The 72,089-nt window shown below is 43.8% G+C and overlaps 1 long non-coding RNA gene across 1 annotated transcript; it reads right to left on the bottom strand.

The window, feature by feature from the left end:
• Nucleotides 1-35,047: 35,047 nt before the first annotated feature.
• Nucleotides 35,048-49,284, bottom strand: LOC117364785. Its single transcript, XR_004540316.1, has 4 exons — nt 49,123-49,284; nt 48,242-48,346; nt 45,892-45,943; nt 35,048-35,578 (listed from the first exon to the last, which is right to left on the bottom strand). It is a non-coding gene; the product is annotated as an uncharacterized LOC117364785 (long non-coding RNA).
• Nucleotides 49,285-72,089: the final 22,805 nt, after the last annotated feature.

Genomic DNA, 72,089 nt, shown 5'->3' with positions numbered 1-72,089 from the left:
TGGCATTAGGCTATGTAGTGATCGAAAGAAAAAAACAGACCTTTGCACATTTTTGCACTATATGGTGGGTGTATGAGGAGATTCATTTCCTGCACAGTTAAGTCCATGTGAAGTTACCTTGTGCTGTATTTGACATCTAGCAAGGTCTCTGTTTGGAAGGAAAGATCTAAGCTTAAAAATGAAGTGGCCAGAAGTTATGTTAAAAGTAGATAGCGTAGCTGGTTTTAAGAAAGGTTTGGACAAATTCCTGGAGGAAAAGTCCATTGTCTGTTATTAAGACATGGGGGAAGCGTCTGCTTGCCCTGGATTGGTGCACTCAGCAGCAACAAATACTAGTTTTGGCTGGCTCTTTCCCCGCATTTCTCCTCTCTTCCCCACGATTTAATATCCAGTTCAGGCAGTAAGTAAATGCATCGGCAGGGGGGGTCTGGTAAGTCTTGGGGGCTGGGGATGGAAGGTGAGAATCAGTTCTGTAGGCTATCAGAAATTTGCTTAATTATCTACTCACACAGAAAAGCAGTAAAGTCAATAGGTTCTCTGAGTGGGAACAACCTGTTTGATCTTGCACTCTTGTGATTGACCAATTGTTTATCACTGTTTAATTTATCACATTGATTAATTTGAGCACACCTGAGGTGTCCTATGATGGTGTGCACTGCAGGCAGAGGAGCCTTATTGTGTAAAGCACTGGAGAATTCTCTCCTCTCGCTTACCTCTCACGCTGAGGACACCCTGCTTCAGTATAATCATTTGCTTCAGTATAATCATTTATATGATTTATCTTATAAACATTATTACGTGGTCTTTTCCTCAAGTGCTGAGACATCAGGTTGTTCCCACTTGGAGAACCTATTGACTTTTACTGCTTTTCTGTGTGGCTTTAACATTTTTGCTATTCAGTATACCTAAACTATTATTCAGTAGAAAAAATTTGGTTTGTTCAATCAAATCCTGTGTGGACATTGGACTTCTATGAGTGAATGTTCTGCTTGATTGAACAAACTAAATTTTTTCTACTGAATAATAGTCTAGGTACAATGAAAGTAAATAGCAAAAATGTTTGAGTAGATAATTAAGGAAATCTTTTTCATATTGCTTGCTTATGGACTGGGAAAAAAGACTGTTCAAGCAAATGTCTCCAGAACTGCTTTAATGGAAAAATGTGATTTTTTTTTTTTAAGTACTTTGTGAAATTTATTGTTGTTGTGAAATTTATTGTTATACTTTGTTTAAACTTAAAAAGCGGTGTCATTAACAGTGAATCTAATCGAAAAATCGATTCAACAGGGTGAATCGAATCGAATGAAATATTTTTCTCTGAATCGGGCAGCACTATTGGCTACCATGAGAATGGGCTACTGGGCATGATGGACCATTGGTGTGACCCAGTTAGGCTATTCTTATGTTATGTTCTCATCTGTAGGGGCCTTTGTTTTCACTTCTTATTTTAATGTATTTTTTTCCTGGGAACTTATCAGTGTTTTTTTATAATGGGAACAAAAATGGAAGAGAATTAATGTGTGTGGAATGGGGGGGTAACTAATTTCTTCAGCTAAATAATTCAATCCACTTCAAACAGACATAGGAGAACTCACGCACCATTCACACACCCTCCAACCAAAAACGTCAAAAGAAAAAAACTGTTCGACAACCTCCTAGCCATTCGAGCTGCAACACTTGACCCCCAACTCTACAACCTATTGACCTCGACCACAAACTACAAAACCTTAAAAAAAGAAATAAAAACCCTTCTATTCAAAAAACACATAAAACCAAACTAACATAATCAGAACTGTCCCAAGCATCACCTGCAACTACTCCATATGTATTTCTGATGTCATGACAATTCAGACATAATTTATGTTATGTTATGTTTGGAATAATGGTTACATAAATGAGGTTCAATAAAAAAAAATTTTCACTGCCTGTTTCTATTCTGACCATTTATTCCATTTCATGGTTATTGCAAAAAAAAAAAAAAAAAATTTTACATGAGGGGGGGGGGTGTCAAAAAATGATGGGCCCCGGGTGCCACATACCCTAGGTACGCCACTGCATTATATGCATATAAGTGATACTATTCTATTAAATGATGATAGGAACCATCAACTCATATTTGAGTCCTAGTGATTTGATGAATATCATCAAGTTTTCATGGTAGAATACAGAAGCAGATTGCCGGGCCTTCTGCACAGTATAGATTTGATGGTGTCACCATTGTTGCATCAAATGTGAACCACTTCCAACACTGCCCATCTGCTGCTGCTCAGATGGGTGGTGTATCATTACTCTTGACATCTCCACTGAAACCTATCTACCTTGGCATAGTTTTCAGCTTCTTAGATGCATGCAAGCCCCAGTGGGGCGAGAAGCCCAAGTACCATAACTATGGTAACCATTTATTTTTTCATCAAAACAGGACATCTATTAATATTCAGTCCTACCCCCAATCCTACCCTAGTCCAGCCCTAATCCTGCTCTAGCCCCACTCCAATCCTGCATTAGCCCCACCCCAATCCCACCTCCAATTTCTTCCATTCATTTTTCATGTACACATAATATCTTATTAATTCATAATGGTAGAGGTAGGCCATTCTAAAAAAAAACCCTCATTTTGGACTTTTTTTTTTTTTGAGAATAGACATTTTCCCTGCTTCTACTTTCAACATTTAGAGCCTTAGGCCAAAAGGGGACTTAGACTTTTTTTGACTATGCCCTCCACAAGCCTCCAGAGACAGAAAAATACCTGTTATACCTGAATGCAACTCACCCACAGCTACTACTATGTGAGGTATGAGCTAAATACAAATTAAACATCCAGTACCAGGCATATTGTGAACATAAAATAACATTACAAAATTATTTCTATATTGGAAATACCTTGCATTTTGATGTGGTGTACAAAAGAATAAATAAAAATGAACAGTAACAGTGAATTACATTAAGTTAAATTACAGTAACAGCATAATCTACAAATATTTAATAAGTTTTTTAAAGTTTTCTAAAATGCATATCAGTCATAAACCATCTAACCAGCAGCCCAGATTCAGAATCCCAGTGAGTTGTTTATATAAAAACCTAAAATGTCACTCAGGAACTATAGAGTAACTCTACCATACTATAATAGCATTCATAATGGTAACCATAAAATAAAAAAAAAAAATAACAGAAAGCACAATATACGCAAAGAAAATATTAATTATCATTTATATTTGGGGGGGTCAAAGATATCAAGGCAGATGACTTTAAAATATGCAGTCACCTCAGTAACTATAGAAAAATAGACAAATATAGTGCAAAATATAGACAGCAGATATAAATTCTCAAAACTGACACATTTTGATCACTAAATTGAAAATGAAATCATTTTTCCTACCTTTGCTGTCTGGTGATTTCATGAATCTCTGGTTGCGTTTCCTTCTGACTGTGCATCCTTTCTTTCATTTCTTTCTTTCTGCACTCAGGCCCAACAATTGTCCCTTTCTATCCCCTCCCTACTTCCTTCCTATGTCCTTAGTGCCCCCAGTGCCTCCTTCCTATGTCCTTAGTGCCCCTTCCTATGTCCTTAGTGCCCTGAGTGCCTCCTTCCTATGTCCTTAGTGCTCCTTCCTATGTTTTTAGTACCCCCAGTGCTCCTTCCTATATCCTTAGTGCCCCTTCCCATTCCCATGTCCTTAGTGCCCTCAGTTTTCAGGGACAGCGGCCGCTTATGGCAGTAGCAGCCAATGCAGGATAGCCCCACTTAGTTAGGGATCCCTTAAGCAGTATCAATGCCATCTCTATGGGTACTTGAGCAACAAGGGCAAATGTGTGATGGCTTTTCAGTACCCCCTGATAACTTGGTTCCTATGATCAGCACGTCCTTGCGTTTTATAGGCAGAACCTGTTGGGTTAAGCAGCGTGGTCTGCAGTTTCTGGGTGGGGCCCATGTGTTTCCTCTCCACCTCTGCGCCTCAGTCCCCCAGCCCCAATATGAAAAAATAATAACAGCTGGCTGGCAGGCCCAATCAGCTAACAACGTCCACCTTACAAACCTCCAGGCTTCTGAACAATGTGGAAGTCAGTTGGATTTCCAGTGTCAGTTGCTTCTTATGTCCCCCTCACTGCCTTTGGTCCCCTCACTGCCTTCCAGTCTTTGTCCCACCCCTTCCCCCCTTCCCTGAAGCCTACCTGCCTGCCTGCTTACCTCCCTCCCTGCCTGCTTACCTCCCTCCCTGCCGTGCCAAAGCCTGTCTGCCTACCTACCTCCCTGCCGCGCCAAAGCCTGCCTCCCTCCAATGCTGATTCAAATCCCGGTCCTCCACAGTCGCTGCTTCTTGCGTCCAGATGTCAATTCTGATGTCGGAGAGGAAGTTTCAGGCCAGCCAATTGCTGCCTGGCTGGCCCGGAACTTCCTCTCCAACGTCAGAATTGACGTCGGGAAGAAGGCTTCTGGGCCGCAAGAAGCAGCAGCTGTGGTGGACTGGGGTTTGATCGGCGCTGTAGGGAGGGAAGGAGGGAGGCAGGCTTTAGCACGGCAGGGAAAGAGGGGAAGCGATCGCCAGTCCGTTGTCCCCGCGCACAGCTTCAGGACATTGTCCCTGAAAATGGGACATTTTGGCATCCTGAAGTGGTGGGTCAGGACAACGGGACAGTCGGTCCCATAACGGTACGGTCCCATTGAAAACGGGACGTATGGTCACCTTAACCTTGATTGGAGCTTCTATAACATAGACACAGTGGCGTACCAAGGGGGGCTCCACCCCGGGTGCAAGGCCCAAGGGGGTGCACAGCTGGCCACTTACCGAGGAATAGGCTGCCGCCGTGGAAAGGCTGCCATTGCCGTCATCAGAAAGAAGCCGGCGCCGAATTCTCCCTCCCTGCTTCTCTTCCCCGAGCCGAGCTACTCTAGCCGTCCGACGTCAATTCTGACGTTGGAGAGGATGTTCTGGGCCAGCCAATCGCTGCCTGGCTGGCCCGGAACGTCCTCTCTGATGTTAGAATTGACGTTGGGCAGCCAGAGTTGATCGACCCGCGGGAAAAGAAGGAGTGCGAATTCGGCGCCAGCCTGTTCTCAATGGCCAGTGGCAGCCTTTCCCTGGTGGTGGTGGCAGCATGGTGGTGGTAGCGGCGGTGGCATGGGGGAGGGAAGGGAGAAAGAAAGAAAGGGGGGGAGCCAGGGAGCCAGAAAGAAAACAAGGTGGGGGGAAAGGGATCCAGAAAGAAGAAAGGGGGCAGGGTGAAAGAAAGAAAAAAATGGGGCATGGGGAAAGAGAGAGAAAGACAGACATAGAGAAAGAAAGGGGGCATGGAGAGAGAAAGAAAGAAGGGGGCAGGGTGAAACAAAGAAAAAGTTGGGGGAGAGAATGAGGTCTGGAGGAGAGGAAGCATACAGGAGGCTAAAAGAAGGGAAGAAATATTGGATGTACAGTCAGAAGAATAAGTGCAACCAGAGACTAATGAAATTACCAAACAAAGGTAGGAAAAATGATTTTATTTTCAATTTAGTGATCAAAATGTGTCCGTTTTGAGAATTTATATATGCTGTCTATATTTTGCACTATGGGCCCCGTTTACTAAACTGCAATAGCAGTTTTTAGCGCAGGGAGCGTCGAGAGCAGCGTGGGGCATTTAGCGCAGCTCCATGCGCTAAAAAATGCTATCGCGGTTTAATAAAAAGGGAGGGGTTATATTTGTCTATTTTTGTATAGTTGTTACTGAGGTGACATTGCATAAAGTCATCTACCTTGACCTCTTTGAAAACCCGCGGAATATAAATGATAATTAACATTTTCTCTGCGTACAATGTGCTTTGTGTTTTTAAAATTTTATTGTTGGTAGATCATTTTGACTTGGCCATGAAGGTAACGGGGAGGGAGGGAGGGGAGCTGCTGAAAGACATCTAGTAATCCTTGCAGGCTTGACTGCTGGGAATTATTTTTGTAAAATCATGTTTTGTTATGTGACTGGCATTATTTAGACTTTAATTTCTATGAATGAATAGAATGGAAATGATATAAAATTACTTGCTTGTTTTTATGTGCGTGCGCTGAAGGAAAGTGGTGAGAGAGTGTGCTGAGGACGCTGAAGAGAAATGGGGAAGAGAGAGTGGGGAGAAGATGCTGATTTATAAATTGACAATTGTACAGAATATTGTTTCTTTTTATACTTTAATATAATAAGTTCAATATAAAACAATTCAAGGCTTGTGTGGATGGAATCAGGTGGTTTGTGGGGATGAGGACCGAGCTTACGGGGATTAGTCCAATAAAATGGTATTTTCATATTTCTCATTATTTGTTTTATTTTTATTTGTTAATTTGTAAAGTGGTGATTGTTATGTATCAGATTTTTTAAATTTACATCTACTGTCTTTATATTTTGCACAGTATTAGAGGACATGTATTACTATTTTTGTGGTGTTGTGGTGTTGCATTGTATGCAGAGTGTGGTTTCTTGGCAGTTCAGTTTAACTTTTTGACTACATATTTCTATTTTTAGTTTGTGATTATTCCATATTGGGCAAAGGTGTATCTGTCTGTGTGTATGAAAGGGACATGGCTTTCTGATAGCATCGACTGTACTGGATCAATTGACTGTGCAGGATCTGGTTTGTTTAGTTTTACAATGTATGTGTTGGTGTTCTAGTGTTCACTGCAGTGTTTAAGATGCTGCCTTTTCCTAGGTACACTCTTGTTGTGCGATATGTAGATTTTTACTAAAAATCATATTTTTCATATAGATTGAGGGGGGGGGTTTCAAAAAATGATGGGCCCCGGGTGTCACATATGCTAGGTACGCCACTGCATAGACACACAAATAGTGGTTGACTTTATGCACCCTGTTATAGAATTAGAGGGTATATGATTTAGATAAAACTGACTGACAGTGTAAGAAATAAAGGTAGAGATGGAAGCTGAGCTGACGTCCCCCCCCCCAAAAAAAAGAAAAAAAAGATAGATGGGAGGAGGGGGTTGAGAAGAGTAAGAAGAGGTGCTGGTCCAGGGAAGGGAGATGCTGATGCTAGATATCATAGCACCACCCCTGCTAGACAGAGATATAGTATGCCAGTGGAAAGTGTGGATTGTTATGCCAATTCTCCTCCTTCCTTTCCAGTGATTATTGGTCCTGATCATGACCCACCAATAAAAATAAATACAGTCAAACCTCGTTTTGCGAGTAACCCGGCTTGCAAGTGTTTTGCAAGACGAGTAAAACATTCTCGCAAAACTTGTCTCGCAAACCGAGTGTTGACTCGATTTGCGAGCACCCACCCCGAGAACCGTCATCGCTCCCCCCCACTTGAATTGGCACCCCCCCCGCGAGAACAGGCACCCCCCGCCCACCAACTTTAACTCACCCCCTCCCGGTCTGGCACCTGCACACAGCCCACAGGACTGCCCACACGCAGCCCAGATGCAGCTAACAGGACTCGCCGAGATTCTCGGAGATCTCAAAAAATCTCGGCGAGAGGGAGAATTAGAAGGGCTTGAGCATGCGCAGATTAGAGAGTTGCGCGGGGACAGAAATCCCACCCGTCCCCACCCATCCTCGCCAAAGTCCCACCCGTCCCCGTGAGGAATCCCACCCGACCCTGCGAGGAATCCCTCCGTCCCAACCCGTCCCCACGAGGAATCCCCTCCATCCCTGACCGTCCCTATAAACTTCAGAAATAGTTATTTCATTTAATAATGCTACTGAATTAAAGGCTCTGGTAGAAACCCATTTACAAATAAGCAAAGAGACTTTATTAATTTGGAAATATTAATTGGGAAGAATACATACTTTGTAAATGGGTTTCTACCAGAGCCTCTGATGTAAATATAAAATATAAATACTCAGCTGATGAGAACCCCCAAGCTGTCAGCTGAGGACTTCCTTTGCAGTTGGCCGGGGGTCCCTTTTGCCAAGCTTGGCAGGCAGCAGTAGCGTCCCTGAGTCACAGATGCTGGCACCTCAGTGGCTCATGGATGTTGCCAGCAACTGCTGTGCTTGGTGGAGGGGAGTTCTGGCCACCTCTAGAGGAGGTCCTCTGCTGGCTGTGCTTGGGGATCTCCACCAGTCACAACAAGGGTCAGCAAGTACTTCAAAACTGTAGAAATAAAACCAGAAATGCATTTCCTTTTCTTTTGAACACAATACAAAGACATCTGCTATATACATTTCCCAAAGCTAACATATTTTAGTCAATAAATTCCGTTTTTTACCTTTGTTGTCTGGAGACTTATTTTTCCATAAAGTTGGTCCCAGTTTCTTTTTTCCGCTTCCCCATCTTCTGTAAATTCTTCTGTTGCTGTCCATTGGTTCCTCCTACCATGGTCCAGCATTTATCCTTTTCTCATCTTTCATGCCTGCCCACCAGCCCCATGACCAACATTTTTCCTTCTATCACCCCTGTCCAGCATCATGCCACATCTCTTCCTCCATTCCCTTCACCACTATGTCCAACATTCCTCCCTCTTGCATCCATTTCAATCTGTCCCACTGTTCCCTTTCCACCACAATATTTCTCCCTTTCATCTGTACCTCACTCCCTCCCTATGACCAAAAATTTTCCTTTCTTCCATTCCCATGTACACAACCATCTTTCCCTCCCTTCATCTCTCCCAAGTCCTTGCCTTCTGTGTCCAAAAACGCATTCCCTCCCCCACCTCAACATCTCTTTCCCTCCCTTCCTCCATCCTCTTTCCCAAGTTTATGCCTTGTGCCAAAAACGCACTCCCTCCCCCTTTTGTGTTCTGCCTCCCAGCGGTGGGGCCTTGAGGATCGCTCCTGTGGCAATTTCAGGGGGGGGGGGGGTTTCAATGGAGGGTGCAGTGCAGGTGTGCTAATGGCACTGATGCGGCACGGCCTGGGAGGTGAGCCTCTGGTTATTTGGGGTAGTGGTACTGATACAGTGGAATTCTTTGAAACTGGCAATGATCTATTTTAATTACTTCTCTTAAGGTTTAATCTCAAATTAATACAATTAATACAAAACACAACAATAAAACTCATTCACAAAATAGGCAAATTCGAACATGTTACTCCCCTCCTCAAAGAGGCACATTGGCTCCCCGTTACCCACCGTATCACCTATAAAATCATACTACTCTCCTTTAAAATAAAACACTTTCACCAACCCTTATTTCTCGACAAACTTCTCATTCCCCAATGTTCCCCACGCATTCTAAGGTCAACTGATCAAAAACTTCTCTTTATTCCTTCCATAAAAGACTTTTACTACACCCGCAAAACAAATTTCGCAGTAACTGCCCCAACATTATGGAACTCTTAACCACAGCAACTCCGCGATGAACAACATTTAGACAAATTTAAGATAAGCCTAAAAACTTTTTTATTTCGTGACGCCTTTGGCTACGTTTAGACTTACCTTTAACTCTCCTCTTCTGTCTCTTTTTATTTTTTTATTTCCTTTTTCTTTTTTTTTTCTCCTCCTATTCTCTTTCTCTTTTTCCTTTCTAAAACAATCAACCGCTTTGATAAAGCGACCCACCCTATATGTTTTTTCCCCTTTCCCACTGTCTCCATTTCCTCTCCAACATGTAACTTTTCCCTCCCCTTCCCTTTTACCCTCACTCTCAAGTCTGTCCAGTCGATGTTATTTATGTTCACCTAATCATTTTTAATTCTTAATATTTTATCTTACTTTTATCTTTTTTATAGATTTATTGTAAACCGTCCAGATATCCTTTGATGGTCGGTATATTAAAAACCAATAAACTTGAAACTTGAAAAGGAAGTGTCAATGCATTTCCAACATCCAGAGTAGCTCTAATGTTGATGCCACCAAAATATTTGGGTTGGAGTTCAAAGAGCCTCTCCTTACACTATCGATGACCATATTTCTTAAAGCTGCTGTAGAACTTCAGATTCTGGGACAACAGAAGAAAAATTAGCTAATACAATTATGCCTCCCAGCCCTCATCTGCAAGCAAATTGGAGCTCGAGCTGCGAGGCTCGTCTTCTTTCCCCTACCTGCCCTGCCAGCACACAGCCGACCGGAAGTCTTCTCGATGTCAGTGCTGATGTCGGAGGGAGGGCTTTGCTTACGCCCTCCCTCCGACGTCAGCGCTGACATCAGGAAGACTTCCGGTCAGCTGTGTGCTGCGGCAGAGCAGGTAGGGAAAAGAAGACGAGCCTCACGGCTCGAATGCCATCCAACCCCGCAACCCTCGTAGGCATCCCCACGGGATCCCCACGACCCTAGGGAGCATCCCCACAGGACCCCTGCGACCCTAGGGGGCATCCCCACAGGATCCCTGTGACCCAAAGGGGGAACCCGCGGGATCCCCGTGGGTCCCACGGGATTCCCATTCGTCCCCGTTCCCGTACAGCTCTCTAGCGCAGGTGCATGCTCAAAGCCGGCAGAGGCAGGAATGCCTGTTCTTGCAGGGGGGTGGGGGTGCCGATTCGAGCGGGGGGGGGGGCCTTTGCAAGCAGGGGGGAGCGATGCCGGTTCTCGTGCCAGTGCCAGATGGGGGGATGAGTTCAAATTGGTCGGGCGGGGGGGGGGGGGTGCCTGTTCACGCGGGGGGGCCTTTGCGAGCGAAGAGCAGCTCCGCTGGCCTCGGGGGGGGGGGGGAACGTATCAAAGCAAGTTTCCATTATTTCCTATGGGAAAACTTGCTTTGATATACGAGTATTTTGGTTTACGAGCATGCTTCTGGAACGAATTATGCTCATAAACCAATGTTCCACTGTATTTTATGCAAGCATCCTGCCAAGACTGATCAAGGCATGAAGGGGTTACACTGCATTAATTGTTTTGCCTCCATCATATTTGAAATGAAAGGATAGATTTTCTGTCTCTGTCTATGAAAGGACACATTTTAAGTTTTCTGTCTCTGTCCATGCTGGAAGTAATCAAATGTAGAATGTTGGGTGTTTACTCTCTTAATGGTTTGGGAAGAGGTCATTTAATTTATGTTAACTAGGTTAGTTGTCTGAGACATGAAGGCTCAACCCCCCACAGCTCTTAACACCTTTAAGATTTAAACAATGAAGTACATATCCTGCTCACGCACCCCTTCCCCTCTCTTGTCCATCCCCCTTTTGTTGTGATGGTTACCACTGACCCATGTAATAGATATATAAATGTTTTGCAGACTCATAATAAATCAGGCAAAAAATCTCTTTAGAATACTGGCTACCTATATTTCTTTCTAAGGGGAATTGCCTCCAGATGACAGAATATTTTGCAGAACGATTTCGGGACCTAGAAATGGATCTTGTCCGTTTCAATTTGGGGGCTACGTCCGTGATGGACTTGACATTACCAATATTTTGTGAGTATTTCTGAATTTTGAATTCTGTTCTTTAATACTCACAGGTATTGGCATCATGTTCCAACCCTTTATTTAAATTGTAGGGTTTTCGGTAAACCCGCCGCGGTTATTGTCTTTTTGGTAAGGACAAATATTAATGTGGAGTTTTCAGTAAATTCCCGCCGTGAAAATAAGCAGCTGCCATTCTTTCGGGAAGAATGAAATTAAGTGAAGACTTTTGGAAAGTCTCTATTGTGGATTTATAGAAACGTCTGCGCATTCTGTCATCTGTGCTATTCTTTGCATGCGCTTTCTCGTCTATTGCTTAGATAAGATTTTATAGAGTATAAGATTATATTGTATATTATTAATGTACCTCGCTTATAAGGTAAGGTAAGCGAAAATTTCTGCATTGTTACATTGTTTGTTTTATTGAAAAAATTCCTGCAGTGTGATATTGTTTTTCTAATGGGTCATAAAGACACTTAGGATTTTCCACCTCCTAGACAGATGAGACTTTCTTCGCTCCAGTAATAATAATAATAATGGTAATGGCTTTGTTCTTCTATACCACCACAATCTTGCGACTCTGGGCGGTTTGCATTTAAGAGAGCTGAACATTCAGCGATTTACAATATGTGGAGGGAGTACAGAGTACAGAGACTATTAGGAATCAAAATTACAAAATATAATATTTGCTAAGAATTTCGGAGCTGACCTGTAAAGAAAAATCACAGCTTTCCTGAAAAAAAAAAAAGGGAAAAAATTACAATGTACAGTTTGTTTAGAGATTCAGAAACAGCACGAATTAGGATTTCAGAGAGCATTGTGAAAAGAAAGAGTGCTTGGTGAGGTTCTGTTTAGGTGATGTATCTGTCAAATAGGGTAGTTTTTATGAGTTTTCTAAAGGCATTGTAGGTCAGTTCGGCTTTATTAATGTGACTAGCTTGAAACATATGCAGGAGAACTTGAATAATATTCTTGCCTCGACTGACAGCCAGTGCAGTGGTTTGTGATGGGAGATGACATGGTCATTCTTTTTTTAATCCATATATCAAGCGGACAGCTGAGTTCTGAATGATACCCAAATAAACGATATTACAATAGTCCAGGGTAGAAAGCACTAGTGATTGCACTAGTAATCTAAACGAAGGTCTTTTATATGTAGCGTTGAATTGGTAATTTTATCCGTTGGGCTTGCAAGGAAGATTTTTGTTTTTTTCTGTGTTAAGTTTCAGTTTGAAGTTGCTTGTCCAATGTTCTATTTCAGTCATTATATGAGTAATGTATTTTGAGATTTCATTTGTTATGCTGTTAGGATGGAGATGTCGTCTGCATATATGTATTGGATCAGGTTTGGTTTTTGCAGTGGGTGTCCTAGAGCTGATTCTGTGGCAGTCTTTGTCCTTTGTTGTAGTGACAAGCAGGCTGTTTGTAGGCCGGCTGAGAACTTTTCAGCACTTGTCTTTCCCGTATGTGTTTGCACTGCTTATAGGTTTAAATTTCTGCCTTTTCTTGTGCTGTGTCGCCGGAAAGAAAAGAAAAAAATAAATAAATAAATTCCGTTTTAGGTTTCAGGTTTGTTTGGGGAACTTGCGGAAGCAAAGTGAAAAAGGGTAGAAAATGCATTTGTGTGATTGTTGAAGCGGACAGTCAGAAAGGCATATATTTAAAAAGCAAAGCAAGGCAAATTATAATGAAGAAGAAAAGCAGGGATGAAAACAAAAGGGAGGAAACAAAAAATAAATGATCTAGCACTTTGTAGAGGAGATTAAGGTGAGTGAGAAAAGCAGGGAGCAAGGTCCCATTGCAGTCCTTAAGGGGACTATTGTACTCCAGATGCGTCTTTGAAAGGAAAGGCCTTCAAGCTAGTTTTAAATTTATCAAGTGATGAACTTTATTAGTATGCACAGTGCCAAGGTGTCTTAAAGAGGGAATGGATAACAGGTTTTGATAAGAAGAATGTAATGTGCGATGCAGGTTGTGGGAGATTAATAACCTGTTGATGAAATCAGGTAGACCGGAAGCTATGGTTTTATGTATCAGTAACATTATTTTATAAGTAAATCAATGATCTATGGGAAGCCAATGGGAGTTAATCAAAAGTAGTGTGACATGATCAAATTTTTGAGCTTTTAAGGTGAAATGATTTTAATGGCAGTATTTTGAATAATTTGGAGGCAATTGTCTTAAAGAGGGTCAGGATAAATTAACTTTAATTAATACAGGGGCCAGAATTAGTTTTACAGATAGAGCAAGAAAAATATGGAAATTTGTGAGATTCAAGTTTCAAGTTTATTTTTAACTTATTGAATAGCTTAATTTAATTTGCTAAGCGATTTACAAATCAAGTTTCAAGTTTCAGGTTTATTATTTTTCTTGATTAATCGCTTAATCAAATTCTAAGCGATGAACATATTAAAATATAGTCAAATAAGGACAATACAATACAAAAACAAACTTTAAATAATAACATTGGGTAAAATAAATTTTCCTAAATCCTGCTCATTCCGCAGATAAATGGGAAGATCGTTCCAAGTTTGAGGAGCAGTTACAGAAAAAAAATAAATTGACGTCTAGTGTTAATAATTTTAAGTGATAGAATGGTTAATAAGTTTTGCTCATTAGACCTCAGGGTTCTGTTTGAATGATAAGGAATTAAATGTTTAAATATGAATGCTGGGGTCTTATGAAGAAGAGATTTAAAAAACAAGCAGACAGAGTTTGTACGTTATCCGAAATTAACTGGAAGCCAATGTGCATCTATCAAAAGGGGTGTAACGTGGTCATATTTTCTAGACTTAGTGATGAGTTTAATGGATATGTTCTGACATAGGAATTTTGCAATAGATCGTATCCTACATAATCTGTAAAATGTAGATTTAATTATAGTGCTAATATGATCATAAAAAACAAAAGGTGTACACATATGCTTATTTATAGTAAATTACATGAGCCTGACATATTGACATACAAACTAACAGATGCATAAGGAAGAAAGGGCAGAACTACAATTGTATTAATAGAACACAAGGGAAGACGTGAATGGTGAGGGCAATAGAAATAGGGAATAAATAAATTAAAGGCGTCTTTAAAAAGGAAGCTCTTCAGATTGCTTTTAAAATGGTTTAGGTCATTTTCTTCTTCAATAATTTTTTATAATTGTTTCTAATCCTACAAGTTTATATCTTGGTGAGAAAAGTGGCACACTCACCCCTGAGATAGAAGGGAAGTCCAGAAACTAAACAGAAATTTTCCTACAGACCAAAGTGCCAGGTGCCAAGAGCTAATTCAGTGGGAGAACTAATTCAGAATGAATTTACCTACCTATTTTACTTTCAGTGATGGAATTGTTAAGAGTTTTTGATTAATGGATCTTAAAGAACGTGATATACTATGGGGAGTAAATAGTTATTAATGAATTGGGGTTCGTTCAAAGACAGTGTTTTAAAAAACTATAAGTAGGATTTTAAAGGTAATGCGATGAGTAACAGGAATCCAATGTGATTCGATTAGGATTGCAGACAGAGCTTGATAGGTGTGGAAGAGGCTTAATGAGTCTTAGTGCCCATGCAAATATGGATTCCCTACTTATTCAGACTTTCCTTTCTAACCTCCGTTCTCCTTTGCAGATTCTGGTCAAACAAATGATTTCAGAATGGCCCACTAGTTCTCGTGCATAATTTCAGATTGAAAAAAGGAGCAGTGCGGGGTTTGAACCCCCAAGCCTCAGGTTCCTTAGGCTGTAGCGCTAACCACTACGCAACACTCTCCTACGCTTTGAGATCTCTAAGCCTTGGGAAATCCTGCATTATTAGGGCCAGCTACCTACCTGGGGACCGCGCCTGTCCGCTCCTCGCGGAAGAAGGGGTCACGGGTTTCGTAGCGGGCGGGCCCCTGTCTCCGATTGAGATGGTAATAATCCATCTAGAAGTACTGGATGTTTTAATTGCGGAGACCCTGGTCACTGGCTTAATCAATGCCCATCTGGCCGGTGCCCAAAGCCGCCCTTCGGACGGACTTTGGTGCAAAGAGGGGAAACCCTGTATACCAGCTGCCCTTGTTATTGTTGACATGTTCTCCCGATAACCTGAAGTTTTTTCCCACTACAAATGAAACTGCTCAGACTATGGTGAACATTTTACTTCGCGAAATCATCCCTAGGTGGGGATGTCCCACACACATCAACAGATAATGGTCCTGCTTTCACTGCCAGAGTATGCAAAGATTTAGCTATCGCATTCCGCATTGAGTGGAAATTTCATCTCCCATATCACCCACAGAGTTTCGGTATTGTCGAACGCATGAACAGGACTATTAAAGATAAAATCTGGAAAGCCACAGCTGGCAAATTTGTGAATGGAAAAAATTCCTTCCTATTGTTTTAGCTGAAATTAGGATGTTGCAAAATTAAAATGTGTTTTTCTTTTCTTTTTCTTAGCAGCGGTTCGGATGTATGCATGCCCATCCCAGTTTTGGCACTAGGATATTTCTGGTGTTTTCCAGGGATCCTCTTTGTCACTGCAGAGATAAAGACGATCCAAAGAGACATTAGCTTTTCTAAATATGAGATGGTTATGATATGCATTATTTGTACTACTCAGGGGTTCATCTTTGCTGTGTTTTTCTATAACAATGTGTTTATTTGCAGAGTTAAATTCAGCCCTGAACACTTGACAGATGGAAGAATAATGCCGACGCCTCAAAATTTGTGTTTTATGTTGTCTGTGCTATGTGGTCTGTCTTTTGTCTATTTGTTTAGGGGGTACCCCAGGATACATAATATTGGCCATTTCTAGAGCAAGCTCTTTTCCCACTTTTTACTAGTCCAAATGCGCAATGTTCTTTTTTCCCTATAATTTGCATATACTAAATGTAGCTTAGTTAGGGGTTATATTTTAAGAAAAGGTTTTATTCTATATCTATATTCTATGGTGCTCACTTGATATGAACCATTCAGTACACATTTCTGACATAATTTTTTTAATACATTCAGTACAGAATTATGGTCTCTCTGAATTGCCATAATAGTTATATGCAGCACACAAAAACATATCTTTTTGAAATGTCTGATTAAGAACCTTAAGTACCTGATTATTGTCTGTCTTTTGCCATAACTATAACAAGTAAATGCATTAATATTGTTATATGTTGCCACATTCAGTACAGGCAACTAGTCTCTCTCTCTCTCTCTATGCATTCAGCACAGGCAACCTGGTTTCTCTCTCTCTACATTCAGTACAGGCAACCTGGTTTCTCTCTCTCTACATTCAGTACAGGCAACATGTTTTCTCTTCCATTTTCTATCTCTTATTTGGATCACACTGGAGTACAGCTGCTGAATGATATCGGGACTCTTTTCAAATCCCTCCCTGTATGCACAAACATCATTCCATCTCAAGGGTGAACACCACCAGTTTCCAGTGACTTGAAAGATCCTGTGCAAACATCAGATCCTGTGCAAACATCATTTCATCCCATCTCACCAGTTTAAAGAGACTGCCGGTTCCTGCTGGACTAATTCATCTTCCTGCACCCTGACTGCAAAGACTTTTCCACACATGCTGTACACAATGTTTCCTGTTCATCGGAGAAAGCCACCTTCCTAAGAACGCTTTGCTGTACAATTCCTCCTATTTAACCTATTCTATGGACATTTCAGACTTTACTTCATATGCTGTACATCCACTACCTCTTGGAATGGGGAATGAGACATTCCAAAAGCTGCTGAACTTTACTGAACTCCATACTTACATTGAACAACTTAAGAAAACCTCCAAAGAAGTGAATCATACTATCACTTTTGAAAATGGACAGATTGCACAAAATTTGCTCCAAGATGCTCATGTCTCAAGCTTTGGAACTTTTCTTTGAGTATTCGCCCACTGCAAACCATGTATTTAATGTTTTAATTCATCCTATCTTAACTATTCTACAAATTTTGCTATGTATTGTTATGATTCTCCTTTGCTGTAGAGTGAAACACGTGTACATTTCTTTTCTCACAAAGTTCCCTCTAGCTTTTAAGGCAGTTATACATGAATTTCCAGTATCTTCTCTGACAACTTGCTAATTTGGTTCTAATTTGGTTTTAATTTGGCATGGTCTATTGCATTACCATTACCAGGGTCAGAGTTAATATTATCCCATATCCCATACTTACATACTCTCTTATGACATCTTGGTACCTTTATACCTGAACCTCCTGAAAAAGCTTCATCCATTATGTACTGTTCATTCTGCTCAACGACGGGTAAGATATAGATACGACCTATGCAACCTAAGACAGAGGTTTGAACTCATAATGGGAACTGTTCGTCTTCATAGCTTGGAGGACAGCTATGATATACTGTTAGAGATTGGCAAGGCATAAGCGAGGCAAGCTGGCTAAGGGTACCACAAGTTTGCTTTCATTTCAAAGAATATGGAAGATGTCAGCATAGCCGTTGCAGGCGTTCAGCATTTTCGGTTGGCATAGCTGGTGTCACCAAAGGCCTATGGGAAATTGTATCAATCTGACTCTGGCATGGGGATGCAGATAGACCCTGAGGGCAGGAAGACGGTTTCAAGTAGTCCTGATTAAATCATGATTAGCTAAAATGTGTTAATGTATTAATCAGAAACTATTGTCCGAGGCATACTGGAAATTTAACTACAGCCTAGTATTTTTTTTTTGGGAAATTATAGGTATGCTTCACTGTTGCAGCATTAGATTTTTCTTTAGGTGATATTTACTGGCTCTGTGGAGACCTCCGGCTCCGTGTTAAACTACTCAGCCAGTAGATAGGCCAGTGCACTTTAGCTATACATAGATGAGATAGGGGTCCCAGATGAATTCAAGGCCCGAGACCAGGTTAAGGCTAGGTTTGAGTCCCTTATTACTATCAATAAGAATGTTGAACTTAAACGTAATTCTGGTTTATCTAATCCTTGGGATCTGTATTTTAGTTGGATGCAGGGGTGGGTAAAAGAGACTGTTCCTGTGCTGTTTGACTCATTGCAGCCCCTAAAACCCCTCCTCAAGAGACATATCTAGAATATCTCTCCCTCCACGCTCATGCTGTGCATTTATGACATCATTTTCATGACGTAAGAGGGGATTGAAATGAAAGGATAGATTTTCTGTCTCTGTCTATGAAAGGACACATTTTAAGTTTTCTGTCTCTGTCCATGCTGGAAGTAATCAAATGTAGAATGTTGGGTGTTTACTCTCTTAATGTTTTGGGAAGAGGTCATTTAATTTATGTTAACTAGGTTAGTTGTCTGAGACATGAAGGCTCAACCCCCCACAGCTCTTAACACCTTTAAGATTTAAACAATGAAGTACATATCCTGCTCACGCACCCCTTCCCCTCTCTTGTCCATCCCCCTTTTGTTGTGATGGTTACCACTGACCCATGTAACAGATATATAAATGTTTTGCAGACTCATAATAAATCAGGCAAAAAATCTCTTTAGAATACTGGCTACCTATATTTCTTTCTAAGGGGAATTGCCTCCAGATGACAGAATATTTTGCAGAACGATTTCGGGACCTAGAAATGGATCTTGTCCGTTTCAATTTTAGCAACTGGTCTATAGAAATGTTGGAGACCTGAGAGGTAGGGAAAGGAAGGGAATGTGCTGAGCTATAAGCAGGGCATGGGGGTTCATGGCTGATGGTTTGCCTGATATTTTTAGGGCAACCTTGGTTATGATAGAGCAGATACCACTGTACATTTTGTTAGGCTTTTACCCTATAATTAGTCCTTGTGAAATCTGTATTTTGCTTGAGTTTCCTCTAGCAGGTGACATCTCGGATATCTTTGACATCTCAGAATCTTTAACAAAGCTCTGACAACCACCTTGCACTCTACTCACAGTCCTAACCCTCATAAATATCAGCACTAAACCCTTTGTAGCTATGAAAATCTCCTGAGTGCACCAGCAAATTGAAAACTTGACTGTACACACATCCACAGAGCATGGAAGACAGACCCTCTTGCTGCCAATCATCATCTACATTCCTTTCGATTGGCAAGTGGTATAAGATCTGGCTTTATGATTGGATCAGCCAAACCCAAGATTAATAATTTTTATCTTGGACTCGCATCTTAATGAATCAATGGAAATTAACCTCAGACAGCAAAAAGGACATGAATTTAAAAAAGGGAGCATTTTATTTGAAATACTGAATTGAAATAGAACAAGTTGTCAAGTTTAAGAAGGAAAAATAGAGACTTTAATCCTGAGTGAATGCAATTAGAGCTTTGAGAATGGAATTCAGGAGGATGCAAGTGAAAAGCAGGTTGCTATGGAAACAGGAGGCAGGGATAGGGATGTGCCAGGGGAGGGAGCGAGAGAAAAAGGAAAAACTCTGAAGGACCACAGGCAGAGGAAGAAAGGAGTGAGGGGAAGTAAACAGGGGCTTCTATTGGGGGGTGGGGGGTGGAAGGGGCTGATTTCAAAGGGTCGACTGCAGAAGAGGAATGGCAGAAAGGATGCCCAGCTGTGGAGGCTTGTATGACACCACCTCACTTCTCCAATACTGCAATGGTAAGAGAGAGGGAAGGCTTGTGATCTCAGCATTGCAGACTCTTCACTGAGTCTGGGGGAATTGGAATAGGGATGCAGGTGAGCAGCAGCTTTGCTTTGTGCCAAGAGAAAGAATTTAAATCTGAAATCTCATATGCTCTGCCCATCTCATTCTTTGCTAGCATATCCTGGATGCAGTGGTGCACAGACTGCTGACATCATAATTCATCTCTAGGTTTGTGATATCAATACCAAAGGATGAAAATGTCAGCAGATCTCCTAAACTACTGAGTGATACATAGTGGGTGGCAGGGGACTTTGTCAGCTTTTAACAGCCATAGAGATTAAGGGTGTTTGCAGAGGCATCACAGGCATACCAGACTGAATGATGTGGGAAAGAGAAAGTGCTGGAAAAAGGATATTTTGCATGATTTAGATTAAATCAGTAAAGATCCCCCTTTCACCCACTGAGATTTTAATTCATTCCAGAGGAAAAGTTAATTTTTATGCTATTCATAACTCCTCCATTTAGCTACTTCCACAGTAATGAAACTAACTAAACTGGGAGCAGTGCTGGGCTAATTATCAAAACCCTCCTCATAGGTACACCATTTAGGCATCATATAGATACACATGTGAAAGGAAATTCCAGGGTCCTTTTACTACGGCGCACTAGTTGATTTAGCGCACACTAAACGCTAATTTATCCATAGAATATAATGGACGTGCTAGCATTAGGACGCGCTAAATAAGCTAACGCGCCTTAGTAAAAGGACCCCTCTATAAGCTACTGCCTTAAAGTTAGGTTCCAATACTGCATTCAGTTTATGGAATACTGGCATTTATGCACATGACAGTTACCAATTGTCTATTGCATATGTAAGCACTAGGCGCTATTCTATAAACGGGACCAATATTCAGATCTCAGGCGGCAGCCTGTCTGTCCTATTGTTGGTAATCCTGGATATTCCACGCCAGGCCATTTCCAGTGGCCAGTATTTGACTATACTTTTGTTTTTTGACTGGCTATAACTTAACCAGTTAAGTCAACATTCAGCACTGATAGGTTAAGTTATAACAGGCAAAGATAGGACTGTTATTTTGGCACATAGTCAGTGCTGAATATTGGTGGTTATCATGTACTATAGCTGGTTAACCTTTAGCTGCTAACTGCAAATATTCAGCAGAGATAGCTGATTATTTCATGCTGAATATTTGCAGTTAGCTGGTTAAATGCTATTTAACCTATCAGCAGCCGTTTCTGGCCAGTTAAATAGCTTTGAATATCAGGGAGGAAGTGCCCCATATCGTTTAGCGTGCAATTGTTAGGGAGCATCTTTGCTCTAGTGCTTTGCCTCACTCTGAATGCTGTTTACTTTAGTGCTTTGCAATATATGAGGGGTGCTGAAAAGTTCTCAGCCCAATCAACCAACTTCTTAAATTTTGAGTGTTACTTTGCCACTGTAGCCGAACAGTGTTATCTTATTTCATTAAGTGCCAATTTGCAGAAATGGAATTCTATATTTTGACATTGTTTCAGATTATTGATTGAGCCATATCCACATCATTCTTTTCTTGGTTGGGCTGAGAACTTTTCAGCACTCCCTCGTATTTATTTACCCCCACTTTTACTAAACTGTGATAGTGGTTATTAGTGCAGGGAGCTGCACTGAGGCCTGGATTCTGTATAAAGTATTGCTGCGATAAAGTACAGCGGCCACATCTACTTACCATGTAGGCCAGCATTTTGCTAGCCTACATTGTAAGCGTCTCCCGCTCTGCTAGGGGGACGTGCAGGGCTGCCTAGGTTCGCCTAAGGCTACTGCCTAGCCTTAGGCGAGCTTGTGGGCCTCCCTAGGCTCCCGGAGGCGCCTTCAATATAGGCGGCCTACCTGGGGAGCATTTTTTTTTATTTTTAGAAAACGTGCCTCCTGATTGGCTGATTAGACAGCTGTAGGACACCTACAGCTGCCTACAATCGGGACACACTTTGCAGAATCAGGGCCTGAATGCTCTGCGCAGCTCCCGATGCTCATTATGAGCATCGGGAGCAGCGTGGAGCATTCATCAAGGCTCCCTGCACTAATAACCACTATCACAGTTTAGGAAAAGGGGGAGGGGGGTTATTTATTCCATTCTTTAGCCCGTCCTCCTGATAACACTTAGAATGGGTTACAAAGTAACATACATAATTAAATTTACAGACATCTTAATAAAAACAGCTAAAAAACCAACATAAAATAATGTAACTTGATCATAACAATAAGATGTAAATCAAATAATTCTCAGAAATAACCCATAAAACAATTTCCAGCAAAAATTCAAAGATTAAACAAATAAGTTTTAATGGTTTTTCTACTGTATATCCTAACAGTTCCTCTGTTAATCTCACAGAAGATGGGATCTTATTCCATAACCAGATAGCAGAGAAGGAGAAAGCTTGAGATCGAGAACTCTCCAGATGAAAACATACAGTATAGCAGCTGGAAACAGAAAAAGTCTTATTCTTTGAGATCTCAACCCCTATACAGGTTTACAGAATGATAATTTATCAGAAATATATTTCAGAATCATCTCATGAAAGGCTTTAAATACCAAGACCAAAAGTTTAAACTTACATTTCAACTGAAAGCCAATGCAAAGAAAGCAAAGCAGGTGTGACATGCTCAAATGGTCCTAAATTCAACAAAAGCCATGCTGGCATATTTTGAACACATTGAAGTCTTCAAGCACTTAGTAGGTAAACTGGCAAACAATGCATTACCATATTCAATACCGAAATCACATAAGTATAAAGTAAAATTGGGAAAAATCAGAAGTTGCAAAAATATAAACAAATTTTACGAAGTTGCCATAGACATAAAAAAGTAGAAATTAGTTGAGATATATGATTCTCAAGTCAACGCAGCATCCAAAACAATTCCCAACTATGAACTTGGTCTTTAGCAACTATAGTGGAGCCCTCCCTAATAAAGGATGAGAATACAAACAATAGTCTCAACAAATCAATAAAAACTCAGTCTTAATCTAAGATTAATATTCTTTGTAGCTTGTTTAGTGTCATCCAATTCTTAATCTCAACTAGACATGTCCTTAATTTCATAAATTGATTCTCACGATCAAGACCCAAAAACCTGTACAATTGAATATCATCCACAAATGAGTGAATATGGATTCCCTATTTCAAAGCAATATCAACCACTGGTCCAACGTAGAGATTAAAAAGCAGTGGAGAAAGAAGAGCCCCCTGTGATATACCATATCTCATAACTTTTGGTTTGGATAAATCATAATCAACTGCTATAAATTGGGCCCATTTTTCCAAAAAAGATCTAAACCACAGTAATGTAGTATCACAGATCCCAATATCAGAAAGTCTGCTCAACAAAATATCATGATTTAAGACAGGGGTACCATTGCCGCATGTCTCTTGCCCTTCTTCCACCACCATCACATGTCTCCAATCCAACTTCTGCCATTGTTGTTGCCTTTTCGCCTCCCTGGATTAGCAGCAGAAACTCTTTGTGCTTACTCTCTTGCACAGCTGCCAGTAAGGTTAGATTAACGATTCCCTCAGCCACTGGGACATTGTTAGCCCAGGCCCATCTCCAATGATGCAACTTCCTCTTTCCTCATAGGCAGCCCCAGCAAATTCTTGGAGGCTGCCTGATGGAATTGCTAAGCTAACATTACTGGCAGCTATGCATGAAAATAAAAACAAAGAATGAGCTGCTGATGGGGGGCAAGGTTAGGTGCTGCTGGACCCGGAGGGAGGGGAAGGGAGAGATACTACTGGACCTGGGGGAGGGACAGGAAGGGAGAAGTTCTTCTTCTGATTCAATTCATATATATTAGAGGGATCGGGACTTTTAGCAGACATCCTGTAATTTAACATTAGTACAAGAGATATGCTGTAAGTTGTATCTTGTTATGAAAGTAACTAGTCATTTAGCCCGTTACATTAATGGGTGCTAGAATATATGTCTGTCTGTCTTTCTTTCTGTCTTTCTCTCTCCTGATGTCTGTCTTTCTGTCTGTCTCTCTCCCTGGCCCCCTTTGTTTGTCTGTCTTTCTATCTCTCTCCCTGCCCCTGTGGCTTTCTTCCTTTCTTTCTGTCTCCTTCCTGCTGTCTATCTTTCTTTCTTTCTCCCTCCCTCCCGCTTTCTGTCTGTCTTTCTTTCTATCTGTCTCTCTCCCTGCCCCCTATGCAGCAGCAACATTTCTCTCCCCCCCACTTCCCTGTGCAGCAGCCACAGCAACATTCCCTCCCCCTCCATTTCCCTGTGCAGCAGCATTTCCCCCAACCCATTTCCCTGTGCAGCAGCAGCATTTTCCTCCCCCTCCATTTCCCTGTGCAGCAGCATTTCCCTCCCCCACCCCACTTCTCTGTGCATCAGCAGCATTCCCCCCACTTCCCTGTGTAGCAGCCACAGCAGTATTCCCTCCCCCTCCATTTCTCTGTGCAGCAGCATTTCCCTCCCCACCCCAGTTCCCTGTGCAGCAGCAACAGCATTTCCCTTCCCCCACTTTCCTGCGCATCAGCCGCAGCAGCATTCCCTCCTCCTCCATTTCCCTGTGCAGCAGCATTTTCCTCCCCCCACCCCACTACCGTGTGCAGCAGCAGCAGTATTTCCCTCCTTCTCTGTGCAGCAGCAGCAGCAGCAGCAGCGGTATTTCCCTCCCCCTCCACATCCCTATGCATCAGCAGCAGCATTTTCCCCTACCCCCCTTTCCTTTCCGTGGCCTGGCCTGCTCCCTTAGTCCCTTGCCACCCCCCCTTCCCTTCCCTTCCCTTCCCACAGTCTGACCAGCTCCCTTAGTCCCTTGCCGGATTTTATTCTTAAGTTTAAAGGTGCTGCGGTGGCTCCTTTCATGATTGCTGCCTGTGTCGAAAGCCTTCTGCGACGCAGGTGCGGCTCGTGAGAGGAGCCACCGCCGCGGCTTTTAAACTTAAAAATAAACTTTGGCAGGGCATGAAGTGTAAGGTAGCGGGCAAGACCACACATCACCTTGGGATCTGCGAGAGAGGGACCGTTGTATGCGTGCATGCGCACTCCTGCCGGCCACTGACCTACGGATCACGGATCAGGGATCACGCAGGTAAGAGTGTGCATGCACGCTTAGCGTTTTATTATAGTAGATTATATGTATGTTTTAGAGATATGTAGGACTTTTCTGTTTTAAATGGAGTTCTTTTCTATATTTTGTATATTTGTAAACCACTTGGACCTGTCTTAAGAACAAGTAGTATAACAAGTTTTAATAAAACATACTGCTAGACTAGGTGTGGAGGAGAGAGGAGAGGTGCTGCTGGACCTGGGTGGTGAGGGAAGGTGAGAGGGAGAGGCACTATTGGACTATTTGCAGAGGAGAGAGAAAAAGAAGTGCTGCTTGACTGGCAGGAAGGCAGTGGATAAGGAGAGAGAGAGAAAAAAAGACTGGATCAGGGGAAGAGGGGGAATACTGGATTCAGGGAGGTAAAGATGCAGACTGCAGAAAGAATAAAGAACAGAGAGGGAGACAAGCAAGCCACAGGGTGGGGGGATATGGAAAAAAAGAATAGAGAGATAATGTACAAAGAATAGATGCTAGACATGGAGTGAGGATAGGAATAGAGACACTGAGGGGGATGCTTAATGGAGAGGGGATGGAGACACAGAAAGGAAATAATGATCACATGGGTACAAAGGGGCAAAGACACAGAGGGAAGATGCTGGACAGGATAGTTAGGAATTAAGAGGGAAGATGGACAGCGGACATGGAGAGAGAAGATGGGTCAAATGGATAGGACACCCTGCACAGATATAAGAGAAAAATAGAGAAAAACCAGAGACACTGCAACCAAAGTGAATGGAAAAATAAAATACTCAGGACATTTCATTCTGAATTTATTAATTGGAATTAGAGAATGACTCGGGGACCGTTTACTGCGGTAAACCATTGTCACCACAGTAAATCCGCAATAATGGGGACATTCACAACTGGTTTACCACAGGAATGGGGACAAGACCTTTCACCGCCCCGTGGAAGCGGCGAAAAGTCTTACTCCTGTGGTTAAAAAATTGTGCCTGTGTCAGACTCGGCATCTCCTCCCCTGCTCCTCTTGGGCCTATTTTACCTTCAGGAGCCAGCCATGCCACGATGAAGACAGAAGGAACCCAAAACCAAAGCCTGAGACCAATGTGATTTGAAGAATAAAATTACCAGACAACAAAAGGTAGAAAAAAATTTATTTTTATATTTTGTGATTAGAATATTTGAAATATGTATCCTGCTAGAGCTGATATTAGACATAAGTGGGAACCGCAAAGCCCAGGTTGTGCTTCTTTAGCTTCCAGCTGGGTTAGGACTCACTCTCTCTGACCAGGGGGCAGTTGCCCTAGTTGCTCTCCCCTAACACTATTCCTGACTTGTGTGACTGAAGTATTCTGTTAGCTTGATTTTTCTATGTAGCATTCTGTAGTAATTTGGTTTGTTCAGTTTTCACAATAGTGGAGGGGATATTTGTGAAAGGGAGGGGAGACGGGTTTTGTTGATCCTTGCTCTGTATTATTTGTGTTTATAAAATGACAGTTGTACAGAATAGTCTCTTTTTATACTTTAATAAAATAAGTTCAGTATAAAATCATAACTATTCAAGGCTTGTGCAGGTGGGATCTGACAGTTTGCAGGGAGGGGACAGGGACTGAGCTCACGGGGATGGGGCATGAACGGGGCCTGGGCTTGCAGGGACAGGGCAGGGATGGGGACTGAGCTCATGGGGATGGGGCAGGGATGGGGATGAGCTCATGGGCATGGGACGGGAACGGTGATAAATTTTTTTCCCCGTGTCATTCTCTAATTGGAATGTTTATGTGTAGAAATCTTGCAGCAGTCCTATTATTTTGTTTTCTCACTAGGTGCTATAATAGTGTTTTAGGACCTGGTATAATATTTATAGTACATTGTCTTGACACACAAGGTTGCTGCTTTTTGAGTTCTGGAAGTTAGTGATATTTTGATATTGTAAGGTTCCAACTCTTTTTACAATTAGGTTTGTGCAATTAGGTTTCATGTTTCATTTTCCCAGAGAAAAGATGAAAACTATATTGGTCACTAATGGCAACTCTTGTGGAGATCTTCCTTTTCTCCTTTTCTTATAAAAATGACCTGTCATTGTCATTTTCAGTCACTTTGTAAGAATGACACACCACCTGTTAAAGGGTCAGTTTATATGCCTTGGTCTGTATGCCAGTTGCAGTGATCTGTATTTGTTATGTACGCTACCTAGTTAGTTAGAGGGGCATAATCAAAAGAAAAAAACGTCTAAAAAGTGTCCTAAATGGCTACTTGGACGATCAAAACGCCTGATCGTCCAAGTACCCATAACCAAAGCTGGTTTTTAGACATATGTAAAATTAACTTAGGCCTTTCCCCTGCCTCTAGATGCACAGAGAGAAAAGAGGCATGTTTAGAGGAGGGGAAGGGGCGGGCGGTGGGTGGGAGGGGGCCGACCTACACTAGGCGTACAACAGGTATAACCAAAACCTTAGGCAGGTTGCCTAGTCTGCACTTATACGTTTTTGACTTAGACCAAGTCAAAACACGTCTAAGTGCAGAAAACGCAACCTGCCTACCCCTACACCGCAAGCTCCCGGGCCTATTCTGATTGGCCCAGGTGCTTTAGGCCCCACCTGTGGGCGGGTATTTGGGACGGCTGGGCCAATCCGGGCCCATTCTGGAGTCGGCTGCCTGCCAGACAGGCGGGTTTGGCACCCGTCCGACCAGCCAACTTTAAGAGGTACGGGGAAGGGGGGTGGGGGGGGTCGTGGGGTCAGCCGGGGGGGTTGTGGGTCGGCGGGGGGGATCGGGGGTTCTGGGGGGGACCGTTGGGGGGAGGAGGGTTGCATCGAGGGCAGGAGGGCCTGGGATCCCTCCTGCCCATAATGTAGTGGGGGGTGGGGGGTAGGGGGTTGACGGGACCAGGAGGGCTTGGGCTCCCTCCTGGCCTGATCGTACTCGGGGGTGGTCGCCGGGGCCAGGAGGGTTTGGGCTCCCTCCTGGCCCGATTGTACTCGGGGGGTGGTCGCCGGGGCCAGGAGAGTTTGGGCTCCCTCCTGGCCCGATCGTACTCGGCGGGAAGGGGGGGGGGCACGATTGCCGGGGATCATCGGGGGTGCCGCGGCTACCGCGGGGCAAGAGGGCTTGGACTCCCTCTTGCCCTGATATCGGCGGGGAGTCGGCAGGGCAAGAGGGCTTGAGCTCCCTCTTGCCCCGATGTTGTCAGGAGGGGTTGGTCACGGTTCGACATGGCAGGAAGGCTTGGGCACCCTCCTGCCTGGATCGTTGGGGGGGGGGGGGAGTTCTGTAACCGGTGTTGTTTTTGACAGACACTAGTTACAGAATCCAGCTTTTAGGCGAAGGACTGGCTCCTCCTTCGCCTAAAAGCCCTTCTGTTGGACGTTTGGGGCTTAGGCGTTTTTTTGGTTCATTATGGCCAAAAAGTGTAGATGTCTTGGGGGTGTACTTTTAGACGTAGTGGTGATCTGGGCGTTTAGTAGAGGCAAGCCATAATCAAAACATGGACGTTTGTTTTGGTTATGGACACTTTCCCTCCTTCTGCTTTGAACGTTTAAGGACTTAGGCCAAAAGGGGACTTATATGCTTGTTTTGATTATTAACCCCATAGTGTTTAAGAATAAAATGTTCATTTCAAAATTTCTGCTGCTCAGAGCTCAGGGGTACTCAGTTGAAAAGTTTTTGATTTAGGAGGCACTTGTCTTGAAAAAGTTGGGAAACACTGTCCTAGGGTGTCTCTCTGCTCTGCTCAGATGTCGATGTGGCCAGTTTGTTTCACATATTTGGGTGGTGGGAGGGGGTCAATGTCTACTGGGGGAGTAAGGGGGATTATGCCATAATCATCCCATGGATCACCAAATCTTCCCAGCATATCAACACATATTCATAGTACTATTTTATAATCCTCCCATGGTCATCTGGTCAATTTGGGCACCTTTTAGCTCTTATTCATTTTTAAAATAGGTTCAGGTGCCCTGAACATTTTGTTAAATGTTTGTTTATCACTGCAAAATATCCAAGTTTTAAGCCCACCCTAAGCATGTCCAAAACACACATTCAAAATGCCCCATTGGAATTTAGACGAACAGGAAACGAATAGCCTAGAAAAAAGTCTAAAACAGGGATCTCAAAGTCCCTCCTTGAGGGCTGCAATCCAGTCGGGTTTTCAGGATTTCCCCAATGAATATGCATTGAAAGCAGTGCATGCACATAGATCTCATGCATATTCATTGGGGAAATCCTGAAAACCTGAGTGGATCGCGGCCCTCAAGGACTGGAGTTGCCCATGTCTGGTCTAGGCCAGGGATCTCAAAGTCCCTCCTTGAGGGCCGCAATCCAGTCGAGTTTTCAGGATTTCCCCAATGAATATGCATTGAAAGCAGTGCATGCACATAGATCTCATGCATATTCATTGGGGAAATCCTGAAAACCCAACTGGATTGCGGCCCTCAAGGAGGGACTTTGAGACCCCTGGTCTAAAACACAGGTTTTGAAAATAGTGATTTGGATGTTTTTAGCAAGAAAATGTCCAAATTCCACTTTATGCTATTGTTTGGACATTTATTTCTGTTGAAAATGAGCCCCTAAATGTCTTTTAAAAAGGATTCTTGTAGAGCCGACTTGTATGTATATTGGCACTGAACATGGAATTTTCTATTGTTGACAAGCCAAAATAAAGGGAGGGTTTTTTTTTTAGAAATGAAATGTTGTAGAATCAATATTAGTATTAGTTTAATGTTTAATACCTGATCTGAACAATTAGTGGTTTTATAAAATTAATAATATCTGTAAACTTGAAATCTTTTGGTGGTCCTCAGAGCTTTCTTATATTCATAAGAACATAAGAAGCGCCATCCCCGGAACAGACCCTAGGTCCATCAAGTCCGGCGATCCGCACACGCGGAGGCCTGCCAGGTGTACTCTGGCATAGTTTTGGTCCCCATATCACTCTCAGCTTCTCGTAAAGAGAAGTGCATCTAGCTTACCCTTACCCATGTCACTTCATGCCACTCATAAGGAGATGTACATCTAACTTACCCTTAAATCCTAGAACGATGGATTTCCCAATTACCTCTTCTGGGAGAGCATTCCAGGTGTCCACCACTCATTGCATGAAGCAGAACTTCCTGATATTTGTCCTGAACTTGTCCCCCCTTAGCTTCAGCCCATGTCCTCTTGTCCATGCCACATTGGACATTGTAAATAATGTTTTTTCCTGCTCTATTTTGTCGATTCCTTTCAGTATTTTGAAAGTCTCGATCATATCCCCTCGCAGTCTCCTTTTCTCAAGGGAGAACAACCCCAGTCTCTTAAGTCTTTCCTCGTAACCCAGGTTCTCCATACGTTTCACCAGCTTTGTTGCTTGTCTCTGCACCCTCTCTAGCAGTTTTATATCCTTCTTTAGGTATGGAGATCAATGCTAGACGCAGTATTCCAAGTGTGGTCTGACCATCGCTCTATAAAGCAGCATTATAACTTTCTCTGATCTACTCGTTATTCCCTTCTTTATCATGCCTAGTATTCTATTTGCGTTCTTCGCTGCCGCCGTGCATTATGCCGACAGCTTCAGTGTCCTAGTTTGCCTGTCTTTGTTTTAAATCTATACTTGGCTCGGCCCCCACATACCTAGTTGCATATTTCAACTTGGACTGCCCCAGCAGACCTACACGCAGAGTCCATATGTTCACCCATCCATCAATAAAGGCCTGCCGATACAAAAGATACCTAGACAGAACACTTGCTTTCCAAACAGGCCAAATTAACAACTGGCTGAGCATCTTAATAACGCACGCTTCCTCCTATCTAAGTTTTAGAAAACTAGTAGAAACAAACTTGTTCAACCGTTTTGTATCTTAATTGCTTCCTTTGCCCTATCGCTTTACTCCATCTGATTTTTACCACGTTCTCTCATTTCCTCTCTGCTCTTGGCCTACTGGAATTGATGTCTGTCCAGTGTCCCACTCTCGCTGATTGTTTGCAGCAGGCACCTGCTCTCTTTTTCCTGTATCCGCTTCATGTACTTTAATACCTTCTTGTACCTATCTTCGCTGATTGTCCAGCTCCTCTTATTGTGAACCGCCTCGAACTACTATGGCTTTGGCGGTATATAAGAATAAAATTATTATTATTATTATTAATACTCCCAGGTCCTTTTCCTGTTCAGTTTTTCCCAGAGTTGCACCTGACATACTATACTTGTGTTCCTTATTTTTTCTGCCTAAGTGCATCACTTTGCATTTTTCCACATTAAACTTCATCTGCCATATATCTGCCCAATTCTCCAATCGGCTCAAGTCACTCTGGAGTTCCTCACTGTCCTTCTGTGATTTGATGGCCCAGCATAGCTTTGTGTCATCTGCAAACTTGATGATCTCACTAGATGTTCCATCCTCCAGGTCATTTATGAAGATATTAAATAAGATGGGCCCAAGTACCGAGCCCTGGGGCACACCGCTAGTCACATTTTCCCAGTCTGAGAACTTCCCATTTATGCCCACTCTCTGCCTTCTGTTCTCCAGCCATTTGCCTATCCATCTTAGTATATCTCCTTCTATTCCATGGCCCTGCAGTTTCCTGAGGAGTCTTACATGTGGAACTTTGTCGAACGCTTTCTGAAAATCCAAGTATATAATATCCACCGGTTCTCCATTATCAATTTGTCTGTTCACTGTCTCAAAAAATTGAAGTAGATTCGTCAAACATGACTTCCCTTTCCTGAATCCATGTTGGCTGGCTTTCATCAGGTCATGTGTGTCTAGGTGCCGGGTTATGCTATCCTTGATCAGCGCCTCAACCATCTTTCCAGGGACCGATGTGAGACTCACAGGTCTATAGTTGCCCGGTACTCCTCATGATCCTTTTTTGAATATCGGCGTGATGTTCACTATCTTCCAATCGTCTGGTATCTGCCCTGATTTGATTGACAGGTTGCCAAGTTTTTGAAATAGTTCTCCAATTTCCACTTTTAGCTCTTTCAAGACTCTCGGATGAATTCCGTCCAGTCCAAGAGATTTGTCGCTTATGAGTTTGTCGATCTGGCGGTAGATCTGGTCCAAGTCCACTTCTACTGTGGTAAGGCTTTCCTCTGTTACTCCTTGGAACACTTTCACTGCTTCTGGAATTGTTGCAGTTTCTTCCTTTGTAATGAATTTAGTCTGTCTGCGATTTGTTTGTCTTCCTTGATGTACCCTTTCCTTCCCTGGTCATCCAGCGGTCCCACCGCCTCTTTTGCGGGGTTTCTCCCTTTCACGTATCTGAAGAAGGGCTTGAAGTTTTTGGCCTCCTGCGCTATTTTCTCCTCATAGTCCTTTTTGGCATCCCTCATCATCCTGTGACACTTCTTCTGATCACCCTTGTGTTTGTTCCAAGTTTCGGTTGTTTTTGTGCGTTTTCATGCTTTTCTTTTCTTTTATGGCTTCCTTCACCTCTTTAGTAAGCCACGCCGGCTCTCTTTTGCCTTTGGTTTTCTTTGCTTTGGATATCCGCGGAATGTAGAGGCTTTGTGCTTCTGTGATAGTATTTTTCAGAAGGGACCATGCCTGTTCTACCGTTTTGACTTTGCCCATTTTTTTTCTTGATCCGTTGTTTCACCATGGCTCTCATGCTATCATATTTTACCCTTTTGAAGTTTAAAGTTGTGGTTGAGGTTTTGGTACTTTTCCCCTTCCCGACATCGAGTTTGAAGTTGATCGTGTTGTGATCGCTCGTCCCCAGCGGGACCGTGACTTCTACTTCCTTTGTCGGCCTTCCTTTGCAGCCTTTTGCAAGAAAAAGGTTGGAGACCACTGCAATAAAGAATTTGAAAGGTATGAATACAGCACACAGAGCTGAAAAGCAGATCTTCATCAGAACCCAATAGCGGGCATTTAAATAAATTAGTTGCTAACACATACTGTATGCATGTATTATGGGATATAGGGGTCCTTTTCCTAAGGCACGCTAGCCGTTTTAGCGCGATTTAAATGCTAATGCATCCATAAACTATAATGGGCGCATTAGCATTTAGCATACGCTAAAATGGCTAGTGCGCCTTAGGAAAAGGATCCCTATATGCGTACATATTTAGAATACTAACCTTTATGTAACTTCAGTGAGTAATTATAAAAGTTTTAAAGGGGTTCTGAAAACGTATTTGTTTAGTTAATATGTGTTAAAGGAATAGTGAATTTATACCCCCCCCCCTTTTACAAAGTTGCAGTAGTGGCTGCTGCATGGCAGATGCTCCGATGCCCATTAATAATAATAATAATTTTATTCTTCTATACCGCAACAATCTTGCAACTTCTAGGTGGTTTACAATCAAAAGAGCTAGACATTCAGCGAGTTACAATGTGACGTAGATTAAAAATTGGCTGGCGGATAGGAAGAGAGCGGGGATAAATGGACAATACTCGGTCTGGAAAAGCGTCACGAGTGGAGTGCCGCAGGGTTCGGTGCTTAGACCCGTGCTCTTCAACATATTTATAAACAACCTGGAAATTTATAAGATGAGTGAGGTGATTAAATTTGCAGACGATATGAAGTTATTCAGAGTAGTGAAAACGCAACGTGACATAAACACGCTCAAGAAATGGGCCGTGACATGGCAAATGAGGTTTAACGTGGATAAGTGTAAGGTGATGCATGTCGGTAAAAAAATCTTATACACAAATACAGGATGTCCGGTGCAGTACTTGGAGAGACCCCCCCCCCCCAGGAAAGAGACTTGGGAGTACTGGTCGACAAGTCAATGAAGCATTCTGCGCAATCCGCAGAGGCAGCGAAAAGGGCGAACAGAATGCTAGGAATGATTATGAACGGGATCACGAACAGATCGGATAAGGTTATCATGCCGCTGTGGGCCATTAAATCCCTAAGGGCGTTGGAACGATTACCACAGCAGCAGCCTCTACCACAACTTTGTAAAAAAAAGCCCTTAATGTGGATTTTAATTTTGTAATTCTGGATATTGTCTCCATTTCTTATCATTTGTAAACCGCAATGAACTTTGTTAAGGTATTTGTAATCTATAAATAAATGTTGTATTGTATTGTATGTAAGCAAGCTGCCTAAGTACTATTCTGCAAATATCCACCTATCTTATATGGAATATATTTTCAAAGGAGCATACCATTTAGTGGAGCATGGATGGGGCTCCCACTTATATGTGTAACTTAATAATATTGGAGGTTATGTATCTGCAATATTTAGGAACTAACATTTGCACTAACACTGTAGTTGGTGTAAGCACTCATGTCTAAAGGTTAAGTGCACATATACTATGTACACTAGTATTCTATAAAGGACAGTAGGCATTCACTTTCCTTTATACAGTAGATTATGCACCCTCCTTATAGACATCTACTTATAAGCATGATGTTGTAGAATTGAAACTTAGATGTCACACTAATAAGAAAGCAAGAATACAGCATAAACACCAGATCAATGGATCAATACCAGAACCTGATGCTTTTATTGCACCCATAAACGTAAAATGTTAATACAGCACAGGCTGCTGAAGAGAGATTTTCATCAGAACCTCATGTAAATATCATATGTAATGGGCATGAATACAGCATGGGCAGATGGCAAATGGATCTTTACCCCTTATACATGAAACACGTCACAGGCAGAAGTCTCAAGGAATGAAATCTTTAAAAAGAATGGGTGTGGCTTTAATAAAGCATGTATGCCTTTTTATTTTCAGAAGTGTAAAATTATAAAACAAAAATTGAAGCAAGAGTTCTTAGTCCAGTCCTTAGGACACAACTAGCCAGTCTTATTTTCAAGATGTATATAATGAATATGAATATAATAAATCTGCATCCACTGCCTCCATTGAAAGTAAATCTATCTCATGCATATTCATTGTGGGTATCCTGAAAACTAGGCTAGCTGTGTGTCTTGAACTGGGTTGAGAACCTCTACTGTAATCTTTGACATCTTCTTGCCAATCTTATTCAAAGTGTGCACTGCCCAGAGTAAAAGTAGTTTTAATAATCTGCAATGCACTTTTGAGTCGAATTTGGGGATAGATCCTTTCTCTTTTCCTGAGATCTCTCTTTACCTGTTAGTGCTGTATTCATATGGTGGTTACCTTAGTGCAGGGGTAGGCAATTCCGGTCCTCGAGAGCCGGAGCCAGGTCAGGTTTTCAGGATATGTATGAGATGAATTTGCACGAACTGCCTCCTTGAGATGCAAATCTATCTAATGCATATTTATTGTGGATATCCTGAAAACATGACCTGGCTCTGGCTCTGGCTCTGGCTCTTGAGGACCGGAATTGTGTACCCCTGCCTTAGTATATTTTTCTGCCTTGAAATCTTTCTTCAGTTGTTTGTGTTATATTCATGCTGAAGGTGCCTCAGAGTACTGCTGACTTTTCCTCTGAGGTCCCTCTTCTGTTTGTGCTGTATTTATGCTGAGAGTGTCTTAGGGTACTGCTGATGTCTCCTCTGAGGTCTCTCCTTTCCTGTGTTAAATTCATACTGTCGGTGTCTCGGGGTATTGCTGTCTTCCTTGTTTGTACTGTATTCATACTTTGGCGATATGATAGTAGTGTAGTGTTCTCTTCCCTTCTCTTTTCTCAGTTCTGAAGAAGTCCCTTAGGATAATTGCACTTTAGGTTGGTGTGGGGGAGTGGCAGTCTGCCTGGTGTCACAGTCTCAGGTGGCAAATGATAGGACCTCCCTCTCTTTCACTCTGCAGCAGCCATCCATAACCTCTGCAGTGACAGCACAGCTCTGGCAGCATCCCAATTCCTGTTGCCATTCTCTCTAGACTGGGAAAGGGTACCAAGGAGAAAATACATTATTGTTTAAAGCTTTTTTATTTTGTGATCTGGTTGCTCCTCCTTTCTTCTTTTCCTTCCAATTCAGTTGCAACCAGGGCTGGGATTTGGCACTATAAACCTTCATTCACAACTGTCCAGTGATTGTCTCCCTATTTTAAAAGACCCTTCCTCTCACTGTTCGTAATCCACTCATTGTGGCAATTGGCCTAAGAACCAGGGATCTTTCTGGATATATTATGGGTTCTAAATCCAACCACAAGGTGTCGCGATCCATAGTATCTCTAGCACCAGCCAGTTGAGAGAGTGCAAGACCTGACTCAGCTCTTAGAATCCTACTGGTCAGTACTTATTTGTCTTGTTTATGTGTCTTGAATAGATTCGTAATTTCTGTCAAGCAGGGACTATGTGTTATGTGCTTATGTACAGTGTTACATATGTCTGATAGCATTATAGAATTGATAAGTAGCAGTGGCATAACTGGTCACCAGTGTTCCCGCTAAGCTGCGTTGGCCTGCGCTCACGCACAAAATATTACATCGCAGCGCAAAGTTTCTCTTCACAGCGCACACACGCGTCGGTAAGGTAAGGGGACGCACTGGGGGGATTGCACTTCCCCACAATTGCCATGCTTCGGTTCCTCTTCTTCCTTCCTTCCTCCCCCCCCCCCCCCGCGGGACCCTGCGGCACCATCAACTCTTACTCCCTCTAATGTCGGCCCTGCAGCTCCAGACTTCCTCGCACCTTCTCCCCTCCCCCTTTGGATCGCTATTATTTTAAATGTTATAGCCGCGGAGCTGTATCCATCAGTGGAGATGTCTAACCTCGGCCTGCCCCGGAACTCTTACTGCAGCAGCCGCCCGTCTAGGCAGGAACAGGAAGTCACTGTTGCAGTAAGAGTTCCGGGGCAGGCCGAGGTTAGACATCTCCATTGATGGATACAGCTCCGCGGCTATAACATTTAAAATAATAGCGATCCAAAGGGGGAGGGGAGAAGGTGCGAGGAAGTCTGGAGCTGCAGGGCCGACATTAGAGGGAGTAAGAGTTGATGGTGCCGCAGGGTCCCGCGGGGGGGGGGGGGAGGAAGGAAGGAAGAAGAGGAACCGAAGCATGGCAATTGTGGGGAAGTGCAGAGCTGCAGGGAAGAGTGTTGCGGTACCCAGCTGGAGGGAGAAGGAAGATGAGGGAGGGAATTAAAGGAGATGCCAGGGCTTGGAGCGTAGGAGGAAGGTATGCCAGTCTAAGGGAAAAGGAAGGGGGAGATGTGAGAGCATGGAGGGGGAGCGAAAGATGGAAGAAAAGGAAAGGAGAGAGATGCCAGAGAATCAGGGAAGGGGAGATACCAGACTATGAGGAGAGGTGTGGGAGAGGGAAGGCGAGGAGAGAGATGCCAGACCAATGGGGTGAAAGGAGAGATGGAAGGGGGAGGCATACAGTTTCTGGAAGGGGCATAGAAGGAGAGAAGATGCCATATAGGGGAAGAGAGACGGCAGACAGTGAATGGAAGGAAGAGAGTTACAAGAAGATGAGGAAAGGAGAAACCACAGAAGACAAAGGTAGAAAAAAATTTCTATTTATTTATTGCTTTAGGAGACATGTGTCACTGTTTCTGTGAAGCATTGTATGCAGAGTCCAGCTTCTTGCTGGTTCAATTTAACCTTTGTCTATGTATTTTTATTTTATCCCCCCTTTTACAAAACTGTGAAGCGTTTTTAGCACCAGCCTTGGTGGTAGCAGCTCTGATGCTCAGAATTTTATGAGCATCAGAGCTGTTACCTCCGTAGCTAAAATCCACACTACAGTTTTGTAAAAGAGGGAGGGGTTAGTTTGTGATTACATATTCCTTACTAGGCGAAGGTGTTTTCTGTGTTCTGTGTGTTCGAAAGACATGGTTTTCTGTTAGGATTGACGGTGTAGGATTGATCTGTGCTGGTCTGGCTTGTTTAGTTTTACAATGGGTGTATTGATGTACTGCTCACTGCAATATGTAAGATGCTGCCTTTTCCTAGGTACTCATGTGTGACGTGTGGTTTGTTACTAAAAATCATGTTTTTCTTACAGATGGGGGGGGGGGGGGTGCCAAAAAATGATGGGCCCCGGATGTTACATATGCTAGGTACGCCACTGTATGTAAAGATACCAGAAAGCTGGCGTAGCAAAAACTTCTAAGTTTTGAGTATTTAACCCTCCCACAATCTCACGGGCACTCGTTTCAAGTTTATTGAGATTTTGATTTAAACGCAATATCAAATATTTTCAATGCGTATAACAAAAATAAATTTGGGGAAATAAATAAAACCATTTGAACCAGTGTTCCCGCTAAGCTGCGCTGGCGTGCGCTGGCGCACAAAATATTACATCGCAGCGCACACGTTTCTCGTCACAGCGCACGATCGGAAGAGGCGTACGGCAGATGGCAGGGCGGCGAGAGGAGAATCGGGCGAGTTGGCTCATAACTTGCTGGCGCCCGATATTTTTGGCTCACGGTGAAAAAAGTTTGCTCACAACACCCGCCCGCTTAGAGGGAACACTGCTGGTCACTACTTCTGCCCCCACACACTTTAGGCTCAGGTTCCACCAAAATTGGCTGGCAGGGATGACCAGCCCTGCCAGCGGAAGAGGTCCTTTCCTTGAATCCCCGTGCTATCTGATCTGCACTCACCATGCATGCATGTACATGTCATTTATGTGCTTAAACATTATCTATAGCTACGTGAATAGCTCTGATAGTGTATAGTTTGTAGGTGAGCATACACATGGATGAAGTCTAGCAGAGTGTGAGAATGACACGAGAACAACTTTTTTCCCATCCCCGCGGGAACTCATTTTCCCGTCCCCGCAGGTTCTTTCACTGTCCCTGCCCCAATCCTCATCTGCACAAGCCTCAAACACTTTAAAATCATAAGTGTTCGAGGCTTGTACAGTTAAGGCAGAGCTTACAGGAACTGGACAGGGTCAGCAACAAAACTCGTGGGGTCGGGGAAATTGAGTTCCTGTAGGGATGAGGAAAAATTGTCCCCGTGTCATTCTCTATGTGGATGGAGCACAAGGTTACACATGTCAAGGTTACACATGTCTACACATGTCTATAGGTGTACATATTCACACTAGTTCTATGGCTGACATAAATGCTTGCCCCTAAGTGCATATGCACATATATGTCTGGTTACATTAGTCACCTACTTTATAAATTATGTACCAATCAGGTGTCCTTTATAGGCACACTGTCAAAGAATTACCCCCTGTGTGCATATATGTGTGTATCAATAGCTATATACAACATGGAATAAATATGTTAATGTAAGAACATGCTATTGTATTATGGATTACAAAATACATACGCATGCATTTAGTTCTGCTTGTTTTCATTGTGGGCAGCATGCAGAAATCGTGTGTACAGAACCACTAGGCTACCTTGTGCCTGGCACTGATTTTGTATTCAATTGTCTCCCCTCTCCCCATGCATTCTGATACTGATTACAAATGCAAAAAGTAGGACAACTTATATATTTTATTAAAAAAAATTATATTTTGCATTATATTTTTACTGTAAGCTGAGCACAAATAACATACATATCCCAAAATAACAAACATACCCCACAATGCACTAAAATATAAATTTTAAAACAAGGACTGAACCAAAGTCTCCTTTTGAGAACTGGGTCATTTTGCAGCCAGGTGGGTGCATACATAGCTGCATGCTTGTGCATGAATGTAGCTTGTGTGCCTTTATGACATATGCTGCTCCTGTTATCCAGACTCTTATACACCTACATTAGCTTCTCCCTTGACTGTGGCAGCCAGCAGTTTGTAACAGAGATTCCCCCTGAGAGGTGGAAGCCAGGTCAGACTGGAGCTGGGCCAAAACTCTAAGGTAGGGCAAAGCCATACAGTCAGGGGCTGCAGCAGGGCTAATGCGGGCCCTGCAGTCAGCTTCCGATGCGCAACGGAGATAGACCACACCACGGAGAAGGAGAGGGAAGATTGCAGAAAGAGAGATACAGACAAGCCTGCAGAGTAAGAGAGACAGAAAGAGAAGACAGACTGCAGAGAGAGAAAGAGAGCTAGAGACTGAGTCTACAGAGAGGAGTAGAGGAAAAGGAGAGGGAGGAAGAAAAGATAGACTGTACAGAGGAAAAGGGAGAGAAGGTCTGAGCCTGGAGAGAGAGAGAGACTGCAGAATAAAAGGCACAGAGAGAGAGAGGAGAGAAACCGGGCAGGGGAAGGAGGAGAGAGTGGAAGATGGTGAGAGTAAGTGGGAAAGAAAAAATACTGTAGACAGAGAGACATAGAAAGAGGAAATAAAAGACAAAAAGAATATAAACAAAATACTGCAAAGGAAAAATGGAAAGAGAGAAACAGGAAAGGTATTAGGGTTTACCAGTATGTCCCATGCAGGTAAGTTTCTTTCTTTACTTTCTGAAATGTTTTTAGGATGGGGTGTGGGATATTGTGGGGGGATTAAAGAATTATCGCTGTTCTGCTTGGTCTCTTCTCCTGGGCAGAGGAGTGTGCATGTGAGGTAGGTCTGTGAAAATGGACCTGCCCTGAAGAGGAGGAGTTAGTGAACCTGAGAGGAACTAACCATCCATCATCCCTAAGATATGGAACCATGTATCATGGTACCCAGAGCTGGCTAAACCATTAGGCACACTAGCCAATTGCCTAGGGCAGCATTTTTTTTTTTAATTTTTTTTTTTTGGGGGGGGGGGGTTGACAAAGACCAACTATAGTTAGAGTAAGAGAATAGATCCTGACAACTCTACTAATTCTCAAAATGATCAGGGCATACTTATAATTGTAAGGAGAGTTGACATTTTTCAAATGTCCCATTTTATCCAGGAATATAGCTTTTGGAAATTGCTCTCATAAGAACATAAGAACATAAGCAGTGCCTCCGCCGGGTCAGACCATAGGTCCATCACGCCCAGCAGTCCACTCCCGCGGCGGCCCAAACAGGTCATGACCTGTCTAAATCACCAGAAGGGGCCCCCATGCCACCTTGGTTTCCTGATGAGTCCTATCTTCCCATCGAAGTCCTAGCCCTCCGGTCTTGCACATGCACGACCTGGTTGGGTTTCTATACTTTCTCAGTATCCCAGTATCCCACTATACTTTCTCAGTATCCCACGATCCCTTTATCCCCCAGGAATCTGTCCAGTCTCTGTTTGAATCCCTGTACTGTACTCTGCCCGATCACTTCCTCCGGTAGCGCATTCCAAGTGTCCACGACCCTTTGGGTGAAGAAAAACTTCCTTGCATTTGTTTTGAACCTATCTCCCTTCAGTTTCTCCGAATGCCCCCTCGTACCTGTTGTCCCCTTCAGCCTGAAGAATCTGTCCCTATCCACCCTCTCTATGCCCCTCATGATCTTGAAGGCCTCTATCATATCACCCCTGAGCCTCCTTTTTTCCAGAGAGAAGAGCCCCAGCCTGTCCAACCTCTCGGCGTATGGGCAGTGTTCCAGCCCTCTTACCAGTTTCGTTGCTCTCCTTTGGACTCTCTCAAGTACCGCCATGTCTTTCTTGAGGTACGGCGACCAATATTGAACGCAGTATTCCAGATGAGGACGCACCATCGATCGATACAATGGCATGATGACTTCCCGCGTCCTGGTTGTTATGCCCCTCTTTATGATGCCCAGCATCCTGTTGGCTTTTTTCGAGGCCGCTGCGCACTGTGCAGATGGCTTCAGTGATGCATCCACCAGCACACCCAAGTCTCTCTCAAGACTGCTTTCTCCCAACAATGCCCCCCCATTTTGTAGTTGAACAACGGGTTCTTTTTCCCTATATGCATGACCTTGCATTTTTTCACGTTAAAGCGCATTTGCCATTTGTTTGCCCAGTCTTCCAGCTTGTCTAGGTCCCTTTGCAGGTCCTCACACTCCTCCCTGGAGCTAACTCTGCCGCACAGTTTGGTATCGTCTGCAAATTTTATAACCTCGCACTTTGCCTCCTTTTCCAGGTCATTGATAAATATGTTGAAGAGCAACGGCCCCAGCACTGATCCCTGTGGCACACCGCTCGTGACTCCCCGCCAGTCAGAAAATTGGCTCTTCACTCCGACCCTCTGCAGTCTACCCGACAACCAGTGCTTGATCCATATGTGCACATCCCCTCCCACCCCGTGGTTCCATAGCTTCCTAAGCAGCCTTTCATGTGGAACCTTGTCGAAAGCCTTTTGGAAATCGAGGTAAATGATGTCGACGGGTTCCCCATTGTCCACCCGACTGCTTATTCCCTCAAAGAAGTACAGAAGGTTCGTTAAGCACGACCTTCCCTTACAGAATCCGTGCTGGCTTTTTCTCAGTAGGCCATTTCTCTCAATGTGCTCGCAAATGCTGTCCTTGATCATAGCTTCCACCATCTTCCCTATAATTGAAGTCAGGCTCACCGGCCTGTAGTTCCCGGGGTCACCCGGTCATGGTTCAGGATGGCAAGGGGCAACTTTAATATTTAAAATAATATGATGTCCAATTATTTCATAGGACTGTTCTGGGAGATATGGTGTAAGGGTGATTCAATTTCAAAATCTCAGGGGAGAGGGCACAGAAACATGAAAGTTAATTGGGGGAGGAAGGGGGCAAGCATGGCTGAAGGTTTGCCTAGGGTGCCCAGTGCCCTTCATTGACCCTGAGAATATTTTCTAGAGCCCTGTATTGTGGGCTCTAAATTTTGTCACCAGGTGCCACTCTTAACAAAGACCTATATTGCCCTTCTTTCAGAGGCTATAAATGCTCCCTCTGCAACATCTCCATCACTGACTTGGAGTGTAGAAGACCTGATCTGAAAGCTGCAACTGATCTATTGTCCCCAAAACTTATTCTGTTCCAATGCCTGTCAGTAGTAGAAAGAAAAGCAGCCCTCATCGCACTGATTATCTCACATTATCATTCCATTGGCATACTCAGAGGATAAGAGCAGGAAAGAATTGGGAAATTTTCAGTATAGGCTTTCTGAAACATAAATGGGAACCTCCACTGGTAAACTGGATGTGGTGGGACATCAGTATTATTGATGCGCAGTGCATGTTCCTTTTGGTAAATCTGCACCTTTCCAGTATTGGTGGTGCTGCATGCTCTTTGACAAATCCATGCCTTAAATATTATTGGATTCCCAATCAAAAAGCTACTGGGTAAATATATATAGAAAAGTCCACCAAAGAAGTAGACAAATAACAAAAAAGGTGAACTACATATAAAAGCAACAACTTTCAACCATAGTGGTGCTCAGAACCTTGAGAAGGTGGTAAACTCCCAAACCGGGGACAAGCCCCTGTAGGTGTTTCAATGCTCTATCATCGCACCATCTTTATCGGTAGAAAGGATTCTTTGACAAACTTGTGAAATAATATTGGCTGTGGTACAAAAACTCTATAGTCAATAATATCTTCAACTTTTTAAGTGTTTTAAGAAAAATGAACTTAACTTGCAAGGGTTGTTAGGAAGTAGTCTCACTCCAGCGGGCTCTAACGCGTTTCGCCGTTGGCTTCTTCAGAGAGTCCCCGTAAGCTGGATCAGTGACAGAGTAAAACTCCTTCCTTCCTCTTCACCTATAATTACATCACTTCTCAAGGTTCTGAGCACCACTATGGTTGAAAGTTGTTGCTTATATATGTAGTTAACCTTTTTTGTTATTTGTTTGGTTAAATATTATTGGTGCAATGTGTGAAGAAGAGACCTAGTGGTTAGAGCAGGTGCCTCAGCACCTTGAGGTTGTGAGTTTGAGTCTCACTGCAGCTCCTTGTACCTCTGGGTAAATCACTTAACACTTTGTGTAAACCACACAGAAAAAGCAGAATATCAAATCCCATCCCTTTTACACTTTGTAATGTGGTGTCTTTTCAGTGTTACTGATGCTGTGTTCACTTCTTTGGCAACTCAGGGCAAGATTCTCAAAAGTTTAACGCCGTCGCTAAATTGTTTTCTGGCGGTTTAGCCTGTACACAGTTTAGCAACGGATTATCAAAACATTATCTCTGTCTTTAGCAAGGTTTCTAGCAGTCTCAGACACTGACATGCAAATGGGCTCTTCAACATTGAAATGAGCCCTTCGGTGGATTCTGTAAAAATGACGAGCCATTTTCAAAAAGTGGCATCGGCTTTTGGTGACAAAAAAAGCGACTGGTCCAGGTGTGCTGGTCAGTGTTAGAAAGCCCTGTGTTGTCATGCAGCGGAAGAGATGCATCACAACACCCCTTCCCTAAAATCCTAGCCGTGACACTCTCTGCAGCAGGAGAGATGCCCACTCTCTCCTGCTGCACTAAATTAAAAAATCCTGCAGGGACCCGACTGCACCCCTCTCCCCCCCCCCCACAGCAGGATAAATGCCTACTCTCTCCTGCTGCACTTTATTTGACCCGACCGCGCCCTCCCCCCCAGCAGTAGGAGAGATGCCCACTCTCTCCTGCTGTACTAAACTAAAAAAATCCAGCCACAACCTGACCCAAACACGACACCCCCTCCCCCGGCAGCAGGAGAAATGACCACTCTCTTGCTGCACTTAATTTTAAAAAAAACCTGCCGCGACCTGACCCAAATGCGCCCCCTTCCCCAGGAGCAGGAGAGATGCCCACTCTCTCCTGCTGCACTAAACTACCCTCCACGACACGACCCCACTAGTAGTGACCCCCCGTCTCCGCCGCACTCCTCCCCCTTATCTGAACAGAAGAGCTAGACGGAAGTGGGCATCCTCATTGCAGCTGCTGCATCGTGTAAAATGGATATTCCCTCCCCGGTGCTTTGCGGGATACACCAGGGAGGGGCCTGAGGCTCTGATTGACCCAGGGTGTTTAAGGCCCAGACATCCCATAGGCTTCCGGGCCAATCAGCCTTAGGACCCTTCCCAATGCATCCGGGGAGGGGCCTAAGGTTCTGATTGGCCCTTCCATTTTATATATTCTTTATTCATTTTTTAAAAACTTACAATAAGTGCAACAGCATATAACCTCATTTTATACTTAAATACATTACTTAATAGCCTATTAAAATCTAATTCAGGTCTCATATCCCTCCCTCCTCCATATTCAATAACATTCTTCAAACCGGCTCATCTGTTCAGGTAAGGGGGAGGTGTGCGGCGGAGATGGTGAGGGGGTTACTACTAGTGGGAGAGTGGTTGGGTCATGTTGCAGAGGGTGCAGCAGGAGAGAGTGGGCATCTCTAACATCCTGGGATGGGGGCGCGTTCAGGTCAGGTCGTGGCAGGATTTTTTTTATTTAGTGCAGCAGGAGAGAGTGGGCATCTCTCCTGCTGCTGGGGGGGGGGGGTCACGTTCGGGTCAGGTCATGGCAGGATTTTTTTATTTAGTGCAGAAGGAGAGAGGACATCTCTCCTGCTGGGGAGGGGGGTCGCAGCCAGGATTTTAGGGAAGGGGTGTTGTGATGCAGCGTAGAATGAGCATCTCCTGCTGCATCACAACACAGGGGCAGTGGGAGAGTGTATTTTTGTTTTGTTTTTTGACGGCGTTTTTTCTCTGCATGTGTCCATCACATGGAAATGTAGGAAATATTTGCTGCTGTCTGCTGATCTTATTAGCATGCACGATTTTTTAAGAATGTCTCAAGTGTCTAGATTCGGTATCAAAACGGTTGCGTTAGCAGACCGTCACTTTAAAATGCAGGTTTTTGAAAATCCTGGCCTCAGTGCTTTTAGGAGCCTTTTTACTAAACCAAATTAGATTTAACAAAATACTTACTAAAAATAAATAGCTAATGTGTGCACAATTAAACTGTGGAATCTGTTGCTGAAGGATGTGGTCAAGGTGATTAACATAGTGGGCTTCAAAATAGGTTTGGCCAGGTGGACTTGGGAGAGCCATTGCTCCTCCCTGGAAATGAGCTATTGATCTGTTGATTATTTGTGACCCATCGTCAGAGACAGGATGCTGTATTTGATGAACCTTGACCTGACTTAGCATAGCTTATGTTATGTTCTTAATTTTTTGATAATTCAGAGAAGGGGAGTAGGAAAAAGGTGGCAAAAGAGTAGGATCCTTACCCAAACTGATATTACCTGCAAAACTTACAGATAACCCTTTAATTGGCAGATGGTGAAATGGCTGCTTTACATAACTTGATATTGAATGATTGCAACTGTGCCAAGTAACAGGCATTTGGAGATGCAGTTCTCCCATAAGAGCCATAGAAAACACATGTTGCTTCTGAGCAACAATGCTAAATAAAAGGTAAACTTTGTTATACTTTTAAAAATGGTAACATCTCAGCTGACATTACCTTGGAGGTTTTGCAATTAATTAATGTACCAAATTTTTGCTAAAGTGCTTTATTAGTCAGTGGCGTACCTGGTTTGTGTGACACCCGGGGCCCATCATTTTTTGGCACCCCCCTCCCCATCTGTAAGAAAAACATGATTTTTAGTAACAAGCCACACATCACACATAAGTAGCTAGGAAAAGGCAGCATCTTACATCCTGCAGTGAGAAGTACAACATCAATACACCCATTGTAAAATTAAACAAGCCAGACTAATACAGATCAATCCTTTAATCAATCCTAAAAAAAACCCCATGTCTTTCCAACACACAGAACACAGAAAACACCTTTGCCTGTATGGAATGTCATCACAAACTTACCCCTCCCCCTTTTACAAAACTGTAGTGTGGATTTTAGCCACGGTGGTAACAGCTCTGATGTTCATAGAATTCTGAGCATCAGAGCTGCTACCACAACGGCTGGTGCTAAAAAACGCTCCACAGTTTTGTAAAAGGGGGGATAAAATAGAAATACATAGACAAAGGTTAAATTGAACCAGCAAGAAGCTGGACTCTGCATACAATGCAATACCACAGAAACAGTGACACGTCTCCTAAAGCAATAAATAAATAGAAAATTTTTGTTCTACCTTTGTCTTCTCTGGTTTCTGCTTTCCTCATCTTCTTGTTACTCTCTTCCTTCCATCCACTGTCTGCCATCTCTCTGCCCCTATATGGCATCTTCTCTCCTTCTATGCCCCTTCTAGAAACAGTATGCCTCCCCCTTCCATCTCTCCTTTCACCCCCATTGGTCTGATATCTGTCTCCTCTCCTTCCCCCCTGCTCTGGCATCTCTTTCTCCGCTCCCTTCCTCCTGTTCTTCACTGGTCTTCTTTCTCAATTTATTTTCTGCCTCTGTCTAAATTCTTTTTTACTATTCAGTCCTCAATTTCCCTCTTTCACTGTGTCTACCTATAGCTTGCCACCTCTTTCCCTCACCCCTTCCAGTAACTAACTATATCCTCTTCCCTCAATCCTGCATGTGCCCTTTTTTTCTTTCTCCTCCTCACTTCCTTCCAGCATCTGCTCCCCCTTTCCCTCACACTTCCATTCAGCAGCTGTTCGTCCTCTCCCCCACACTTCCATTCAGTGTCTGTTTCCCTCTCTCTACCCCTTCCATCTACTGTTCACCCTCTATCTTGCCCCTTCCATTCACTGCCCTCTGTGCTCTTTCTATCCAGTGTGCACCCTCTCTCTCTCTCTCTTCCATATGGCATCTTCCCTCTTTCTATGCTCCTTCCATAAACTATCTATCCCGTGCCCCTTCTCTCCTTTGTACATGATTGATTTCAACTCTGTCACCTCTCCGTTTTTCTCTCTCTGTCACCACCCCCTCCCCTATGCTCTGGCATCTCTCTCTTCTTTCTTTTCTTCCTACCTCATGGTCTGGCATCATCCCTTCCCTGATTCCCGGCATCTCTTTCCTTTCCTTCCATCTATCCCTCCCCCTCCATGTCTGACATCTCCTCCTTCCTTTCCCCCTTCCTTTTCCCTTGATCTGGCATATCTTTCTCCTTCCCTCCATGCCCTGACGTCTCTTCTTCCCTCCAAGCCCTGGCATCTCCTTTCATTCCCTCTAGTTGGGTACAGCCACACTCTCCCCAATTCTCTCCCCCTCTGCTCCCTTTCCTCCTTCTGTCACCCAAGGCCTGATGTCCTGAACTTCATCGGGCAACAGCAGCATTCACAATTCATTGCTGTTGCCCACTTCAGGCCTTCCTCTCTGTTGGGTCCTGTCTTCATGAAAACAGGAAGTAGGCAGGACCCGGCAGAGAGGAAGGCCTGAATCCGGCAACAGCAGCGAATTGTAAAAGCTGCTGCTGCCCGAAGAAGGTAATGGAGCACCGAGGCAGACCACTTCTCCCCCCTCCCAGCTGAACCCCCGCTCACCCTCCTATCTTTCCCCCCCCTAGTGAACCTTTCCGACCCTCCCAGCGAGAGCAGCAAACCTCCTTCCAGTAGCGTCGGCTGCTTCGCGGCTTTCTCCTGCTGGTGAAGCGTCACTGATGACGTCATCAGTGACGCGGCAGAGGGAGGAGAAAGCCGCGAAGCAGACGACGCTACTGGAGGGAGGTTTGCTGCTCTTGCTGGGAGGGTGGGAGCGCGATAGGGACCGGGCTGGCTGTGCACCCCCCAATAAGGCTGCACCCGAGGCAGATCGTCCCCCCTACCCCCCTCTTGGTACGCAACTGTTATTAGGCATTCCTCCCCTTCCCCTCCCCCAGTGTTTTCAGCACAGTGTATTCTTTGGCAAAGTAGTGCTTTTCCTGTTATCAATGCAGTGGGGTGTTTCTATAGCAAAATCCTCTGTCTCTTTCACCTTGCAGATGATAACCTGTCTGGCACGAGTGGAATGGAGGTGGACGATCGGATCTCATACCTGGAGCAGCGGCTGCAGCTGCAGGAAGATGAGCTGCAGGTGTTGAAAGCTGCTTTGGCAGATGTGTTGCGGAGGCTCAGTATTTGCGAGGAAAGTGGGGCAGCACTGCAGAGAAAGGGGAATGCCAAAGGTATGATAAAGTACTCCAGGAACATTGTATAAGAGACTGTTCCTTCTTTTCTCTACTTAGGGCAACTTTCAAAGCCATGTTCATAGGGAAAAAAAGATTTTACCCATATAAAGCATTTCTCTGACTATATCTCCAACCATCAGTACTTGCAGCAAGCACTGGTGTTCCAGAGGTTGGGCTGTGATCAGGAAAGGATAATAGCATGCGTACACTGCATTTTAAAATACACACATTTTATTTCATTCAAAATTATTCTCACAAACTACAGGCACAATTCTGTGGGTTCTTTGTATCTGTGACTATTTTCAATATGAAAAGCATACATGCACTCCTTCCTACCATGGACATATTTGGGGCCTGACTACCTCCAGAGGTCCATGGTAATCCCAGTTATTCAATACCAGGGTCATATCCGGCCACTGGCACTGAATATTCAGGTCATGTTTGTTATCTGCAGACTTAGCCAGCCATGCTGATATTCAGCAGATAGCCAGCTAAGGCCTAGTGACCAAAGATAGATCTACTTTTTAGGAGGGTCTATCTGGCCGTGTGCCTTATGTGGTGAGCTGCTGAATATTGGCGGTGATTGGCTATGTCATAGTCAGTCACCAACCAATCTGGGGAAAAGGATATTCAGCAGAAAAAGGCCAGCTATCTCCTGCTGAATATTGGTAGATAGCCAGCTATTATAGACAAGACAAAGAAGCAGTGCTTGTGTAGGTTCAGGTTTGATAAGGAGACTAAAGTGTACCTGTGCAATCAGCTAGAGGAGAACCTAGAGCCAGATTCAAAGAATGTTCCATCTTTGAGGTTTTTGTTGGTCCTCCTTTCTCCAGACTCCTTCAGCACTATCATCTCTTGGTCCCAACTGCTGCACAAACACCCGAAGGCAAGGTAGAGGGTTCAGAGGGAAAAACCCTCACTTTGCCTTTCCAGTTGACTACTTCAAGACAAATCTGAAAAAAATGACGACAGCATCAGAGAGCAGACTTAAAGTACAGTGGCCATCCTGGATCCTACCTTTTTTCAGCTGTAGTGAGACAAGTTATATTCAGGTATAGTAGGTATTATCCTGTTCCCAAAGGGCTATATTGGGGCAATGGAGAGTTGAAATATTCTACAGTATAATCTCGTTATAACGGACTCACTTATAACGGAATATCTTTTATAGCGGACGAAGTCCACTGGTCCCAGCCGTGCGCCTTTATGAACATGCAGAAAATCACCGCATATAGTGGACTCGCATGTAACAGACTTTCGCATATAACGGACAAACAATTTGGTCCCCAGAGCCGCTTTTAGCTGTGGTTTTGTTCAGCTATAACGGACATGCAGGCTCCACCTACAAGGCGCATAGCGTGCCGGTGATATAGTATCAAAATGCAGCCCAGAAGAAAATGACAGATTATTTTTCTTTCCAGAAAAGTACAACATAATGCTTTAGAACACAGTTCTTCAACTGCCGGTCCGCAGACTGGTGCCAGTCCACAAAAAAATCTTGCCGGTCCGTGAAGGATTTGGGCCCCCGCCACAGCAAAAGGTGCCGGCGTCAGCTGACATGCAAATTCCTGTTGCCGTCGCTATGCCGGCACTCCTGCCTTCCACCACCGACTCCTGCTGCATATGTCTCTTGCTCCAGCCTTTGTCTCCGCACCCCCAGACAAGCAGCGGCAGCTCTGTGTGCTTTTAACTTCGGCACACAGCTGCCCCTAAGCAGTATTTTAGTGTGGTTTCATGAGGCAGCCTCGGGGCCTTTGGTAGGCCGGCCCACATCACATCATCGAAGCTGGCCGGCCTACCAAAGGCCCCGAGGCTGCCTCATGAAACCGCGGCTAAAATACTGCTTGGGGCAGCTGTGTGCCGAAGTTAAAAGCACACAGAGCTGCTGCTAGCCTACATAGAGGAAACATTTGCTGGAGAGGGAAGGGAGAAGGGGTACTCCTAGACAAGGGAGGGGAAGGGGATACTGCTGACAGGGGAGAAGGGGAAGGGAAGAGAGTTACTGTTGGATAAGGGGAGGAAGAAAGGGAGAAGGTACTGCTGGTGGACAGGGGAGGAGGAACATTGGAAGGAAACAGCTGGCAGGGAAATTAGAGGAGGGGAAGGAGTCAGGATGGCATGGAGAGATCAGATGAGGGAAAGGGGAGAGACAGAGGAATGACAAAGTAGAGAGAGATTGATTTTGGGAAGGGGGGTCAGATGAGAAATAAGGAAAGAGGGACAAAGATGCTAGATCTGGTGTAGGAGAGAGGGGCATAGAAAGAATGCAGATACCATATGGGAGGGGGAGAGGGCAGACAGTGGATGGAAGGGGCAGATGCTGGATTGAAGAGACAGAGGGCAGACGCTGGATGGAAGAGAGTGAAAAGATGATGAAAGCAGAAACCAGAGACGACAAAAGGTAGAAAAAAATAATTTTATTTCTATCTTGTGATTAGAATATATCAAATTTAAAATATGTATCCTGCTAGAGCTGATGTTAGACATAACTGGGGAGTGCAAAGCCCAGGCAGTGCGTCTTTAGTTTCCAGCTGGCTTAGGACCAAGAGGCAGTTGCCCTAGTTGCACTCCCCCTAATACCATTCCTGCCATGTGTGACTGCGGTATTTTGTTAGCATGATTTTTGTGTAGCATTCTGTAATAATTTGGCTTATTCAGTTTTCTTGATAGTAGAGGAGATATATGTGAAGGGGAGGGGAGACGGGGGTTTTGTTGATCCTTGCCCTGTATTATTTATATTTATAAAATAACAATTGTACAGAATATTGTTTCTTTTTATACTTTAATAAAATATGTTCAATAAAAAATCATAACTATTTGAGGCTTGTGCGGATGGGATCAAATGGTTAACGGGCAGAGCTCGCAAGGACAGGGAATTAATGGGGTTTTAAAAAATTTCAATCTTATTAGTTTGCCGGTCCACAAAATAATTATTTTATTTCCGCCGGTCTATAGGTGTAAAAAGATTGAAGAACACTGCTTTAGAACATCTTTTAGTGTTCTGGTTTTGCAATTATTTTGTGCCATACCAATGTTTTGCTGAGTTTTTTTATTGATGTTGCAGTGACTGTTGTTCATTGATGTACGTTGTTTCAAGTTGACCTAAATAAAGTTTTTAAAAAATGCAACTCTGGATATAACGGACTCTGAATATAACGGACTGTTTTTCCAGGTCCCTTGAAGTGCGTTATAACGAGATTATACTGTTTCAGGAATCTGAGTGTCCAGATGCTGTTGCAGAATAGGATCTCACCACATGGCATCATCAGGGCACCTAAAAGGAAGAACCCACTTGTAGAAATGTCCCCTATAAAAGCTAACCAAAACTACTTTGTTTAGTTTCAGCAGAAACTGAAATTGCTACTGAAACTGTCTGAAAGCATTCAACTGAAATAGAAATTGCTGCCGATACTCATCACCTGGTTTTGTGAATGTGAACCAATGATGGCCACTGGGGATTGTTGGAGCTTGCAGTCTGCAATCTTCTATTAAACTCATAGTATCCATGCCAGAATATAATTTGAATAATGAAATACTGTATTATTCCTCCAAGCAAGTAGCCTCCACATATATTGATCGCAGCTAATGAAAACTGAAATTAAAATCCATGGTGCTTTTTCAGTGACTGATTCTGTGCCATACTCAGCTGCTATCATAGCTCCATCAAGGCTAATTTCTAAGGAATTTCTCATTCCAAATTTACAGACTTAAAACCTTTTTTAAAGACTATAGCTTTCTCAGAAGTACTGCCTACATATGGAAAGGAAGAGGAGAGTTAAAAACACAGAACACTTCAATAGGTGGCTCAAAGTCTGGTGTTATCAAGAAGGCTTTAGGTACATAGGAGGATGGGGAAATATATAGAAGGACAAGAAACTATATTGTACTGATGGATAACATCCTACTACAGCAGGAAAAAGAATCCTTGCTGAGAAATTTAGACAATAGGGGGCTCAAAATCATAAACCAAATACATCTAAAAACCCACCTAAATCAGCACTTGGACGATCAAAAAGACAGGTGTCGATAATTGAGAGGGGTTTTAGACGTATCTAAAAACAGCTTAAGCCTTTTCAGTGCTGCTGTATGCCAACAGCTGAAAGGGGTGTTTTGGAGGAGTAGTGAGGGCGGGATGTGGGCCGAGCTAGACTTAGTCGTATTCAAGTATAACCGAAAGTTTAACCAGACTGCCTAGACGGAGATTATATGTAGTGACTTAGGCCATCTAAAAACAGGTCTAAGTGGCAAAAAGGTATCCAAAGTGACCATATAACCACTGCAGGGAAAAAGTACAGACCCCCACACACTCCCCCAGTGATCACTGATCCACCCCCCCCCCCCCACTGCCATAAAAATCGGAATAAAAACATACATATCTGCCTCTAGAACATCACCACCTGGCATAGGAATGCCTAGTAGAGCTGCACAGAGGTGGCTTAAGTGGTCTGGGGGATAGGCTAGTGAACCATAGAGAGGAAGACCCAGGCCCATAAGCCACTCTAACCACTGCATTCATGGTGAAACATGTGCACTCACCAAAACCCTTTTACCAGGGCCCATGAAGAATTTTGTGCGGCCACGGTTGAGGGCAATGCAGTGTTTTCCTCTGCTGCCCTTGGGTGTTTACCATCTTGCTGGCTCCTTCCTCTGTCTTACTGCAGCCCCAGAAACATTTTTTTTCGGCCAATGCGACCCAGGGAAGCCAAAAGGTTAGACACCACTGCCTCATACCATACCTTATACCATAAACATATAGGTGGCACCTACAGCCATAAGGGCTATTGGGGTAGTAGACAGGTGGGTCTAGTAGGTTTTGGGGGCTCACCATGACCTGCAAGGAAGTTGTGGTGAGATGTTTATGTGGCATCCTTTTTGTGAAGTACACAGCAGTGCCCTGTGAGGTGCCCCCACTACTTTGTTGCCATGCCTGGGTGGCCAGTTCATCACTTTGCTGACCCCGCCCACATCCAAAAGGTCTTGTTCTAGGCATTTTTGACTTGGACGATTTTTTGGACGAGAATGGCGCATAACGATAGATGACTTAGCAATCTGGACAATCAAACGGCTGGTCGTACAAGTAGACAATTCCCCCTCCCCCCCAAAAAAAAAAAAAAAATTGGGGGACGTATTTTTTGAAAATGGACTTTAGACACTGCCGACTTTAGACGACTAGCGACTTAGGCCAAAACGGACTTAGACATGTTTTCTGATTATGCACCTCCACGCTTCTAGGCATTTAAACTAGAAGGTGGGGGTAGCATATGTATGAAGGACAATTATAGAAGCAACCCCCAGCAAAAGACAAGATGTGATGGTAGTAAAGATTGCAACAGAAATAATATTAGCAACTCATTACATTACATTACATTAGTGATTTTTATTCCACCATTACCTTGTGGTTCAAGGCGGATTACAGAAGAGGATTTCTGAACATGTCCAGAGGTGTTACATAGTAGAGCGGGTTGATTCAGAGGATTGAAATGTTTCATACGGTGTTAGTTAGTTAGTCTTCATGGATTTCTTGAAAAGCAGGGTTTTTATTTATTTTCTGAAAGCACACACCACGTGCAATGCTCATTTTAATTTGTAAACTGTCTCTAACCCTGATCATGGAATAAGTGGGGTATGAATGCCTGTTTAATTAATTTAAATTAAATTGTGTTATGATTAGGGGACACTCAATGAAATCAACAGGTAGCAGATTGAAAACAAATTGGAGAAAGTGCTTTTTTGCTAATCACACAAGCAAACTGTGGAAATTGTTGCCGGAGGATATGAGCAAGATATCTAGTATAGTTGGGTTTAAAAAGGATGTTCGACAAGTTCCTGAAAGAAAAGTCTAAACAATAAATAGTGAAGATAATTTGGGAAAGGCCACATCCATTTTAATGAGCAGAAAATAATGGATCTACTTTTTGGAATGTGCTAGGTACTTTCTGAGACAGCATACCTTGCTTAATATAATGTTGGTCCAACCAAACATGCATAATTTATGTTTCCATGTTTCTCAGTAAAGTCCCTTTTCTAAGAATTGATTACAGTATTTCTATTTTACAGTGTGCCAGCTGCTAAAGTGCCTGCCCTCCAAGTCCAACCTGCCCAATGGGGTGATACCATCTAAGAGAACCGGCTTTGCAACCTCTCCTTCCTCCCCGAAGAAAGAAATGGTGCTGTCCTGTGTCAAAAGGTAGCAGCATCAGTCCTTACACTTATCTCTCCTTTTCAGACTCCCAGCATAGAATGCTGCTGCTCTCCTCATTCTCTTTCTCCCAGCATTCCCCTATGCTGCTGCTCTCCTCATTCCCTCTCTCCCACCAGTCCTGTTTCCCAGCATTTCTTTTAATTACCCTTGTCGGCTGATCTCTCCCTGCTTATCTTCCCCAGCACGGGGCCGACCAATTTACGCCACCTGACGTCAATTCTAACGTCGGGGAGGAACTTCCAGGCCAGCCAGGCAGCAATTGACTGGCCTGGAACTTCCTCCCCGACATTAGAATTGATGTCGGGTGGCGAGAATTGGTCGGCTCCGAGCTGGGGAAGATAAGCAGGGAGAGTTAAGAACTTGGCGCTGGCCTGTTCCCCGACTGTGGCGGTGGCGGCCTGTTCCCCGATTGTGGCGGCTTGGGGGAGAGCAGTGGGAAGGGAAGCAGATTGAGGACCCCTGCTTTAGGCGAGGACAGATTGCGGGCCGCAAAATAGTCCCTGGGGGGCCGCGTGTTTGAGACCGCTGAGCTAAACCATATAATATTTTAATAATCAGACAACTTAGAAACATAGAACAAATGAAGGCAGATAAAGACCATATGGCCTATCTAGTGTGCTTAACCATTCCATCTACTATCCCTTCCTCTCCCTTAGAGATCCAACATACTTGTCCCAAGTTTTTTTTTAAATTCAGTGGCAGTATTCCATTAAGTGAAGGGATAAAGAGTCATGGATTTGATATACTGCCTTTCTGTTGTACAACCAAAGTGGTTTACTTTTATTATATACAGGTGCTATTGAATATCGGTAACAGAATAGACCAGCAGGATTTAACTGAGTGGGAGGCTTTCTACCCAGTAAAATCCTATATGGGTCCTATATGGATCCAAGATGGCCTGAGCTTCAATGGGCAGCCATTGTAACTTCCTTAACAGTGGAGAACCCAGTGCATACCTATCCATATGGAATAACAAGCTGGCTGCAGTATTTTGTAACACTTGTAAATGAGCCATAATTTTCTTTATGCATCCTACATTAAGAATATTACTATGGTCAGGCAAAGGGAGAATACAGGCCTGTACAATGACTTGAAACTGATCAAACAAAAAATATCTTTACAATCATTTTCAGGTCCTTTTACTAAAGCTGACAGCGCGGATCGGCTTAGTAAATACTCTGAAGCCTATAGGAATTGACTGGGCATTGGAGCACTTGTCACAAGGCTTTGTAAAGGGGGGGGGGGGGGTTAATTGGTGTAATATTCCAAAAGATTTTCTAATATAGAATTAACCTGAAGAATCATAGATAATGACGGATCTAATATGATATTTAAGACTTTCAAAAAGACTCAAATGACATATCAATAGTTCACATTTTTAAACAGTTAAATGGTCTTACATTGTGAGGTAAAAACTCAGAGTAATTTTGTTTTCATTTTCTTTAACTAAAGATGATGAGAGAGGACCTTCTCATCAGCAATTTCATAGCAACATTGAACCGATTTAAAAATATCAGTATATAAAAAAGGTATTAATAAAGTGATATCATCTGCATAACTACTCTATAGTAATGCACATCAAATTTTGAAAATCTGTCCCCAAAAGAACTCATAAATAGATGAAATACAATTGGGGAGAGTGGGGATCCCTGGGGAACACCACGCGTAACATTCTACATTTTAGAATAACATCCAAAAGTTTGCTCTTAACATTTAAAATACTCAACACTAACCTTCCAGAATTCTTGAACAGCGTCTTAATCCCATACACTCCTACTAAAACACTTAGATCACACACCCAACACCTCCTAACCATACCATTGATCTGTCTCCTCAGAACAACCTGATCAACAGTCTTCTCTGTCACTGCCCCCACACTCTGGAATGCAATGCCCATAGAATTACGGGAAGAAACAGTATATATTCAAAGATGCGTTTGACCTTTAACATATTCACTTTTACATTACATTAGTGACTTCTATTCCGCCTGTACCTTACGGTTCTTAGCGGATTACATTAGAAGATAACTTTTACTCTTCCTCAGTTCACAGATGGGATCCCCCTCCCAATGTACTACCCTTAAATGACTCTCTATCCTATTTGACATGTACTTCCTACCCTTTATCCCTTTCTTTACAGTACACCTGTTTGTTATAGTCTGTGTTTCCCGAATTTATAGTTTTAAACATGTAGATCACTTAGAACAGGGGTCCCCAAAGTCCCTCCTTGAGGGCCGAATCCAGTCGGGTTTTCAGGATTTCCCCAATGAATATGCCTGAGATCTATGTGCATGCACTGCTTTCAATGCATATTCATTGAGGAAATCCTGAAAACCCGACTGGATTTGGCCCTCAAGGAGGGACTTTGGGACCCCTGGTTTAGAAGCTCGATAAGCGGTATATTAAATTTTTAATAAAACTTGAAACATGAAACATCACCTGTTTTAACCCTATAAATTCTATTGGTCAAAAAATCTTTAAATATTGTAAAACATTTCTAGATATAAAGTCATTCAAATGTCCAAATAGTACTATGTAATCTACAAGATCAATGGCAAAACTTAAGTCAGATTGCAAATTATACCTTGATTTCCTATGAGGGAGTCTATAAGGCACTGCCCCTCTCACCTTAAGATTCATGATCCCACCGAGGAAGGATGGAACCAGGAAGACAATGTTTCAGAAAGTATAAAAGCTCAGGGCATAGATAGATTAAGAGAGGCCCAGAGGGAAAAGTGAAGGCCCACTGCATATGCTTTTATAGATACATATCTGTGAACTGCAGTCATGACAGTTAGTTAAGTCAAGTTCAACTTGAGACCCTGAAGAAATGTATTTTTGACCCAGCTGGAGGCTGACTGGTGAATGTTGTTGACTAGAGACAGTAGTGCATGCTGTGGGACCACAGGAGGACTTTGCTTATGTTTTTTTTCCCTTGTCCATGAAGCTGACAGGACCCCCATATAAAGTTGTTGTTTTTTTTTTTTAACCTATAGCGAGAGGGGCCTTAGGCGCCTGGACCAATCAGGTCCTAGGATCCTGTAGGTTGGGCAGGGTAGGGGCAGGCCCACCTCATTTGGACGGAGGCGGGCCTGCGGGCTGGACTTGTGAGGAGCCGTCCGGTCCAACTTGCTGATAAGGTCAAGGAGGGGTTCTGAGGTGGTGGTGTTCGCTGGAGGGGGGTCTGGCAGGAGGGGTTGGGCACCCTCCAGCCGGCGATCTTATGGGGGGCTGTTGGGGGGGTCGGCAAGAGGAGTTGGGCACCCTCCTGCCGGTGATCTTAGGGGGGAGCCTTTGGGGGGGTCGGCAGTAGGGGTTGGGTACCTTCCTGCTGCGATCGTTGGGAGGGTCATTGGGGGGTCAGCAGCAGGGGTTGGGCACCCTCCTGCTGGTGATCTTAGGAGGGAGCAGTTGGGGGGGTCGGCAGGAGGGTTGGGTACCCTCCTGCAATGATCATCGGGAGGGTCGTTAGGGGGTCGGCAGGAGGGATTGGGTCCCCTTCTGCCGTGATCGTTGGGAGGGCCGTTGGGGGATCAGCAGGAGGGGTTGGGGAGATCCTTGCCGCGATTAGGTACAGCAGCTGCGTCTACTTACCATGTAGGCCAGCATTTTGCTAGCCTACATCGTAAGCGTCTCCCGTTCTGCTAGGGAGACACGTAGGCCACCTAGGTTCGCTTAAGGCTACCGTCTAGCCTTAGGCAAATTTAGGAGGCTTGTGGGCCTCTCTAGGCTCCCTGGAGGCACCTTCAATATAGGCGGCCTGCCTGGGGAGCATTTTTTTTTTTTTTTTTTAAAGTGCCTCCCGATTGGCTGATTAGACAGCTGTAGGACGCCTACAGCTGCCTACAATTGGGAGCACTTTGCAGAATCAGGGCCTAAATGCACCCAAGCTACAGTTCTAGTATTACTGAAGATGGTAGTAGAAGATGATCTGGACTACTTCTGACAAACTTTGAGTGGACTGCTCATCTGTCTAGTTGGTCAGAAATGCCCTTGATTGCTTACTTAGAGAATCTACTGGCTGGTAGCAACCAAACTGCTTTTCAATGTGTCAACTCCAACAGCATAGTTATTTATGCAGAAGTTAAAGCCACTTTTTTTTTAGAGAGGGCAGACGGCACATAAAAAGCCTATCACCAACAATTCCAAAAGGGGTCTCTATAAGAGAAGGAGAGCCCCTGGAGTTTATTTTAGAGGCTTAAAGAAGTAGCCTGGAGATGGCTGCAGCCAGAAGGCAAGACTGGTCTGGAGAAAGCAAGAATTGTTCTTCTTAAGCAGTTCCTGGAGGGCTTGTCCATGAAACAGTGGGTGAGGCAACATCCTAAATTGACACTAGAGAGTATCATGGAAGTGGCCAAGGTTTTCTATCACATGCAACCAGAGCTGAAGCCTATCAAGAAGTGAGCTGTGAATCTTGGGAAGAGAAGAAGGGGACGGAGACCGAGAACTCTAAGGACCAGAAGTTGCTCGTCTCAAGGCCCTGTTTGCCAAGAACCCAGTGTACTATGCTGTCTCAGTCATAAGAATCCCTCTCTTTCACCTATTTCAGATATAAGGAGGAATCATCTACCCTGGGATTGCCAGAAGTTAGATGAAGAAGCCATGAATGTGAGTGTGGGAGTTCCACACTGCTACAATTATCTGGAAGCTTTCTAACCCAAAAGCAAGAACTGTGTCCTACAAGTCTAGTTGGATGGAAATCCTTACCAGGTGCTGGCAGATTCTTGTAGTGTCAAGACTTATTTGGAGGAGAATAGTTCCCTGGCTGCAAGTGAACTGAGTAGACTGTGATATTATCATGTGCATAGGGAATGGAGACAGTACCTTACTGCTCAGGTATCTCTCAAATCACCATTTGAGCAAGCTCGGATAGAGGTGACAGTTTTGCATTGGTTCCCCTATGCAGTTGGCCTAGGCTTGGACTTCCCATACCTTGGAGTCATTTGTGCCCAAGAAAATGCTGGTCCAAGAAAGGAGGTCATGGAGAGGCAGAATAAGTCCCCAAAAGAAAAAGGGAATTTCCCAGATCCAGCAGGTAGACCTTGAAGGCCCATCTTACTCATTCAAGAGGCTACAGGGAGTCAATTCCTGGTGTATGGAGGGCATTGGATGCCCAGACCATTTATTGACAATGGCGTATCACTTGTGGGAGGAGTAGGACACCCTCCTGGGCTAATCAGTATGCATTCAGTGTTGTCTAGGGAGTTGGCAATAGCCATCCACTACTATATTGCTGAGCTGGAAGAGGATTGTATAAGGAGAACACAAGAAGGGAAATATGAGACAGGATGTTTGTTCAAAAAGTTCAAGGACTGTTTGAATTGCATGCCAACAGGAAGTTCTTTTGAGATGTGCTAGGTGACATTGAGTAGCTTGTAACCTCATGAGTAACTTACTTTTTTCCATTTGTTGATATCTGTTTTCGTCTCTGAGCTACGGCAGTTTTTATGAAAGTGTGTTTTTGTGATCGGCTATTTTTCATCATGTGCGATCTCAATGAGCAGTGCTACAGCGTGAAGTTCTGTTTTAAATTGGTACGAGTTAGGTGATTAAATTTGCGGATGATACAAAGTTATTCAGAGTAGTGAAGTCACAGGGGGATTGCGAAGATCTGCAACATGACATAATCAAGCTGGAGAAATGGGCATCGACATGGCAAATGAGATTCAACGTGGATAAATGTAAAGTGATTCATGTCGGTAACAAAAATCTCATGTACGAATATAGGATGTTCGGGGCGGTACTTGCAGAGACCTCTCAGGAAAGAGACTTGGGAGTTCTGATCGACAAGTCGATGAAGCCATCCTCGCAATTATGCGGCGGCGGCGAAAAGGGCGAACAGAATGCTAGGAATGATAAAGAAGGGGATCACGAACAGATCGGAGAAGGTTATTATGCCGCTGCACCAGGCCATGATGCGTCCTCACCTGGAGTACTGTGTCCAGCACTGGTCGCCGTACTCAAAAGGGTCCAGGTAAGAGCAATTAAAATGGTTAAGGGGCTGGAGGAGTTGCTGTACAGTGAAAGATTAGAGAAACTGGGCCTTTTCTCCCTCGAACAGAGGAGATTGAGAGGGGACATGATTGAAACATTCAAGGTACTGAAGGGGATAGACTTAGTAGATAAGGACAGGTTGTTCGCTCTCTTCAAGGTAGGGAGAACAAGAGGGCACTCTCTAAAATTGAAAGGGGATAGATTCCGTACGAACGTAAGGAAGTTCTTCACCCAGAGAGTGGTAGAAAACTGGAACGCTCTTCCAGAGTCTGTCATAGGGGAAACACCCTCCAGGAATTCAAGACAAAGTTAGACAAGTTCCTGCCGAATCAGAACGAATGAAGGTAGGGCTAGTCTCAGTTAGGGTGCTGGTTTTTGACCAGAGGGCCGTCACGTAAGCAGTGGCAATTCTTATTTTCTTATGACTGCTACAGAAACTTATGAAATGTTGAAAGTGGCTTATGGGGAATATGCCATGAGTCGTGGAAGGTGTTTTGAATGGTATTCACACTTCAAAAGTGGTTGTGAATCATTGGAAGATGATATGCAAACTGGAAGACCATCAACGTCAACTGATGAGTATGTTGATCAAGTGAGGATTCTTGTGCATGATAATTGGCAATTACTGTTAGAGAATTGGCAGAGGAATGCAACATCTCCATTGGTTAATGCCACAACATTCTAACAGAGAAGTTGGGAATGTCTTGAGTTGCAGCAAAGTTTGTTCCACAGTTGATGACCGAAGACCAGAAGAACAACCTTGTCATAATCTAGCAGAATCTTCTTGAGTAGGCAAATGAAGACAAAACATTTCTTGGCAAAGTGATAACTGGTGATGAAACATGGGTCTATGGTTATGACATGGAAACCAAAGTTCAATCGTCTCGATGGAGAATCAAATCATCGCCAAGACCGAAAAAAGCTTAACAAGTTCATTCGAATGTCAAAGTGATGTTAACAGTTTTTATCCCAGGACAAGAAGGCATATATTCTCACTGATGGGTGAGGTCTCCATGGAGCCCCGGTACGGACATTTCAAGAGCTTGAAAAAAGCTCTTGACACCCGCACCGCGCATACGCGATTGCCTTCCCACCCAACGGAGGCGCGCGGTCCCTCAGTTCTTTAGCTTCTGCGGAACTAAGAAGTCGCGTTTTCAACGGCTGTTGAAAAATTTTCCTTTCGCTACCTTCCTGCTCTTGCGGTTTCCTGATTTTTTGTCAGTTTCTTCTTTTATTGTTTTTCTAAGTTCATCTACTTAAAAAAACAACAACAACAAAAAAACACCTTTCATTTTATTTTTTCTTTTCATTGTGGGTTAAGCCTTTTGAGGCCTTATGGATCGCCATTTTCTTTTCTCCCCTCTACATGGTTCTTGTCCCTGGCTGGTTTTTCCTGCCCATTCTTCATCCACACGGTTGTTTTGTGGGAGAACTTATCTTCACAGACATCCTCCTATTATTTTAGCAATTTGGGGGCCTCGACTTGTCAGTTTTTTCTTCCCTTGCTTTTTTCTTCTTCAGCACATTTTCCTGTGCTTTCTCCAGACATTGTTTCCAGTCGACGACGCCATCCATCCGGCACCTGTCGACGCCGGTAATCCAGTACCCAGCGTCCTTTTGAGATCGATTTCCAGCCACACCATCGGTGATGTTTCTTCTTTTGGTAAGTTGGTTTTCTCCTTTGAGTTTCAGGTTATTGAAATAGCTTGGTTTACCAGTGAGTCAAGTCCTGCTGACCTTTTTTCAGTCCTCTCTCTCTGGCTCCGCTTCGATGTCGATGACTGTCTTGATATAGGCATGTTCATCTTGGAAGCGTGGAGTGACACCAATGGTGCCGATCATGAGACAAGGGTACCGGTGTTCCTTTCTTTTATTCTGCAGTCCCACCTATGATACCGGTCATCGACCACGGGTACCGGTGTTCTTTTCTTCCTGCTCTGCAACGACACCAATGGTACCGGTTGGGGACCATGGGTTCTTTCTTTCTCCTCCGGGAGTGGCACCGATGGTACAGGTCATGGGCCCTGGGTGCCGGTGCTTTATTCTTTCTACTTTGGACCGACACCATGGGTACTGGTCATGGACTAATGGTACCGGTGTCCTTTTTCTCTCTGCTCAGTACTGACACCATGAGTTCTCTTCATGTGGAGGCTTTATTCACTTAATCGTTTTCCCTATTCTCAGACTCTGGTTTCTTTTGAGAGTCTACGTGAGATCTTAGGCTATCCTTCATATTTTTCTCCTGCTCATCCTCCTTGCAGGGTTCTCTTCAATTACTGGTCTTTCTTATAATTGTCAAGGCCACTGGATGTTGATGTTTTTTCTAGATCTCAGACCTCATGGGTCTGCTTCCTGATTTTCCGGGCACCCGCTACAGGCTCCAATTCTTATGGCTTTCGAGCTGTGTTCTTCATACCAGTTTTGGGTTGTTTCATTCCAGATTCAGGAGATGTCTACTTGTGCTGGCCACATCTTTTCAATTATAGGGCCTTCTTGATTTTTCTATTTCTGAACCCGGATGTTTTTTCCTTGAGAGATGGTTCAGCTGTTTTTCTCACCCATCTCATTTTCTTTACCGTTTCATTTTCTGTACCCGTTTTCCTCTCTGTGTTTCTTTAGAGTACTATTTCACTCCACTCTTCTGAGAGTGTTTCTTTTTCAGATTGTTTCAATCTTCCTCATGCTATTTCTTTTGAACAACAGGTATTTTCCTGTTTCTGTTATGCCACGGATCAGACTACATTCTTGTACTCCTCAGTGGTCTTTTGTTTTCCAGTGATACCAGGCAAGGGCTTCTCTCCACGCATGTATATCTTTGATCTCCTCTGGTCTCCCTTTTTTACTTGTTACCTCCTTGCATGGTCTTCCTGCTTGCTGCATCTTTTATATGCCTGGGGGTTTCTATAACCTTTCTTTAGCCTCGGGGTTTTTAGCCTGCCAGGCATCGGATCTTTCCTCATTTTTGTAACGATATTTTAAGACCTCATGATTTTCATCATCTACTCTGTCCTCAAGTCCTCCGTCCTTGCACAGTCCATTCCGGGGGTTTATACTACATATAATTGAGCAAGGGGTCTAGGGTTCTCTCCTGTTATCTCAGGAGGCCCTGTTTTTGTGACCTTGGAGGCAATGGGTCATCTGCTTTTGCTGATGAGAAGCTAAATTTTGTAGCAGCCAATTTCAGCAGAATTCTTGAATCCTTTTACTCCAGGAATTTTCTTCGTCTGACAACGGTTATTTTTTTCCTGGATTAGGCGAGCATATTTTTCTATGCATTCCCTTCGCTTCTTCTCCTGTTGACCTTTTTTCATCAAGCTCACGAGCGCTGTTAATGCATGGTGTCCCAGTCAACATGGGTTCTCCCTTCTTCGTCCACTCAAATTTTAGGGAGCCTTCTCTTCTTCCTGCTCGGTTCACTCCGACTCGGGAATCTTTGTTCTCTTCTTTGGTTTTTTCTTTGGGCTGCGTCTGTTTTATTTACATGTTTCTCAGCCTTTTTGTTGCCCTCTGCCAGGACACTAGCCACTTGCCTTTGTTGATATCAAATGTGGTTTCATTTTTTTCCTGGTGTCTTTTTATCTGCCTGTTTCCACCTTCCTACCGGTGATATTTTTTCTTTGTTGCTTCTAGTCTCGAGTCTCTAACTCTCAGACTTCTTTTTCATGCTATTGCATTTTTTCCCTTGATCTCTCAAGGAGCACCTTCTTTTTGATTTCTCTTCTGGTTCTCAGGATCATGACATGTTTTTCATGCCTGTAACCACATCTTATTCCTTCTTCTATCCACTGGACTATTCATGTGGTTCTTTCCTGGTCGTTGATGCTCCCATTTATAACATTGGCGTCAGCTCCACTTGAGTTTCTTTCCTGGAAAATGTTTTTCCTTATGCCTCTCACCTCTTCCAGGGGTAATGGTGAGGTTCATGCCCTGCTAGCAGCTTTATCCTTATCAGTGTTTCATCAAGTCAGGGTGATTCTGTGTTCAGGTCTACATTTTTTCTACAGTTTTCCTTTTGCTCAGTCAGTTTTTTCTGTCTGTGTTGTTTCCTGCATCTTGTTTTTCATACGAGGAGCCATAAGAACATAAGAACATAAGAACATAAGAACTGCCATCTCCGGATCAGACCTTCGGTCCATCAAGTCCGGCGATCCGCACACGCGGAGGCCCCGCCAGGTGTACACCTGGCGTAATTTATAGTCCACCATATCTTTATATGCCTCTCTTAAGGAGATATGCATCTAGTTTGCTCTTGAAGCCTAGGACGGTCGATTCCGCAATAATCTCCTCTGGGAGGGCATTCCAGGTGTCAACCACTCTCTGAGTGAAGCAGAACTTCCTGACATTAGTCCTGAACCTGTCCCCCCTTAGCTTCATTCCATGTCCTCTAGTCCGTGTCAAATTGGACAGTGTAAATAATCTTCTCTGCTCTATTTTGTCGATTCCTTTCAGTATTTTGAAGGTCTCGATCATATCCCCACGCATTCTCCTTTTCTCAAGGGAGAACAATCCTAGTGTTATAAGTCTATCCTCATATTCCAGTCTCTCCATACCCTTCACCAGTTTTGTTGCTCGTCTCTGCACCCTCTCCAGTAGTTTTATATCCTTCTTTAGGTAGGGAGACCAATGTTGGACGCAGTATTCCAAGTGTGGTCTGACCATTGCCCTATAAAGCGGCATTATAACTTTCTCCGATCTACTCGAGATTCCTTTCTTTATCATGCCCAACATTCTATTTGCCTTCTTTGCCGCTGCCGCGCATTGTGCCGACGGCTTCAGGGTCCTATCTATCAGTACACCCAGGTCCCTTTCTTGTTCACTCTTCCCCAGAGTTGCACCTGACATTGTATACTCGTATTCCTTATTTTTATTGCCTAAATGCATTACCTTGCATTTCTCCACATTGAACTTCATCTGCCATTTCTCCGCCCATGTTTCTAACCGACACAAGTCGCTCTGGAGTTTCTCTCTATCCTCCTGCGATCTGATTGCCCGGCATAGTTTTGTATCGTCTGCAAACTTGATGATCTCACTGGATATTCCTTCCTCCAGGTCATTGATATAAATATTAAAAAGGATCGGCCCAAGTACCGAGCCCTGGGGTACACCACTAGTCACTTTCTCCCAGTCGGAGAACTTCCCATTTATGCCCACTCTCTGCTTTCGGTTTTCCAGCCATTTGCCTATCCATCTTTGTATATCTCCCTCTATGCCATGGCTTTGTAGTTTCCTGAGAAGTCTTTCGTGTGGAACTTTGTCGAACGCTTTCTGGAAGTCCAAGTATATTATGTCCACAGGCTTCCCACTATCAATTTGCTCGTTTACGGTCTCAAAAAATTGGAGTAAATTCGTCAAACATGATTTCCCTTTCCTGAATCCATGTTGACTGGGTTTCATCAAGTCGTGTGCGTCCAAGTGCCGGACTATGCTATCCTTGATCAGTGCTTCAACCATCTTGCCGGGAACCGACGTAAGACTCACAGGCCTATAGTTGCCCGGTTCCCCTCTCGATCCTTTTTTGAAAATTGGCGTGACGTTCGCTATCCTCCAGTCGTCCGGTATCTGTCCAGTTCTGATTGTCAGGTTTGCAAGTTTGTGCAATAACTCTCCGATTTCAACCTTCAATTCCTTTAAGACTCTCGGGTGAATTCCATCCGGTCCAGGGGATTTGTCACTTTTAAGTTTGTCGATCTGATAGTATATCTGGTCTAAGTCCACTTCAACTGTGGTGAGGCTGTCCTCTATTTCTCCTGGAAACACTTTCTCCGCTTCAGGTATTGTTGAGGTGTCTTCCTTCGTAAAGACAGACGCAAAGAAGGAATTTAGTTTGTCTGCGATTTGTTTATCTTCCTTGATGTACCCTTTTCTTCCCTGGTCGTCCAGGGGTCCCACTGCCTCTTTTGCAGGTTTTTTCCCTTTCACGTATCTAAAGAAGGGCTTGAAGTTTTTGGCCTCCTGGGCTATTTTTTCCTCATAATCCTGTTTGGCATCCCTCACCGCCTTGTGACATTTCTTCTGATCATCTTTATGTTTGTTCCAGGCTTCGGTTGTCTTTATGCATTTCCATTTTTTGAAAGAGTCCTTCTTTTCTTTTATGGCTTCCTTCACCTGTATGGTAAGCCATGCCGGTTCTCTTTTGCTCTTTGTTCTCCGATCTTTGGAAATCCTCGGAATGTAGAGATCTTGTGCTTCTGTGATAGTATTTTTCAGTAGGGACCATGCCTGATCTACCGTTTCAAGTTTGTCCACCATCTTCTCTAGTCGTTTTTCTACCATGGCCCTCATGCAATCGTATTTACCCTTTTTAAAGTTTAAGGTGGTGGTTAAGGTTTTGGCATGTTTCCCTTTCCCGATGTCAAGTTTAAAGTTGATTACATTGTGATCACTCGTTCCCAGTGGAACCACGACTTCCACTTCTGTTATCGGTCCCGTTAGGCCATTTAGGACCAAGTCCAAGGTGGCGTTGCCTCTTGTCGGCTCTTTTACCATTTGTTCCAGGAAGCAATCCCCTAGCACCTCCAGGAACTTGGCCTCCTTGCCGCAGTTGGAGGTTGCTAGTTTCCAGTCTATCCCTGGGAAATTGAAGTCTCCCAATATAATTACATTGCCCGTCTTGCATTCTTGTTTGATTTCCTCCATCATTTCTGAGTCAGTTTCCTCCGCCTGTCCTGGGGGACGATAGTAAAGGCCAATTTTCGTATCTGCACCATATTGACCAGGAATTTTGATCCAGAGTGACTCAAGCTTCTCTTTCATTTCTGTTGTAACCATTTCAACAGAATCTATTCCCTCCTTAACATATAGAGCAATACCTCCACCTTTCTGCCCTACTCGATCTCTTCTATACAGTTTGTATCCCTGTAGTACTGTGTCCCATTTGTTTTCTTCATTCCACCATGTTTCTGTTATGCCAATGATATCCAATATGTCATGTCTTGCTATTGTCTCTAGTTCCCCCATTTTGTTACCTAGACTTCTAGCATTCGTATACATACATCTAAATTCCCTTTGTGTTACCTTTTTGGACCTTCTACTCTTGGCCGTCCCTATAGTTTCAAATACGGTATCCTTTACTGCTCCTGTGTTATCACCCTTGTTTGCTGTGTGGTCGTCCTCTCCTGTGTCTGAGTTGTCCTTTACTGCTTTTTCTCCCTTATTGGCTGTGGGGTCGTCTTCTCTTGTGTAGGAGTAGTAGTCCTTGGCTTCTTCGTCGGGGCATCCTGCTATCCGGGTTTTCTTTGTTGTTTGTCCTTTACGCAGTTTTTTCTCTTCCTTGTTACTCAGGTCAGAGCCGGAGTGATTTCATCCAAAAAATTTTCTTTTTGATTTACCTCTGTTTGGATAACCTATATTCACGAGAACGATCTTTTGGCTGATTGCTTTTCTCTCGTTCTCTTTTACTCCGACTGGTTTGGCACGGGGATATTTTCTCCCAGTCCTTCAGTTCAAATTCTGGCAGCTTTTCTTGTTTTCCTTTCCGTTACATTTCTGAGGAACTCTATACAGCTGCCTCCTGGTCCTCAGTTCATTTCTTCACTTCTCCCTATTGTCTGTTTTTTTCTCCAGATGGGATGGGCACTTCGGCCATTTTGTTTTCAATTGTATTTTCTTTAGCCAACTCTCCCACCATCTGTTAGCTTGGAGGTCACCCATCAGTGAGAATATATACCTGCTTGTCCTGGGATAAAGCACAGTTATTTACCGTAACAGGTGTTATCCAGGGACAGCAGGCAGATATTCTCACAACCCACCCACCTCCCCGGGTTGGCTTCTTAGCTGGCTTATCTTAACTGAGGGACCGCGCGCCTCCATCGGGTGGGAAGGCACTCGCGCAAGCACGGTGCAGGTGTCAAGAGCTTTTTTCAAGCTCTTAAACTGTCCTTACCGGGACTCTGTGGTGACGTCACTCATCAGTGAGAATATCTGCCTGCTGTCCCTGGATAACACCTGTTACGGTAAGTAACTGTGCTTTCTTGACAGTCGTGGTGTTGTTCACTATGAACATCTGCCACAAGGGCAAATTGTCAACTACAATTACTATCAGCTCCCTGGGGTTGTGGGTTCAAACCTCATGCGGCTCTTTGTGACCCTGGGCAAGTCACTTAGTCCTCCATAGCCCCAGGTACATTAGACAGATTGTGAACCTGCCAGGACAGATAGGGAAAATGCTTGAGTACCTGATTGTAAATCCACATAGATAACCTTAGGCGGTATATAAAAACCTAATAAACTTGAAACTTGAATGTGTTGAAACGACTCCGTGAGAGAATCAGGAGGAATCAGTTGTGGTTCCCACTCATGCGGTTGTCAAAATTCATGAATTTTGCAGATAAAAATCAATAACAGATCTTCCCCAGCCACCTTACTCTCCTGAGTTGGCACCTGCTGACTTCTTGTTTTCTAAACTTAAATCCATGCTGAAAGGAAAGCGATTTGACACCATAGAATACATAAGACAAAATTTGATGCTGCAACTTTTAGTGATTCCTGAAGATGCATTTAAGGACTGTTTCCAGAAGTGGAATTGACATTGGGAAAAGTGTATACATAGGGAAGGTAATTACTGTACTTTGAAGGAGACCCAATAGAATAAGTTGTAAGATTGTTTAATAATTTTTTAATAAAATCAGTCCTGGAACTTTTTGAACAGACCTCATATTTCTCTTTCAAAAGCTCGAAAAAAGATGAAGAAGCAAACTGAGAAGTAGGTGAAGGAACTTCCAGCTGCTTGTGTTGCTGTGGAAGCTGAGAAAGTGATTATTCAGGACCATTGAGCAAGCTGAGGAAATAAGGGAGTTGGGGGGCAAAAACTTGGGAGAGGATCAAGTTTCAAGTTCAAGTTTATTAAACATTTGATGAATCGCCTATTAAAATTGCTAGGCGATGTAATCCAAGTAAAAAAACAGAGAAACTAACATATTAACAATAAAATTACATAAAGTACATACTTGGAGGAAAGAAATTAAAAAGTTACAATCTTGAGTTCGGTAAAAAAGGTAAAAACAAAAGGTAAGGGGTTATAAAACCAAAGCACAATTTAAGAGGTGTCCCTAAAGCAAATCCTCAGAAAGAAGTATTGCCACTAGAAGATAAGGGGAAAGAGATTGGGACTTGTATACCACTATTTTGTATTTTACAACCACATTCAAAGCAGTTGACATACAGGTACTTCAAGCATTTTCCCTATCTGTCCTGGTGGGGTTCACAATCTATCTAATGTAACTGGGGCAGTGGAGAATTAAATGACTTGCCCAGGGTAACAAGGAGTAGTGCAGGGTTTGAATCCACAACCCTCAGGGTGCTGAGGCTGTAGGTCTAACCACTACACCACACTCTTCTCCAAGAACTATTGTCTGTACCTGCGAGAGGGAACAGGAGGTTACAGTTTGGAAAACAAGAGAGCAGAGATTTGGAGAATGAGAAAGCAGAGATTATCCAGCTGCAAAAGCACGTAACCCTTTATGAGGACCTCCACAGAGATTGCGCAGAAACTACAGAAGAGAGACTTAGGGAATTCCAGGAAGCCAAAGAGCATACCCAGGCTGCAGACGTATGATATGAGAAGGCCAATGAGGAAATTAGGCAGCTGAAACAGGAGAAATACTCCTGGGGCAGTACAATGAATTGCAGGAGCAATTGATGGAAACTTGGTGGAGCTATGATACAATGCTAATCCAAATGCTGGCCGGTATGCTACAATTTAAAGTGCAGGACACCAGGGAAAAGCAACAACAATCTTCAGTACCTCACAGATCCTGTGGGAACAGCTGGTGCAAATTCAAGTTTAGCTGGTGCAGGCAGAAATGGCCAAAGAGGAAACATACAAGGAGCTGGAGGGTTTAGCTACCCAGTTCAAGGACGCTTCCCAAAGGAGAGAGATAATGAATTAACAGAGCTACAGTATGGAAATACAAACTTTGGAGTGTAATATGAAGAAGATCGGGCCCCCCTTCTAGGGAGCAAAAATAGTGTTCCTCTTTAAAAGAGGGCAGGTTTATGGGGTGACAGTCATGCCACCATTTCCACAAGCCTATTCCCATTTTTTTTGAGTGCAAGCATTGTGTGGAGACTTTGCTTGTAACTAAAAGTGCATCCAATGCCAGTAGTCTGAAGAGATCATCTGGACCCCTTCCATATGTGGAAGCCCCCCTAAGCAAGAGGCATGGAGGGGAACCTAAGTGATTCTAGGAACCCATTGGCTGATTCGGCAGGGGCCAGTAATGCAGGGAAGATGCTATCAGTGCCAGAAAGCCTAGCCAGATTGTCAGTGGCCAGAGCATGCCCAGAGATAATTACACTAGACCTACCAGAAGGTTTAGCTGTCTAGTTGGTAGCTAACAGAGACCTGAAGATTACTACATGTGTATGAGGAGCAAATGTGCCCTTAAGAGCAGGATAGGAGTACTACTACTAACCTGAAAAGATGGCATCAATTCACACAGGAGCCACAGGTTGATTTTTGGGGAATTTCCTGGTAGTTGAGAAGAAATGAGCCAAATGTTGATCCTAATGCCATGCTGGGGATATGGTAAGTCTTTGAAGCTGAGCTTCCTATACTGAGGGACCTTGCAGAGCTTATCCTGGAGGGCATAGCCAATGGGAAGGAAGAGAAGCTGATGGCAGCAGTTCAGCAAGTGCTGAACAGGTCTTGTTGGAAAGGACTATTGGAAATCATGCTATCTGATGGATGAGAACCCTGTATCCTGCTGCCTACCACAGTGGCTGATGCCACATACCCAGGATATAAGTGTTTCAATGTCATTGGTGAGATGGAGCCTGGTGGTTGTTATGAATTAATTGCCATGCCTATGTTATAGTGCTAGGAAGTCTTGCTTGTCTGGGAAGTAGAGAAGGAGGGTCTGAGTTTACCTTGGGTAGTTTTAGGTGTCAGTGGCAGGCCTTACCTTAGTTGGGAGGACACTCTACCAGGTATGGATGAGTTGTTAGGGAGGGTATGTGAGGGAGTCCATAGTACACTGCTCTTCTCTCTTAGTAGCACTCCCTCACAGTGTGAGAATCACCTTAAGATTCATAGCAGGGAAGTGACACGGGAGGGGATGGAACCGGGAGGGCATGTTTCAGGAAGAATAAAAGCTCAGGAAATGTGAAGGCAGTGGCGTACTAAGGGGGGGGGGGGAGGTCCGCCCCGGGTGCACGCTCCAAGGGGGTGCACAGCCGGCTGTATCCGGAATCTCCCGCGCTGCTTCAACCGGCATTTCAGCGCGGCTGCCGTACTTAGAGCAGAGTCGGCAGCCGAGCTGAAGTGAAGAAGGTACCGCGATGACTGCGCCGTTTCCCTCCTCTGTTTCGGAAGAGGTAAGTGACGTCGGGAGGGGGGGAGGGGTGGACCGGCAGCCGCAGTTATCGTCAGATCTTGCCGCAACTAACTGCGTCTGCCGGCCCAGCCCCCTCCGACGTCACTTACCTCTTCCATCGGAGCAGAAGCAGTCATCGCGGGATCTTTGGGATGGAGACAGAAAGGAGGTCAGGGTGCTATGGAATCATGCTGAAGGGTGACAAAGGGGG

Source organism: Geotrypetes seraphini, chromosome 8, assembly GCF_902459505.1.
Source record: "Geotrypetes seraphini chromosome 8, aGeoSer1.1, whole genome shotgun sequence".
Classification (NCBI taxonomy): Eukaryota; Metazoa; Chordata; class Amphibia; order Gymnophiona; family Dermophiidae; genus Geotrypetes; species Geotrypetes seraphini.
This window is presented reverse-complemented; position numbering and strand designations above follow the sequence as displayed.